The sequence below is a fragment of the Scyliorhinus canicula genome, chromosome 30 (genome assembly GCF_902713615.1).
Source record: "Scyliorhinus canicula chromosome 30, sScyCan1.1, whole genome shotgun sequence".
NCBI lineage: Eukaryota > Metazoa > Chordata > Chondrichthyes > Carcharhiniformes > Scyliorhinidae > Scyliorhinus > Scyliorhinus canicula.
The window spans coordinates 7172010-7244098 of record NC_052175.1 but is presented as its reverse complement, the minus strand read 5'-3'; the positions used below and the strand labels follow the sequence as shown (position 1 = coordinate 7244098).

At 44.4% G+C, this 72089-nt stretch overlaps 1 protein-coding gene across 3 annotated transcripts; it reads right to left on the bottom strand.

The window, feature by feature from the left end:
- Nucleotides 1-17974: 17974 nt before the first annotated feature.
- On the bottom strand, nucleotides 17975-55498 carry LOC119958660. 3 transcript variants are annotated; one of them, XM_038787212.1, is made up of 9 exons: nucleotides 55391-55498; nucleotides 54754-55086; nucleotides 54336-54665; nucleotides 52650-52751; nucleotides 52517-52547; nucleotides 52232-52284; nucleotides 51730-51779; nucleotides 18542-18569; nucleotides 17975-18030 (listed from the first exon to the last, which is right to left on the bottom strand). In XM_038787212.1, the coding sequence occupies exons 1-9, from the start codon at nucleotides 55443-55445 to the stop codon at nucleotides 18020-18022; spliced, it is 993 nt and encodes a 330-aa protein (XP_038643140.1). In that variant the 5' UTR covers nucleotides 55446-55498; the 3' UTR covers nucleotides 17975-18019. The 3 variants fall into 3 exon arrangements, with proteins under 3 accessions (XP_038643140.1, XP_038643139.1, XP_038643141.1); XM_038787211.1 differs by lacking the exons at nucleotides 17975-18030; nucleotides 18542-18569 and adding an exon at nucleotides 28827-29261; XM_038787213.1 differs by lacking the exons at nucleotides 17975-18030; nucleotides 18542-18569; nucleotides 52650-52751 and adding an exon at nucleotides 28827-29261.
- Nucleotides 55499-72089: the final 16591 nt, after the last annotated feature.

Below are 72089 nucleotides of genomic sequence, written 5' to 3'. Positions count from 1 at the left end.
GCATCTGCAGGATAAAAAAAACTATCAGTCATCAATATCAGATGGACAGCACTATCTCCAATCAAGAATTTATGTGGGGGAAATTTCATCGGTTGGTCAAAAATGGCCGTGGTTTCCACAAGGCGTGATGTGTGAATTGCAAAGATGCAGTTGAGGGGAAAGCTAGATAGACGCATGATGGAGTAAGGAATGGAACTATATGTAGTTGCCCGTGATTTGAAGAGGGGATGGATTGCAGGATGGTCACGTGATGCTTGATCGCCCGGAAGGGGCAAGTTACCTTACAGATGGCTTATAATGTGCCATAATGTGTCGAGTAATAACTTCTTAAAATATAATTAAAAGGCTCGGTCCAGCCCAGACTGTGAATTAATGCCTCTGCTTAGTACAATATACATAATCCTTCTCTGAAGAGAATCCTTGTCGAGACCCCATGTGAAAGTGGAAAGCTGGACCTCCCTTGTTATAATGGTTGGTAATCAGAACGTTTTTGTCATGAATTAGATGCGATAATAATCGCCCTGCTGAAAGAAAGAGCGTCGTGCTTTTCAACAACGCCAGTCCCGATCAAAGGATGTTTCAAATCTCGATAATGCCAATGAAGTATCCTTGGAAGTGAGGTTAGTGTCGCAAACTGTGGGACGCGGCAGCTCATTTGCGTAAAGCATTTCCGAGAAAAAGTAGTTTGACCATCTATAAGAAGCCTTTCAGAATGCTATGTTTGTGCAGAGAACTGTTCCAGGGAGCTCTGCTGCAGTGGTACAGGCTCTGTAATCCAGGGATCGAGAAACTAACCTGGGCAACAGGTTTCGGATCCCACTACGGCAGGTCGCGATGTTGCAATTAAACACGAACCTCGCAATCAAGGCCAATTGTTGTAAAAATCCGACCATTTTCACAAATACCCTGAGCTGCTGTCCGGAGCTGGTCTGGAAATGTGGCCCTAAAAGTCCAATTAATAGAAATAAAAACTGTATAATTGAACTGTCGCTCATTATTGAGACATAATTACAGCATGCTCGAAAGAAGAGAGCTCCCATGGTATTGCATTGGACTATCAGACATAAGAACATAGGAAAAGGAGTAGGCCCTTAATCCCATGGGCCCATGCCGCCATTCAATGAAATCATGGCGTAATTCTATCCATACGCATTTGGCCTATATCGATTATTGTGTTTGCGGAACAAAATCTATCTATCTCAGATTTAAAATTTACACCTGTTGTGGCTTGAACTGCTGCTTGTGGGAGAGAATTCCAAACCTCTCTCATGCTTTGTTTGAATAAGTCCTTTTTAAGATCTATCCTGAATGGTCTGGCCCGAACGTTTAGACTATGTCTCCTAGTTTTATAATCCGAAACCAGTTTAAATAGGTTACATTGACGTAGTCTGCCTGTTCCTGTGAATATCTTGAAGAGTTCACTCAGATAGCTCGTTAACCATCTAAATTCTAGTGAAAACAGGTCGACTCTGTGTAACCTCTCTTCCTAATTTAACGACTATAATTCAAGTCTAATTTTGAAAATCTGCGCTGCACTCCTTTCAAGAACAATATGTCACCCCCAGGGTGTTGTGCCCACAGTTGCTCACACAGGGTCATGTGTACTTGACGCATTACTGCTGTGTCTTTATATCCGGAAGTCTGATATGAAGGCAGCATTCAATAAATCTTTCTGGTTATCTTCTGCACTTGCTCTTTACATTTTCAAGATCTATGTATCCGGCCCCAAAGTCCCTTTGGATATCCACCATCCTTAAAATCTTCAGATTTAGATAGTGCCCTATTCTATCATTTCTTGGCCCAAAATTGATAACTGCACACTTACTTACATTAAATTCAATCTGCCAAAACATTTGTCATTCATTGTAACTGTATCACAGCATCACAGAATAATAAAGTGCAAATTAGAACTCAGGGGTCTGCAGCGACACATGAAAGTTACCTGAACTGTCTACCCAATCCCATTTTCCAGCAGCTGAATGTTATGATGTGCCGCGCATTCATCCAGGAATGTTTTAAATGATGTGAGGCCACCCGATTCGACCTCCCGTCGAGGCAGTGCATTCCAGACCTTCAGCAGCCTTTGGGTAAAAGAGTTTCCGTCACACCCTCCCTTAACCTCCTGCCCTCACCTTTAACTTGTGTCACCTCCTGACGGACCCTTCAGCTAAGGAGAACAGCTGGTCGCTATCTACTTTGCCCATGCCACTCGATCTGATCGTCCCACAGCTTTCTCGGCTCCAGTGAATCAACACAAGCCTATCCATCTCGTCTTAACAAATTATATGTACCATCCCAAAAAATATCGTAGCGAATAGCCTCTGTACCCCTCCAGTGCTATCACATCCATATATAACGTGGTGATTAGAATTTCACAGTGTACCAGCTGTGGTCTCACCAAATCTCTCTACAATGTGACTTCCTTGCTTTTGGAGTCAATACCTCGATTAAAACAGGAAAAAGTCTTACAACAGGATAAAGTGCAACACATTTGTTTCGAAGCACTAGCTTTCAGAGCACTGGTCCTTCCTCAGGTGAATATTCAACTGAGGAAGAAGCAGTGCTCCGAAATCTATTATGCTATTATGCTATTATGCTTACTATGCTCACCCGAGTCCAACGCCGGCATCTCCGCATCTCGATTAAAACAAGCAAGTGTCCCATATGCCTTTTTAAGACGCTATTCACCTGCCTTCCTGCGTTTAAACAACTATGGAGAAATACATCAAGGTCCCTTTGTCCCTAGAAACTTCCCAATGTCATGACGTTCATTTGATGTTTGCTATGCTATTATCGCGACTGTCGATAACCTTGTACCATAAGATAATTTGGTTATATGGCGTTCTATGCCATAATCTAAGTAGTTAACAATAATTTGAAAAATTGAGGGTTCAACACTGATCATCGTGGTACACCACTAGTCGCATCCTGCCAATGAGAGAACTTACGCATCATCCCATTCGCTCTGGCCTGACATTTAACTAGTTTACCAGCCCGGCTAGCTCAGTCGGTAGAGTATTCGACATTTAATCTGAGGGTCGTGGGTTGGCGCCCCACGTTGGGCACTTCCATATTACACCAGTGCAGGCTTGGAGGGCCGATGGACCTGTTCCTGTTCTGCATTCTTCTTTGCTCAATTTCCTATCCATTTCAATTATTTTCTCACAGCTCCGTTGGGATTCCACCTTAGTTTAAAGTTCCTTATCTGAGACTTCATCAAACGCCTTCAGAAAGCCGATATAAATACATAGATACAGAGATGAAAGGAGCAGGAAGAGGCCATTTGACCCTTCGAGCCTGCTCCGCCATTCATCACGATAATGGCTGATAATGCAACTCAACAGCCTAATCCTGCTTTCTACCCAGAGCCTTTGATCACATTCTCCCCAAGTGTTATATCCAGCCGCCTCCTGAATATATTCAAAGTTTTCGCATCAACTACTTCCTGTGGCTCACCACTCTTTCTGTGAAGAAATGTCTCCTTATCACTGTCCAAAATGGTTTACGCCGAATCCTCAGACTGTGACCCCTGGTTCTGGACACAAATATCATTGGTAACATTTTTACCTGCATCTACCCTGTCTCGTCCTGTTATAATTTTATAAGTCTCTATGAGACTCCCCCCACCCCCCATTCTTCTGAACCCCGCGAGTACAATCCCAACCTAGTCAATCTATCGTCATGTGACAGTCGCGCCATCCCTTGAATCAGTCTGGTAAACCTTCGCTGCACTCTCTCACGATCAAGAACATCTTTCCTCAGAGAAGGAGACCAGAACTGCAGACAATACTCCAAGTGTGGCCTCACCAAGACCCTGTACATCTGCAGCAACACATCCCTACTTCTGTACTCGAAACCTCCAACAATGAAGGCCAACATACCATTCGACGTCTTTACCGCATTTTGCACCCGCATGCTTACCGTCACCGAATGGTGTACAAGAACACTCCCCTCTACCAATTTACAACCATTCAGGTAGTAATCTGCCTTCCTATTTTTGCTTCCAAAATGAATAACCTCAAATTTATCCAAATTATACTTAATCTGCCATTGGTTTGCCAACTCGTCAACCCTATCCAGATCATAGAATCATAGAATTTACAGTGCAGAAGGAGGCCATTCGGCCCATCGAGTCTGCACCGGCTCTTGGAAAGAGCACCCTACCCAAGTTCAACACATCCACCCTATCCCAATAACCCAGTAACCCCACCCAACACTAAGGGCAATTTTGGACACTAAGGACAATTTATCATGGCCAATCCACCTAACCTGCACATCTTTGGACTTTGGGAGGAAACGGGAGCACCCGGAGGAAACCCACGCACACACGGGGAGGATGTGCGGACTCTGCACAGACAGTGACCCAAACCGGAATCGAACCTGAGAACCTGGAGCTGTGAAGATATTGTGCTATCCACAATGCTACCGTGCTGCCAAATCATGCTGTTGGATCCCTGCATCCTCGTCTCAATTCACGTTCCCACCTAATTTGGTAACATCTGTAAACTTTATAAAATAAAATCCATTGACATTCCCCTGTCCACTGACTTACCGCACACTCAAAAAAATTGATGAGATTTGTCAGACAAGTCATTACTTTCACGAACCGATGGTGACTGCCTGATGGAACGATTTTATTTCGAGGTGCTGAATTACGCTGCGTGTTATTTTAGACTCCAGCAATTTCCCCACCGCAGATGCTCGGCAAAACAATCTGTCTTTCACTGGTTTTCCTCTTTCACCCTTCTCAGGATTTGGAGTGACATGTGCAATTTTCCAATCCTCAAGACAACTCCCCAATCAAGGGAACTCTGAAATACACCGTTGGGGCATCGACAAGGTTCTCCCAATTTCCTGCAACACCATCGGATGGAAAACGTCAGGTCCTGGGGATTTGCCACACTTCATTTCCATTAATTACCCTGTTACCGATTCGCTGCCTGTGGTCATTCTATCAAGTCCCTATTCTCTCTCGAATAGTATTTTTTCGGTACTTGCAAGAAGTCATCCTCCTATTAAACTGTATATACGGAGGCAAAGTAATTTTTTAACATGTCTGAAATTTCCGTATTATAAATAACAATATCTCCAAATTTTAGCTTGACCATTTGTTTGCCTTTCATATAACTATAATATTATAACTATAATTGTTATTGACGTCTCCTGCAAGTTTTCTTTATTAAACGTATTAGTAGGTCTTATTAGTTACCGTCTGACCAATTTATGGTTTATAGGGCAGCACGGTAGTATTGTGGCTAGCACAATCGCTTCAGGGTCCCAGGTTCGATTCCGGCTTGAGTCACTGTCTGTGCGGAGTCTACACATCCTCCCCGTGTGTGCGTGGGTTTCCTCTGGGTGCTCCGGTTTCCTCCCACAGTCCAAAGAAGTGCATGTTAGGTGGATTGGCCATGATCAATTGCTTTTCGTGACCAAAAATGTTAGGAGGGGTTATTGGGTTACGGGGATAGAGTGGAAGAGAGGGCTTAATTGGGTCGGTGCAAAATCGATGGGCCGAATGGCCTCCTTCTACACTGTCTGTTCCATGCAAGTATAGGTTTTTGTTCCCTCTCAGGGATTTAGTATTTCGATAATTGTTTTGTGACATATTCTCCACTGATCTTCAGTTGTGTGACTCATTACCCGATCTTCCCAGTTTACAGTGTACAGTTGCTATCTCATCGGTTGAAGTCAGCCTTAGCCAAATCAAAAATTCGAATTGCTGATTCTTAGCGTACAAATTCAGTGATGTTCCTTAATAGCCAAGCATAATTAGTGTTTTGGAAGGATAAACATCAATGCAAATGAGTTTGAATATCTGTATTAGTGAAGGATTAGCTATGTGCTCGTGTGAGAAATAATGTTGCCAACGGGAATCAAGGCATGGAAACATTCTCGGAATCAATCGGAAATACAAGAGAAACAAAACCCTGGCGGAAAAATCTCGAGGTCGCGTTACAAAGGTTCCACAATTGAACACAGTATAAACCAGGAAATGCATTGTAAGCTAAGTACAAAAATAATCAAGTGTGATTTTAATTTGCATAAAGACACGATTACCAATGGTGACCTCGAGTTAAGTTCATAGTCGAAGAGTCATAAGGTCGCCAGCACAGAACAAGTCCTTCAGGCAATTCGATCTGCATCAGTGACAAACAACCACCTAATTGTCACAGTCCCATTTTCCAGCACGTCGCCTATACACTTTCATGAGTGACATTGCATGTGCACACCAAAATACGTCTTAAATGTTGTGAGGTTCTCTGTCTCTACCATCCGTTCAGGTAGTGGGTTCCAGACTCCTGCCATTTTCTGGATGAAAATGTTTCCCTGACACCTCCTCTGAACTGATCCTCTCGTCGGGACTACATATCGGCCGTGTTTGGGGACTAGTGTGTCTCGCCAGTTTTAACGGAGACAGAGTATGCCCTTCCTGAATTTGGTTCAGGTGCTGGTGACTGCTTTGTGCCTGTTTTAGGCATTCTGCCTTCGTGTGCCAGATAGTTACAGCTTCAAACTCAATGGGTTACAATGGTTGCCAAAATTCTCCCTCCCAGGCACCTTGTTTGGCTAATTCGTCCGCCTTTATATTCCGAAGAGAGGACGTGCAGCAGTGGGCCTTGAGTTTAATTATACCATGCTTTCGGCCTTGCACAGTTTGGAGAGTTAATCTGAAGAGTGGGGCTGAGAGCAAAGGTTTCCCAATTGCCGATATGAATCCCCTCGCTTCCAGTCGTGGAAGAACGTCTGTTAAACTATTTTAGACATTCATACTGTCTGAGTGTGTGTATGCTGGGATTGTTAACAGGTCAGGGTGGCTGACCTCGTCAGCTGTGGCTGGTAGCTCTGCAGGCTGGGTACTCGTGAACAAAGAACAATGAAAAGTGCAGCAGAGAAACATGCTCTTCTGCCCTCCGAGACTGCGCCGAGCGCGCTTCACTTCTAACCTAAAATCTTCTACACTTCCAGGTTCCGTATCCCTCTATTCCGATCCTATTCATTTATTTGTCAAGACGCCCCTTACACGTCACTATCGTGCTTGCGTCCACCACCTCCTGCGGCAACGAGTTCCAGGTACCCAGCAGCCTCTGTGTTGAAAGCCTCCCCTCGCACAACTCCTCTAAACTTTGTCCCTGGCACATTAACCCTATTTCCTCTCGGAATTGACTCTTCCACCCTGGAAAAACTCCCCTGGCTATCCACTCTGGCCCTCATAATGATTGTGGGATGTTTTGGGGCTCTTTCCGCATGGATTATTCTTCCTGGTCTTCCACATAAATGCTACATCCCGACATCATTCGAATGGAACATTAGATTTTGATTTGATTTATTATTGTCACACATATTAGTATACAGTAAAAATAATTGTTTCTTGCAATGCACACCGTACGTAGGGAAGGAAGGAGAGACTACAGAAAGCATTGTTGCGGTCATAACTGGGACTCGGAGAAAAGATCAACTCAATATGAGATAGGGCCATTGATAAATCTGATGGCAGCAGGGAAGAGACTGTTCTTGAGTCGGTTGGTACGTGAACTCAAACTTTTGTATCTTTTTCCTGATGTAAGAAGGAGGAAGACAGCATGTCCTGGGTCCGTGGGTTTCTTAATTATGCTGATTGCCTTTCCGAGGCAGCGGGAATTATACATCGAGTAAATTGATGGGAGGCTGGTTTGCGTGATGGACAGGGCAACATTCACGACCTTTTGTAGTTTCCTGCGGCTTGGAGGGCCGAAGAGCCTGTTCCTGTGCTGTAATTTGTCCTTGTTATTTTGATCACAAACAACGGTGGTCCCAGCACGGGTCCCTGTGGAAGACCACTGGTCGCAGTTCTCCATTTTGAGAAACTCCCTGCCACTACTACTCTCTGTCACCTATTGCCCAGCCAGTTCTTTGTCCATCCAGCTAGTACACCCTGGACCCCATGAGAGTTAACTTTCCCCATCAGCCTACCGTGGGGAACATTTTCAAGTCCATGAATTTAATATCTACAGCCCTTCCCTCATCAATCAACTTTGTCACTTCCTCAAAGAATTCTGTTAAGTTGGTAAGACATGACCTTCCCTGCACAAAACCATGTTGCCTGTCACTGATAAGCCCATTTTCTTTCAAATGAGAATAGTATCTTCCTCTAACCCTCAGTATCTTCTCCAGCACCTTCACTACAATGACATTGGGCTCTCCGGTCTATACTCACCTGGATTATCCCTGCTAATCTTCTTAAACAAGGGAACAACATTAGCAATTTTCCAGTCCTCCGGTTACTCATCCTTGTTCAAAGATGCTGCAAAGATATCTGTTAATGCCCCAGCAATTTTGTCTCTCACTTCCGTCAGTAAACTGCGATAGATCCCATCCGGACCTGGGGACGTCCACATTACTGCCTTTTAGAATACACAATACATCATCCCTCCTTATGCCGACTTGACCTAGCGTAATCAAACATCTATCCCTAACCTCAACATCAATCATATCCCTCTCCTCGGTGAATACCGATGCAAAGTATCGTTAAGAATCTCACCCATTTTCTCTGACTCCACACACAACTTTCCTCCCTTTATTTCGTTACCCTCTTGCTCCTTATATACGAATGAAAGGCTTTGGGATTTTCTTTAACCATTTTTGCTAAAGGCATTTCATGACCCCTTTTAGCCCTCTTGAGTCCTCGTTTCAGGTTGGTCCTACATTCCCGATATGCTTCCAAATCTTAGTCTGTCTTCAATCGCCTAGACCTTATGTATGCTTCCTTTTTCCTCTGAGCTAGACTCTCAATTTCACCTGTCATCCATGGAAAAAAGGCTTACTTGATTTTCATAGTCCCCGCGGGTTAGAGGTGGTGTCAGGATGGAGAGAGGAAAAGGAAAGAAATGCTTCCCTCACAAACTCATCACAAAGTCTTTTTTTTGGTTAGAGGAGGAGGATGGGTGGAAGACACTACCTGTGCAGTTTATCGGGTTAAGCCATTGCCTGAAATATATTAGTTCTAGAAACTCTCCCGACAGCAGCTTTCCACAATTCACTCCCCGCAACAGCAAGTCAGCGTTGCCGCTCTGCCGCCCTCTGCAGGATCTGAATTGTTGTCATACGCCACGATAGGCCGGACATGAAAGATTGGACCTCCGCGAGCTCATCATACATTTAAGGTGATTGGTTGAATGATTAGAGCGGACTTATCCAGTGTGTCTCTGGACTTAATTGACTTTTTTATCTGTTGCTATTGAAACACTAAATTTATTAAAAGGGGAAAGGAATCTGAACCTGATTACAGAAGTAAGTTGCAAGACTGCACACTAGGTGCTGGTAAGTGGAAATAAAATGAGCGGCTCGTATCTTTCATCTCTGTTAAGATTCGATTGGCATTGTTGATTGTCACGTGGACCGAGGTACAGTAAAAAGTGTTGTTCTGCAGCTGGATCATTCCGTATATGAGAAAATGCAGAGGGCAAGTATATATGCACAATCTAAATAAATCGACACAGGCATCAGCTGAGACATATAGGAACGAAGTACTATTCAGTAGAGAAGGCGTGTGAAGAGATCAGATCAGTCCATACGAGTGCCGTTTAGGAGTCTGGTAATAGCGGGGATGATGTTTTGAATAAGTTAGTGGGTGTTATTAGACTTTTGCATTTCCTGCTCGATGGAGGAAGACGGAATAGAGAATCGTCTGGGCGGGAGGAACTTTAATTGTACGGATCATTTTCCCAAATCAGTGGTAGGCTTAGACAGAGTCAATGGATGGAAGGGGCTTCGCGTGATGGACTGGGCAGGGTTCACGAAGCTCCATAATGTCGTGAACATGGCCCAGTCTATCACGCGAACCCCCTCCCATCCGGTGATTCTGTCCAAACCTCCCGCTGACTTGGGAAAGCGAGATGCATAATCAAAGAGGCCAATTCGGTTAATGTTAATTGTATTTTGCAAGTCAGCTGAATTACCTCTTTCTGCACCTTTGTTTCGTTTGTCACCAGCAATTGAAAGAATATATAGACTATCAGCACAGATCGTCAAACCTTGATTTTGTTTGACTCGGTTAAGGGTATTAAGGATTCGGGAAGTGGGATAAATAAAGATGCGAATCCGCCATGATTTAAATGACGGATGAACAGGGTCTAAGGGCAGAGTGGCCTCCACATGTCACGGGATAACGGCTCTTTTTATGTTTCTCTCATATGTTATGCTCGACTGCGTATAATGCGCATTACACTCAGATGCCAAACTAAATTAAAGATATATTATACTTCCGGGATATAACGTGTTTTCTGTTGGAGGCAGGTCACTCTGCTTTGCCGAAGTGCCAGGAGGCTAACCTTTTCAAGATCCTGCCATGTAAAATTCTATTTCAGTCTGAATGTGCACATTCAATAAAAAATAATGAACAGAGAACGTTGAATCAACACTTCGTCGTTTCTCTACGCGCCAAACAGAAAAGGCCCACTTCAAAAATACTTTGACACTTGGAAATATAACATTTCAATTCCGTCGAAAGATGTTTCCATTTCTTTCTGCCACAGTTTAAGTTCATTGATTATCTTCACAATAAAGGAAATAGATAAATTCGGAAGGAAAATTGAAAGGACATTTCACTGAGGAGCTGTGATCTGTGTCCTTTATACATTCAATATCACTGACAGGCAATAGTTGGGCTTCAGTCGGTTGTTAATATTAACATAAAAAGCCCCGCCTATATACCTTGATTTCATATCCACTTCGACACCTCCAGCTCAAGGAAATGGATTTATATTCAAGAAATGCTTTCTGGGGTAGAGTCTCAGATTTCCATGCCATTCCTTTGAGAAAGGCCTTCTCGGGATCACCTCTGGACTGTTTGGCTCAAATTTTATTGTTTCGCCGCTTCGGCATTACCGCATCTGTAATTTTCCCACGCGGATAAATAGTTTGTCTGTTTAGACCCGTATCAATAAATTAAAAGCAAATTACTGCGGATTCTAGAATCTGAAACAAAAATGTAAAATGCTGGAAAATCTCAGCAGGTCTGACAGCATATGTTAGTAAAAAATGACCTAACGTTCCGAGTCTGGGTGAGCTTCAACGAAGCGTCATCCAGACTCGAAACGTTAGCTCCCTTTCTCTCCATAGATGTTTCAGACCTGCTGAGATTTTCCTGTATTTTCTGTATTTGTATCTAATTAATGAGTTAACCAGCTTAACCCCTTGAGTAGATGATACATCTTTTGCACTCGAGGGAACGCAAACCCCGTCTGTGCAACCTGTCATCGTAATTGAACCATTCCATCCCCTGTATCATTCTAGCGAACTCAGATCTGATTTAAATACTACAGTAATTAAATCTAAATCGGTATGAACAGGAATGCGAATTTAACTTTTCGTATTTATTGCAGGAGTTTTATTGGATAGTTTCTGGGAGAGAGATCTTGAAAGAATGTCTACAGGGTGCTCACTGACACGCTTGCGAAGCTAAGTCGGTGCATGATCAGATTGCCGAATAATCACAAAGGGAATATTTAGACTGATGTGATTCTGTTCGGTAATGAGTTGTGATGCAATGTGATATCATTACCCACTTCTCCCTCTCTCCAGCAGAATGGCTTCATGAAAAGATTTAATACTCCAGGATTAGGAAAACAGGAATATCTAGATAGCAGAAGATTAAATTATGTCACGGTAGCATTCTAACAACCTGGCAGTTGCCGTTTATCATAATAATGTGCTGACATGACAAACAAATCTAGATCAATTTTTCCACAACATTTCAGACACAATGTGGGATCCCCCATTGATGTAGATTTTGGACTGATAGGTCCCAAGGTGTAATTCCATAAGCCAGTGCACTCAAGCGATAACTCTGACATTTGGGATAAACAAAGCACAGACGTAAAAACACTGCGCCGGACTCTCTTGTGCTGTGTCCCGGTTCTGTAAATGATGAAACAAATCACATCTCAAACCCTAATGATTCTGCCTCCACCACCTCTGCTGGCACTGCGTTCCATGCACCCACCACTCTCTGTGTAAAGAATCTACCTCTGACACTCCCCTATACATTTCTCCAATCATATTAAATGTATGTCCCCTCGTGACAGCCATTTCCACCCTGGGGGAAAGTTTCTGGCTATCCACTCTATCCATGCCTCTCATCACCATGTCTATCAAATCACCTCTCTTCCTTCTTCGCTCCAGTTAGAAAAAGCCCTAGCTCCCACAGCCTTTCTTCGTAAGACATGCCCTACAGTCCAGGCAGCATCCTGGTAAATCACCTTGACACCCACTCCAAACCATCCATATCCTTCCGATAATAAAGCGACCAGAACCGTACACAATGTTCCAAATGTGGTCTAATCAGGGTTTTATAAAGCTGCAGCAAAACCTCGCGCCTCTTAAACTCAATCACCCTGTTAATGAAAGCCACCACACCATACGACTTCTCAACAACCCTATCAACCTGGGTGGAAACTTTGAGGGATCTATGTCCGTGGATCCCTCTCATCCTACACACTTCCAAACATCCTGCCTTTAACCCTGTTTTCAGCATTCAAATTCGACCTTTCAAAATGAATCACTTCACTTTTATCCATCTGCCAATTCTCAGCCCTTTGCATCATGGAAATGTCCTGCAGTGCCCTGTCACCTACAACAACCCTCTGCACTATCTACAACTCTACCAACCTTCGTGTCATCGGCAAACTTATTATCCCACCCTTCCACTTCCTCATCGAAGTCATTTCTAAAAAATACAAAGAGCAGAGATCCCACAACAGATCCCTGCAGGATAACACTGGTCACCGTACCAGGCGGAATACTTTCCACCCACTACCACTCGCTGTCTTCTTTCGGCCTGCCAATTCTGCATCCAGACAGCCACATTTCCCTGTATTCCATGCCCCCTAACTTTCTGAATGAGCCGACCATGGAAAAACGTATCTAATGCCTAACTAAAATGCATATACGCCACATCCACTGACCACCATCATCAACGTGTCTCGTCAAGCTGTCACTCGAGAACAGCCCCTTCACAAACCACCTTCAACTTACGCTGACCGCACTGCACGTATGCAAATCTCCCCGGAACAGCCAATCAGAAGCTCTGCTCTGCTGCCCTCAGCTGGATGCTCAATTCCGTCGAACTCCTCGGGTCACTGATGCAGGTGCACCTTCAACTTACGCTGACCGCACTGCACGTATGCAAATCTCCCCGGAACAGCCAATTAGAAGCTCTGCTCTGCTGCCCTCTGCTGGATCAAATTTGCCCCATCAACTGTATATTCTTCTTCACAGACTCGCTGCATACTATTTCTGTCTGTTCAACAGCTACCCTATCCTCTTATCCATAGCTCTGGTTCCCATCACCCTTCCAGACTAGTTTGAACCCTCCCGAAGTGCTCTAGCAAACCTCCCACGCAGGATATTGGTGCCCCTTCAGCTTAAGTGCAATCTGCCCTTCATGTACATGTCTCACGTTCACAGAAGATATACCAATGATCTACATATCTGAAGCTTTCCCTCCTGCACCAGCCCTGTAGCCACGCGTTCAGCCGCACTCGCTATCTGGTCCTTGCTTCACTTGCACGTGTCAACGGTTGCAATCCGGAGGTCCCTACTCTGCTTGTCCTGCTCTTTAGCTTCCAACCTAATTCTCTAAAATCACCTTTTGGATGTACATCGCTTTTCTTAGCTATGTCATTGGTATCTATGTGTACCTCGAGTTCTGGTTACGCTCACTCCTCCGTAAGAATCCTATCGACTCTATCCGAGACATCACTGACCTTGGCTGCCGGGAGGCAACATACGTTCCGCGGGTATCGTTCGCGACTACATAATCTCCTATCCGTTCACCTAACACCGAACTCCTATCACTATTGCTTTCCAATTCTGCCCACACATTCTGAGTCACAGAGCCCGACTCAGTGTCAGAGACCTGGCCGTTAGGGCTTTGCCCCATTAGGTCATTCCCCCTCCCCCAACAGTATCCAAAACGGCATACGTGTTTTGAAGGGGAATGGACACGGGGCATTCCTGTACTGTCTGCCCGCTACTTTTCTGTCCCTTTACTGTACCCCACCTACTCTTGTACTGTACCTTGGGTGTGGTACCTCCCTGTAACCCTTCTCTATCACCCCCTGTGCCTCACGGATGATCCGATGTTGATCCAGCTCATGCTCTATTTCCTTGAGGAGGAGCTGGAGTTGGGTGCACTTCCCCGCTGGTGCAGTCAGCGGGAACACCGGTTTGTGTCCCTCACCATCCACATCCTGCTCATGCAATTGCAACAATAGAGCATGCAACTTCCCAAGCTTCCGTGCCCTCTGATCTGATTTGTTTTATTTACAAACAGAAATATGAAAATAAATTAAAAACCCTCGCTGCATACTATTTCTGTCTGTTCAACAGCTACCCTACCCTCTGATCCATAGCTCTGGTTCCCATCAGCCTTCCAAACTATTTTGAACGCTCCCGAAGAGCTCTAGCAAACCTCCCACACAGGATATTGGTGCCCCTTCAGTTTATGTGCAATCTGCCCTAGTGACTAGGGTGCGCAGCGAAGATTAACATAAACCCAGAGAAGTCCCTCGTGTTTCATTTCACATTCGAGTTACATTCAAACCGTGGTACATCTTTCGCAATGCTCAAGAAATCTCGTTTCACAATTGGCATAATGAGCCAGTCTTTTAAAACTGTGCTGAATATCGCGGGAAGTCTCTTTGTTTGACAGGTGTCTATTTGGTTTAATATTTATTTCGCTAAGGCAGTCTGTTCATTGGCAAATCCTGTATCCTCCATAATTCACCAGAGGGAAATATCCCGGTTCTCCTTTGCGACCCGCCTACTTTATTGACCTTATTTCCAATGCGGCCAAATCCAGGGAGGCGTAGAGACCCGAAGACTGGGAAATAAATACCAGCGTTGAAAAATAGATAAAATTAAGATCAAGTTAGTCCGTCCTGCAATTACATTTGATAGAATCATAAAATGATACCGGAATGATGTCGGAGGCAATTCAGTGCATTGAATCTGTGCAGATTCTTGAGTCAGTGATCCAATTAGTCCTTCTCGACCCGTTCCTTCCCCACTATTTCTGCATTATCTCCCTTTCGAGTATTTATCTAATTCGTTTTTCAGTATTAGTCTCTGTGCTTATTTAATTTTTTGTTGTTTCATGTGCTTTGTAAGATTGCTCTGAATTGAAATTTGGTTGGAAAGAATTTGACGTCGAAAAAAACTTAACCCAGAAATCGCCAATACTCAGTCTAGAAACAGCGAGTCTCCTAATTGCCGACAATTATGATGATGTGTTGCAGTCAATCCAGTTGTTATGTTTTAACATGGCCATCTGCACAATTGGCCAGGTCTAGAGAATTAATGATATCCAGTGAATGTCACAACCAATTGATAGGACTGTGCATATCTCGGACCACCGGAATGTTCAAATCGTCTGAACGCCAATTTCCTGAAGCATAGTCACTGTTTGTAATGCAGGAAATACAGCAAGCAGTTTGTACACAGTAAGATCACATGAATAGTCTGACGACAACAACCTATGTTATTTTGCTTGTGTGCTGCTGGTTGAGGATTAATTATCAAACAAGCCAGAGATGGTAACTGCGCCATTTCCTCTTTTGAATATTGCCGATTACATATTGCATCCCACTTGAAATCACAGCCTTTAAACGTTTTATTTTAAACGTCATCTCAGTGATGGAGGTTTGGGGCTGCGTGGGCTATAGTTAAATAGATCCCGACGAACTAATCGCTGACAATCATGCCCACGTTATCTCAGAAACAAACACATACGGACAAACACATGCACACAGATACACGCATATTTCGATTTGAAACATCGGACCATTGGAAATGTCTCGATTTATCTACCCTAGTTTTGGCTTTTCGTCTTTGAAATTCCAGTCGCTAATGTATGTACCAAAAACTGCCTCCTTGTTTCTTTCTTACTCCCTCTCTCGCACACATACATGCGCACACATACCCACCACTCACAGACGCACACACAGACAGACACACAAATGCATACAGACATGCAAACGCACACATACAAACGCACACGCAGACAACCACACAAGCATAGGTATTCTCCCAATGTAATTCATTTTGTCAGTTTACCACAACGATTTTATCTTCCCAGTGCTTTGGCGTCCCCTTGGCGCCGTGGTTAGCACTGTTTCCTTTTAGTGCCAGGGAGACGGGTACAATTGCAGCCTTGGTTGACTGTCTGCACTTTCTCCCCTTGTCGGCGTAGGTTTACTTCGAACGCCTCGGTTTCCTCCCAAGTCCAAACATGGGCAGATTAGATGGATTAGCCACTCGAAAACTCTCCCTTAGTTTCTGGATGTGCAGGTTAGGGGGTGTTACGGGGATAAGTCGGGGGAATGGCCCTCGGTGGGTTGCTCTTTCAGATGCTTGGGCAGTATTAATGGGCTGAATGGTCTCCTTCTGCACTATAGGAATGTATGCATTGGTCTTATACTTATTGTAATTCCAGTGTATGATATATTTACCAGAAACAAAATGAGTGTGTAGAAGATTTCAAAAGACTTCGGGGCAGCACGGTAGCATGGTGTTTAGCATAAATACTTCACAGCTCCAGGGTCCCAGGTTCGATTCCCGGCTGGGTCACTGTCTGTGTGGAGTCTGCACGTCCTCCCCGTGTGTGCGTGGGTTTCCTCCGGGTGCTCTGGTTTCCTCCCACAGTCCAAAGATATGCGGGTTAGGTGGATTGGCCATGCTAAATTGCCCTTAGTGTCCTAAAAAGTAAGGTTAAGGGGGGGGGGTGGTTGTTGGGTGGCGGGTATAGGGTGGATGCGTGGGTTTGAGTAGGGTGGCCATTGCTCGGCACAACATCGGGGTCCGAGGGGCCTGTTCTGTGCTGTACTGTTCTATGTTCTAAAACCTGCCAGACGGACGAACAAAGTTAAAAGATAATCAAGAAATGGAAAATCTTAAATATAAACTGCTGCAAACCAAGATTGAGGAAAAAGTCTAGCCGGAGCATTAGAGCACCAAATGTATTATCAGATGGCGAGTGCGCTAAGGTTTTGAAAATTCAGCTGCTCTTGTCTGTGAGCTATTCTTTGAGAACTGTGAAATAACTGCAGGAGGTACCTTGTGCACGAATGCAGAAATATTTTATCTGCGTTTCAGTATAAGGAATTCACTACACTCACTTCTGGGTTGTCCGCCTTGCCGCTGCTTCACGGTGGCCCCCTGTATGTGAATGATCAAAAATGATTTGAAATGGCATCACTGTGTACATAATCGATTATTAATTACAGAGACGACTTCCACCAATGACCAACAAAGTGCCAAATACTCCGATATGTCAATAAGCCACTATCTTCAAATCACTCACAATCCCTAAACTCTTGCAAAAATGACAAATATTCTGCAATTATTCAAAGGAATCCAATTCGCCAGTAAGTGGATTAGCGCTAACCAGCACCAATGCCTGTTGTCTCCTGTCCAACGGGTATATCACTGCAAGAGTGTTTCCTAATGTTCACACAAAATATTCACACAAATATTGCCCCTCATATGAGACAAAAATATGGAAAGTGATTATATCAACTGCTGATGGTGGAAAGCGTACGTTGTTTGCAGAAAGAACGTGTGTGTACACATTGTGGATTTTCCAACTAAACAAAATAGGCGGAAGCCATTCTATGATTCATTCCCCAAGACAATCAGTCGAAATACCTCTTTTACATTTCAACTAATCTTGGCATTAAGTGGAATCATCAGTTATCTCGCGCATTCTCCATGCAAGCAATGAAACCAATCAGAGCTCAAACAGGTGCATTGCCTTCTCCTCAGGACCAACGCACAGTTGGAGAATTTACGATTTTCATAATTGTGCTAATTGTTGATGGATGCAAGACCCAACAAATCATCGATACGTGTTTTCTCCACAATCTTCAAGCAATACGGGAATTAAACTTTTCAGTTTCCCAATTCCAGCATCTAATCTGCGCAAATATTTCAAGAAACTTATCCTTTTGTCGCTCATTCCGGCAGTTTCTTTGCCTTGGCTTGCTCAAGCTAAAACTGGATGTGGAAAAATATACCAAACGAATGTTAGACATTCTAACTGCAATCCCAGGCGCAGTACATCTTTGAACATAAGATTGTCTATTGGTGTATATTGAATCGGGCATGAGGTTCAAAATCTGAGAACACGCACGAACTGACTCAATAACAGCTTCTTCCCCGCAGCTACTACACTCCAAACGACTCTCATATGAACTGACCTCATTAACACTGCGACGCTGTTTACATCACCCGATGCCGGTGTTATGTAGTTACATTGTATAGCCTGTGTTGCTCTATTATGTATTTTACTTTATTTACATTTTTTCATGTACTTAATGATCTATTGAACTGTTCGCAGAAAAAAACACCTTGGTACACGTAACAATAAACAAAAGCCAACTCCAAACATCATAGAAAATGCCAGTAGACACAGTTGGTACCAGATTTTGATATGCGATAGTTTTGATGTCGTGTGAAAGAGAATGCGATTATAGTGGTGAACTTTGTAAATACATCTGTTACTCACTTTTGATCACGGCATCCACTGTCGCTGCCTTTTGAAAGAAAAATATAATTAACTCAGTGAAAACTATCAGAAGGGAATTACAATGGAGAAATAAGTATTGCAATGTCTCTAATACACAGTAATCCTCACCTGATCTGAAAAGATAGTTTCTCTCATTTTACCAATCACCTTCAATCTCTACCCGCTTGGTTACCGACTCTAAAAATATTCTCCTTTGTTTCCTGTACCGAAAACCCTCATAGTTTTGAACACGGTGATTAAATCTCTTCTGCATGTCTGCTCTGAGTACATTCCACCTCCTCCCTTCTCCCACAAGTGATTTTCGTCCTATCATTGTTTCTTCTTTTGCATCGACACTACCTGGCTCTCGGCCACTCTGCCATGGTGAATCGTATCTTCCCACCTGCACTGTAATTTTCATGTAATTGTCAACAATTCGATAAAATCTCCCCTCAAGCTCCTTATCTTAAGAAAGCAACTGCCGTTTCTCAATTAGAACAAAGAACATACAGTGCAGAAGGAGGCCATTCGGTTCTTCGAGTCCGCACCGACCCACTCAAGTCCTCACTTCCACCCTGTCCCCGGAACCCAATAACCCCTCCAAACCTTTTTGGTCACTGAGGGCAATTTATCATGGCCAATCCACCTAAACTGCACGTCTTTGGACAGTGGGAGGAAACCGGAGCACCTGGAGGAAACCCACGCAGACAAGGGGGGGAGAAGGTGCAGACTCCGCACAGACAGTGACCCAGCAGGGAATCGAATCTGGGACTCTGGCGCTGTGACGCCACAGTGCTGTCCAGTTGAGCTACCGTGCCGCCCTAATTGTATTCATTATTCGGATATCCTCAGCCTTCGGGTCATTCTCGTGAATATTTTTCCGCAACGTCTTCGCATTTATATGACAATGCTGTGCACGTAACTAAGCACAAGTAATCCAGTTTAGTAAAACAGAATGTTGCTAAATTGCATCATTGCTTCATCGTTTTGGACATAAATCGGCTATTTCAAAGGCCATGGATCCTCTGTGATTTATTAAAGATCTCCAATGATTTGTGGTTAGACCCCCAAGTTTCCCACATTTATTGACCGTTCCTCAATTCAAACCGTTTCGGACAATCCAAATCCTGTGAAGCTTCAACATCTGCGGTTAACCGATGGATCCCAGGGGCAGATGAACAGGACTCGGCCACTCAGCCCATCGACCCTGTTCCACCATCCCGTACGATCTTGTCTGGTCAGCGATGCTATTTGTGATTACTGATATCAGGAAGTAAAACAGACACTAACATAGATTTCACGAGCTAGTTGAACATTGAACAGTAAGTTTCTGGGTGCTAAAATAGGTAACTGAAGCACAGGCGTCCGTTTAACCTCGTGTTCTTTTCGGATTATAAAGCGCCTGTATTGTTGAACCAACCTCAACTCCAGTCCAAGATGTGCGCGAAATCGGTGGTGACAGCAGTTTTAATAATAACTTTCAAAACGGGTATTACATTTTTATGTGAAGGAGAACAAATGACAGGCCTATTGCAAAACAGTGGTCCGAATCGGGCAGCACTTTCAAAGGGAGACCTGAGGCAGGACCGAACGAATTCGATCCTTTTGCGTGCCTCGTTCAAAGCATCTAAGGTGTTTGCAGAAATGTAAGGCGAGACAAGAAAGTGTTTACCAGACAAGAACCCATTCTGGGCAAATATAATTATAATTTAATTTGACACATTTTAACAAGTTAACGGACATACACATTCACAGACACAAACACAAACGCATACCAACAAATTCATACACTATACATCTGGTGATCTACAGATTTTCAGAAGCTACAAAATAAAGCGAATTCATGCAAAAGTTGAAAGAAAGCCTTCCTTGCACAGATCACCAACTCATCTGTCCATGATTCTGCTGCCTTGACGAACGACACGCTCTTTATCCAATTTTTCCCTGGAGACCCAAGTTGAACAAGACAAGTACAGATATCGACGCTTCTCCAGGTTTCTCTCGACACCGTGACGTGACTTTGGATGCTATAGGCTCTGCCCTCCTCCATTGTACCGGGATCGGTCTGTCCCTCGTTGATCAGGCCGGAAATATTCCAGAAAATAGTAGTTTCCTTGGAAGGAAGTCAAATGACCAAACACACTAAGTTGCCACGCAGCGTAATCCGGTTGTTGGGAAGGCGTGTTGGCTTTCATTCGCTTGAGGGATTGAGATTAAGAGCCGCGAGGTTTTTCTGCAGCTTTATAAAACTCTAGTTTGAGCACACTTGGAACATTGTCTTCAGTTCTGGTCGCCTCAGTATGGAAAGGATGTGGATGCTTTGGAGAGGCGACAGAGGAGATTTACCAGGATGTTGCCTAGTATTGAGGGCATGTCTTATGAAGAAAGGTTGAGGGAGCGAGGGCTTTTCTCACTAGAGCGAAGAATGCAGAGAGGTGACTTGATCGAGGTGTACAAGGTGATGTGAGGAATGGATAGAGTGGAAAGCAGTAAATTGAACGGGTTTAGGTTAGGTTGATCTTAGATTGGGGTAAATGGTCGGCACAACATAGTGGGCTGAAGTGCCTGTACTGTGCAGTACAGTTCAATAGAACGATACAGCGCAGTACAGGCCCTTCGGCCCACGATGTTGCACCGAAATGGAAAGTCAAAATATAAAGGCCATCTAACCTACACTGTGCCATTATCATCCATATGCTTATCCAATAAACTTTTAAATGCCCTCAATGTTGGCGAGTTCACTACTGTTGCAGGTAGGGCATTCCACTGCCTCACCACTGTAAAAAACCTACCTCTGACGTCTGTCCTATATCTATTACCCCTCGTGCTAGCCACCTCCATCCGCGGGAGAAGGCTCTCACTGTCCACCCTATCTAACCCTCTGATCATATTGTATGCCTCTATTAAATCTCCTCTTAACCTTCTTCTCTCTAACGAGAACAACCTCACGTCCATCAGCCTTTCCTCATAAGATTTCCCCTCCAGACCAGGCAACATCCTGGTAAATCTCGTCTGCACCCGTTCCAAAGCTTCCACGTCCATTCTATAATGAGGCGACGAGAACTGTACGCATTACTCCTAATGTGGCCGTACCAGAGTTTTGTACAGCTGCAACATGACCTCATGGCTCCGGAACTGAATCCCTCTACCAATAAAGGCCAACACCCCATAGGCCTTCTTCACAACCCTATCAACCTGGGTGGCAACTTTCAGGGATCTATGTACATGGACACCGAGATCCCCCTGCTCATCCACACTGCCAAGAATTGTACCATTAGCCAAATATTCCGCATTCCTGTTTTTCTTTCCAAAGCGAATCACCTCACACTTCTCTACATTAAACTTCATTTGCCACATCTCAGCCCAGCTCTGCAGCTTATTTATGTCCCTCTGTAACCTGCAACATCCTTGCACACTGTCTACAACTCGTCCGACTTTAGTGTCGTCTGCAAATTTACTCACCCAACCTACTGTGCCCTCCTCTAGGTCATTTATAAAAATGACAAACAGCAACCGCCCCAGAACAGATCCTTGTGGTATACCACTCGTACCTGAACTCCATTCTGAACATTTGCCATCAACCACCACTTTCTGTCTTCTTTCAACTAGCCAATTTCTGATCCACATCTCTAAACCACCCTCAATCCCCAGCCTCCGTAGTTTCTGCAATAGCCGACATTATCAAACGCTTTACTAAAATCCATATACACCACATCAACTGCTCTACCCTCGTCTACCTGTTCAGTCACATAGAACATAGAACATAGAACATAGAACGATACAGCGCAGTACAGGCCCTTCGGCCCTCGATGTTGCACCGACATGGAAAAATCTAAAGGCCATCTAACCTACACTATGCCCTTATCATCCATATGCTTATCCAATAAATTTTTAAATGCCCTCAATGTTGGCGTGTTCACTACTGTTGCAGGTAGGGCATTCCACGGCCTCACCACTCTTTGCGTAAAAAACCCACCTCTGACCTCTGTCCTATATCTATTACCCCTCAATTTAAGGCTATGTCCCCTCGTGCTAGCCACCTCCATCCGCGGGAGAAGGCTCTCGCTGTCCACCCTATCTAACCCTCTGATCATTTTGTATGCCTCTATTAAGTCACCTCTTAACCTTCTTCTCTCTAACGAAAACAACCTCAAGTCCATCAGCCTTTCCTCATAAGATTTTCCCTCCATACCAGGCAACATCCTGGTAAATCTCCTCTGCACCCGTTCCAAAGCTTCCACGTCCTTCCTATAATGAGGCGACCAGAACTGTACGCAATACTCCAAATGCGGCCGTACTAGAGTTTTGTACAACTGCAACATGACCTCATGGCTCCGGAACTCAATCCCTCTACCAATAAAGGCCAACACACCATAGGCCTTCTTCACAACCCTATCAACCTGGGTGGCAACTTTCAGGGATCTATGTACATGGACACCGAGATCCCTCTGCTCATCCACACTACCAAGAATTTTACCATTAGCCAAATATTCCGCATTTCTGTTATTCTTTCCAAAGTGAATCACCTCACACTTCTCCACATTAAACTCCATTTGCCACCTCTCAGCCCAGCTCTGCAGCTTATCTATGTCCCTCTGTAATCTGCCACATCCTTCCGCACTGTCTACAACTCCACCGACTTTAGTGTCGTCTGCAAATTTACTCACCCATCCTTCTGCGCCCTCCTCTAGGTCATTTATAAAAATGACAAACAGCAACGGCCCCAGAACAGATCCTTGTGGTACGCCACTCGTAACTGAACTCCATTCTGAACATTTCCCATCAACTACCACTCTCTGTCTTCTTTCAACTAGCCAATTTCTGATCCACATCTCTAAATCACCCTCAATCCCCAGCCTCTGTATTTTCTGCAATAGCCGACCGTGGGGAACCTTATCAAACGCTTTACTGAAATCCATATACACCACATCAACTGCTCTACCCTCATCTACCTGTTCAGTCACCTTCTCAAAGAACTCGATAAGGTTTGTGAGGCATGACCTACCCTTCACAAAACCATGCTGACTGTCCCTAATCATATTATTCCTATCTAGATGATTATAAATCGTATCTTTTATAATCCTCTCCAAGACTTTACCCACCACAGACGTTAGGCTCACCGGCCTATAGTTACCGGGGTTATCTCTACTCCCCTTCTTGAACAAAGGGACCACATTTGCTATCCTCCAGTCCTCTGGCACTATTCCTGTAGCCAATGATGACCTAAAAATCAAAGCCAAAGGCTCAGCAATCTCTTCCCTGGCTTCCCAGAGAATCCTAGGATACATCCCATCCGGCCCCGGGGATTTATCTATTTTCACCTTGTCCAGAATTGCCAACACTTCTTCCCTACGCACCTCAATGCCATCTATTCTAATAGCCTGGGTCTCAGCATTCTCCTCCACAATATTATCTTTTTCTTGAGTGAATACTGACGAAAAGCATTCATTTAGTATCTCGCTTATCTCCTCAGCCTCCACACACAACTTCCCACCACTGTCCTTGACTGGCCCTACTCTTACCTTAGTCATTCTTTTATTCCTGACATACCTATAGAAAGCTTTTGGGGTTTCCTTGATCCTACCTGCCAAAGATTTCTCATGTCCCCTCCTTGCTCGTCTCAGCTCTCTCTTTAGATCCTTCCTCGCTTCCTTGTAACTATCAAGCGCCCCAACTGAAACCTCACGCCTCATCTTCACATAGGCCTCCTTCTTCCTCTTAACAAGAGTTTCCACTTCTTTGGTAAACCACGGTTCCCTCGCTCGACCCCTTCCTCCCTGCCTGACTGGTACGTACTTATCAAGAACATGCAATAGCTGTTCCTTGAACAAGCTCCACATATCCAGTGTGCCCAACCCTTGCAGCCTACTTGTCCAACTAACACATCCTAAGTCATGTCTAATGGCATCATAATTGCCCTTCCCCCAGCTATAACTCTTGCCCTGCGGGGTATACTTATCCCTTTCCATCACTAACGTAAAGGTCACCGAATTGTGGTCACTGTTTCCAAAGTGCTCACCTACCTCCAGATCTAACACCTGGCCTGGTTCATTACCCAAAACCAAATCCAATGTGGCCTCGCCTCTTGTTGGCCTGTCAACATATTGTGTCAGGAAACCCTCCTGCACACATTGTACAAAGAATGACCCATCTAATGTACTCGAACTATATCTTTTCCAGTCAATATTTGGAAAGTTAAAGTCTCCCATAACAACTACCCTGTTACTTTCGCTCTTTTCCAGAATCATCTTCGCCATCCTTTCCTCTACATCCCTAGAACTATTAGGTGGCCTATAGAAAACTCCCAACAGGGTGACCTCTCCTTTCCTGTTTCTAACCTCAGCCCATACTACCTCAGAAGAAGAGTCCCCATCTAGCATCCTTTCCGCCACCGTAATACTGTCCTTGACTAGCAGCGCCACACCTCCCCCTCTTTTGCCCCCTTCTCTGAACTTACTAAAACACCTAAACCCCGGACCCTGCAACAACCATTCCTGTCCCTGCTCTATCCATGTCTCTGAAATGGCCACAACATCGAAGTCCCAGGTACCAACCCATGCTGCCAGTTCCCCTACCTTATTTCGTATACTCCTGGCATTGAAGTAGACACACTTCAAACCACCTACCTGAACACTGGCACCCTCCTGCGAAGTCAAATCTGTGCTCCTGACCTCTATACTCTCAATCTCCCGTACCCCGAAACTAAAATCCAGGTTCCCATGCCCCTGCAGAATTAGTTTAAACCCCCCCAAAGAGCACTAACAAATCTCCCCCCTAGGATATTGGTGCCCCTCAGGTTCAGATGTAGACCATCCTGTCTATAGAGGTCCCACCTTCCCCAGAAAGAGCCCCAGTTATCCAGAAATCTGAATCCCTCCCGCCTGCACCATCCCTGTAGCCACGTGTTTAATTGCTCTCTCTCCCTATTCCTCATCTCACTATCACGTGGCACGGGCAACAACCCAGAGATAACAACTCTGTGTTCTCGCTCTGAGCTTCCATCCTAGCTCCCTAAAGGCCTGCCTGACATCCTTGTCCCCTTTCCTACCTATGTCGTTAGTTCCAATGTGGACTACGACTTGGGGCTGCTCCCCCTCCCCCTTAAGGACCCGGAAAACACGATCCGAGACATCACGTACCCTTGCACCTGGGAGGCAACATACCAAACGTGAGTCTCTCTCGCTCCCACAAAATCTCCTATCTGTGCCCCTGACTATTGAGTCCCCAATTACTAATGTTCTACTCCTTTCCCCCCTTCCCTTCTGAGCAACAGGGACAGACTCCGTGCCAAAGGCCCGTACCCCATGGCTTACCCCTGGTAAGTCGTCCCCCCCACAAGTATCCAAAACGGTATACATGTTACTCAGGGGAACGACCGCAGGGGGTCCCTGCACTGACTGCTTCTTCCCAGTCCCTCTTACAGGGACTCACCTTCTCAAAGAACTCGATAAGGTTTGTGAGGCATGACCTACCCTTCAAAACCATGCTGACTAACTCTAATCATATTATTCTTGTCTAGATGATTATAAATCGTATCTCTTATAATCCTCTCCAAGACTTTACCCACAACAGACGTGAGGCACACTGGCCTATAGTTACCAGGGTTATCTCTACTCCCCTTCTTAAATAAAGCGACCACATTTGCTACCCTCTAGTCCTCTGGCACTATTCATGTAGCCAATGATGACATAAAAATCAAAGCCAAGGCTCAGCAATCTCTTCCCTGGTTTCCCAGAGAATCCTAGGATAAATCCCATCAGGCCCCGGGAACTTATCTATTTTCACCTTGTCCAGAATTGGCAACACTTCTTCCCTACGCACCTCAATGCCATCTATTCTAATAGCCTGGGTCTCAGCATTCTCCTCCACAACATTATCTTTTTCCTGAGTGAATACTGACAAAAAGTATTCATTTAGTATCTCGCTTATCTCCTCAGCCTCCGCACACAACTTCCCACCACTGTCCTTGACTGGCCCTACTCTTACCCTAGTCATTCTTTTATTCCTGACATACCTATAGAAAGCTTTTGGGTTTTCCTTGATCCTACCTGCCAAAGACTTCTCATGTCCCCTCCTTGCTCGTCTCAGCTCTCTCTTTAGATCCTTCCTCGCTTCCTTGTAACTATCAAGCACCCCAACTGAAACTTCACGCCTCATCTTCACATAGGCATCCTTCTCCCTCTTAACAAGAAATTCCACTTCTTTGGTAAACCACGGTTCCCTCGCTCTACCCCTTCGTCCCTGCCTGACTGGTAGATACTTATCAAGAACACGCAATAGCTGTTCCTTGAACAAGCTCCACATATCCAGTGTGCCCAACCCTTGCAGCCTACTTCTCCAACATACACATCCTAAGTCATGTCTCATGGCATCATAATTACCCTTACCCCAGCTATAACTCCTGCCCTACGGGGTATACTTATCCCTTTCCATCACTAATGTAAAGGTCACCGAATTGTGGTCACTGTTTCCAAAGTGCTCACCTACCTCCAGATCTAACACCTGGCCCGGTTCATTACCCAAAACCAAATCCAATGTGGCCTCACCTCTTGTTGGCCTGTCAACATATTGTGTCAGGAAACCCTCCTGCACACATTGTACAAAGAACGACCCATCTAATGCACTCGAACTATATTTTTTCCAGTCAATATTTGGAAAGTTAAAGTCTCCCATAACAACTACCCTGTTACTTTCGCTCTTTTCCAGAATCATCTTCGCCATCCTTTCCTCTACATCCCTAGAACTATTAGGTGGCCTATAGAAAACTCCCAGCAGGGTGACCTCTCCTTTCCTGTTTCTAACCTCAGCCAATACTACCTCGGAAGAAGAGTCTCCATCTAGCATCCTTTCCGCCACCGTAATACTGTCCTTGACTAGCAGCGCTGTACCTCCCCCTATTTTGCCCCCTTCTCTGAGCTTACTAAAACACCTAAACCCCGGAACCTGCAACAACCATTCCTGTCCCTGCTCTATCCATGTCTCTGAAATGGCCACAACATCGAAGTCCCAGGTACCAACCCATGCTGCCAGTTCCCCTGCCTTATTTCGTATACTCCTGGCATTGAAGTAGGCACACTTCAAACCACCTACCTGAAGACTGGCACCCTCCTGCAAAGTCAAATCTGTGCTCCTGACCTCTATACTCTCAATCTGCCGTTACCCAAAACTACAATCCAGGTTCAAATGCCCCTGCTGAATTTGTTTAACCCTCCCCCCAAAGAGAACTAACAAATCCCCCCCCCCCCAGGATATTGGTGCCCCTCAGGTTCAGATGTAGACCATTCTATGTTCTAGGTATTTCCTCACTGCAAATTACTATCTCACCTATTTCAATGACGTCTGCAAATTCGCCTGTACAACCTCCTAGTCCTGTATTTAAGTTGTTAATACAGATTGTAAATAAATGCAGTCTAAGTACTGAACCCTGTGGTACACAATTAATTACATCTTGCAATCCTGAATAGACAAATTTATCCCGACTCACTGTCATCTTTCCGTCAGCCAGTCTTCTATCCAAACTAATAAATTACCCCTTACCACATGTGGTCTAACCTTGTGTATTAACCTTCTGTCTGGCACGTTATGAAGCGCCTTCCATAAGACCATATATGTTACATCGCCTCCAAATCATAGGCCTTGTGTGCCTATTTGTGTCGTTAACTCATTCATTTTGTTAAGAATGCTTCGTGAATTTAGATTTAAAGCTCTTAAAAAGCCCTATTGTCAAATGTCCTTCCTGTGTGATAACTAATTGTGACAGAAAGATTTTTAACCGTTTGTCTTTCACCTTTTTTTCGGGTACCATCGGCCTCACGAACCTGTACTCATATCATCTCCTTTAATTTTACTTTTCTAATATTCCCAGAACTGAGAAGAGACTTTAAGCTTGCATTGGAATGGCATGGTTTTGAGATGCATATAGCCAGTAATCCCGCAAAAAACAATCATATTTCAGGACCATGATCACCTAATGTTTATGGGGAAAGTAATCGAGATCGGTAAACTCGCGTATTTCGATGGCGCATTTTGCTCTGACATGTAGGGTTAACATTTCATATAATCCATAACGTAAATGTCAGGTGGAAGCATCAGAATTTTCAGACATTGCGGCCCGTATCCATCTCAGATTGCATTTAAAATCTATAAATGATTCGATATTGCATATTTCAGAATTTTAAGGCCAACACTCACATCATCAAAATCCAGTATTGAGATTGACAATTCAACAGATATCGCAATTTGATATCGATCACATTTAAGAAGTCGACTATTGAGTAATACAAATCATCGTTCTAAAGGTAGCATTATTTATTTATATGGCTACGTTTGCAAATAATTAAAATTCCAGGCAGTAATGGAGCTACAAAATTACTAGAAGGTTTTCTGAACAACTCAGTAAAGTCCCAATATTTACTCAATGTATCCTTCACACATGATTGGCACCGGTTACAGTGGAATATCGCAAACGGTAACTAAAACCAATAAATTACACTCAACAACATTTTTCGCCAGATATATGGGGACAGTTTAACTGTTTGATGTGAGTCTCATTAGATACACGATTTATTGCTAAAGGCTGCGGACTGGTAGAAACATCCTGTTTCCTCCATAATCTATCTGAGGGAAATCAATGGGATTCTTATCTGCGTCCCGCCTTCGTTTGTGATCTCAATTCCAATGCGGCAATATCCAGAGAAGCGTAGAGAGGTCCGCCCTGAAACTAAGAAAAATATTAAACATTAACATCCAAAAATCTTAAAAAGGCATTTCATATCGTTCCGAATTGCAAGCGTTCATCAAAACCATAGAACAGTGCAACTGCGAATTAGCCCACTCATTGATTATAGAGTCATCGAGGTTTACAGCATTGAAACTGGCCCTTCGGTCCAACTTAACCATGCCCATTCCAGTTTTTCCCAATCAACTAGTCCCATTGCCCGCATTTGGTCCATATCCCACTACAACCCAATTTGCCATTGAACTATCGAAATGCGTTTACAAGACAAATGTGTACCGACCTCTACTACTGCCTCTGGAAGCTCTTTCCAGACACCCACCACCCTCTGGACCCTTTGTATCCCTCCCCTCTCACGTTAAACCTATGCCCTCCAGTATTAGAATCCCCTACATTTGGGAAAATATTTTTACAATCTACCTTCTCTATGCCCCTGATTAATTTTACAGACCTCTATAAGTTCACCCCAAAGACTCTTGCGCTGCAGGGAAAAAGTCCACGTCTGTCCATCCTCCCCTCCTAACTCCAACCATCAAGTCCCGGTAGTATCTTAGTAATTGGTTTCTGCACTCTCTCTAGTTTAAAAGATTATTTCGATAATGGTGTGACCAGAACTGTGCACATTATTCCAAGTGTGGCATTACAAAAGTCTTCGACAACTTCAGCAAAACGTCCCAACTCAATTATGAAATGTTCTGACTAATGAAACCAAGTATGCCGAATGCCTTCCTCACCACTCTGCACTCCCGAGACTCTACGTTCAAGGAGATATGACCATGTTCTTACAGATTTATTTGTTCGACAACTCTCCCTAAGACCGTACTATTAACAGAGTAGGCCCTGTCCCGATTCGATTTACCAAAATACAACACCTCATAATTATCTAAACTCAAACTGTAATTCTTAAGACCACTGGCCCTATTGATCAAGATCCTATCCTTGATGATCTTCTTCACTGTCGACTATGCCACCGATCTTGTTGTAATCTATCAATGTCAAGCACTTTCCAGGAGACACATCCGGAGTGAGACTCGTACAGAGTGGAGGATTGAAATTTGGTAATTTGGTGCAGTGAGGTAAATCAGCAAAGGTAAGTGGAAAATCTAATTCTGCTGTTTTTCAGTTAAAAGTGCAGTGTGGAGCTTAGTGTCTGATTGGTTGAAGCTGCCCCCACCATAATTGCTGAGAGGCAGTTATCTATCAATCACCTGAGGCCTGTTGAGGCCTGTTTAGGGGCACATTGTATTCTTCTCTTTGAAGTTAAGGTATTTTTTTGAGTCATCGGTTAGCTGAGGTCTGTATAAAAGACAGAGAGACTGCGCACAAAGTAAGCACGCACTTTCCAGGAGACTCATCCGGAGTGAGACTCGTACAGAGTGGAGGATTGAAATTTGGTAATTTGGTGCAGTGAGGTAAATCAGCAAAGGTAAGTGGAAAATCTAATTCTGCTGTTTTTCAGTTAAAAGTGCAGTGTGGAGCTTAGTGTCTGATTGGTTGAAGCTGCCCCCACCCTAATTGCTGAGAGGCAGTTATCTATCAATCACCTGAGGCCTGTTGAGGCCTGTTTAGGGGCACATTGTATTCTTCTCTTTGAAGTTAAGGTATTTTTTTGAGTCATCGGTTAGCTGAGGTCTGTATAAAAGTCAGAGAGACTGCGCACAAAGTAAGCAAGCACTTTCCAGGAGACTCATCCGGAGTGAGACTCGTACAGAGTGGAGGATTCAAATTTGGTAATTTGGTGCAGTGAGGTAATTCGGTGCAGAGTGTGAGGAGGTGCTCTTTAACCCTGGTAAGTGACTGGTAAGTAGTCTCTCTTTTTCTTTTCATTGTCTAATTTACTTATTTTTATTTTGAAATTGTAGTTGTTTAAGTTTACCAAGGGTTTAAGACATGGCAGGAGTTCCCAGACCCGTGTCATGCTCCTCGTGTGCGATGTGGGAGCTCAGGGACACGTCCACTGTCCCTGGCTCCTTCACGTGCAAGAAGTGTGTTCAGTTGCAGCTCTTGTTAGACCGCTTGACGGCTCTGGAGCTGCGGATGGACTCACTTTGGAGCATCCGCGATGCTGAGGAGATCGTGGATAGCACGTTTAGCGAGTTGGTCACACCGCAGGTGAAGGTTACTGAGGGAGATAGAAAATGGGTGACCAAAAGAAAGAGCAAGAGTAGGAAGGCAGTGCAGGTGTCCCCTGCGGTCATCTCCCTGCAAAACAGATATACCGCTTTGGATACTGTTGAGGGAGATGGCTCACCAGGGGAAGGCAGCAGCAGCCAGGTTCATGGCACCGTGGCTGGCTCTGCTGCACAGCAGGGCAGGAAGAAAAATGGCAGGGCTATAGTGATAGGGGACTCGATCGTAAGGGGAATAGACAGGCGGTTCTGTGGACGCAATCGAGACTCCAGGATGGTATGTTGCCTCCCTGGTGCAAGGGTCAAGGATGTCTCGGAGCGGCTGCAGGACATTCTAGGGGGGGAGGGTGAACAGCCAGCTGTCGTGGTGCACATAGGCACCAACGATATAGGTAAAAAACGGGATGAGGTCCTACAAGCGGAATTCAGGGATTTAGGAGTTAAACTAAAAAGTAGGACCTCAAAGGTAATAATCTCAGGATTGCTACCAGTGCCACGAGCTAGTCAGAGTAGGAATGTCAGGATAGATAGGATGAATGCGTGGCTCGAGAGATGGTGCAAGAGGGAGGGATTCAAATTCCTGGGGCATTGGGACCGGTTCTGGGGGAGGTGGGACCAGTACAAACCGGACGGTCTGCACTTGGGCAGGACTGGAACCGATATCCTAGGGGGGGTGTTTTCTAGAGCTGTTGGGGAGGGTTTAAACTAATGTGGCAGGGGGATGGGAACCAATGCTGGAAGTTGGAAGGTAGTAAAACAGGGACAGAAACAGAAGGAAGTAAGGGGGAAAGTGCAAGGCAGAGAAGACATAGTCAGAAACCAATAAGGGCGACAGTACAAGGTACAGTGACTGAGGGGAGCACAGTGAATAGGCCCAGTAATAACAAAAGGAATAAAACTGGAGATGTTAAGATTCAAAGCAGAGGTAAAAAAACCAACATAAGTGTACTTTACCTGAATGCTCGTAGTGTTCGGAATAAAGTAAATGAGTTGGTGGCACAAATCATCGTGAAGGACTATGATTTAGTGGCCATTACTGAAACATGGTTAAAGGATGGTCACGACTGGGAGTTAAATATCCGAGGGTATCAAACTATTCGGAAGGACAGAGTGGATGGTAAGGGAGGTGGTGTTGCTCTGTTATTTAAGGATGACATCCGGGCAATAGTAAGGGATGACATCGGTGCTATGGAGGATAAGGTTGAATCGATTTGGGTGGAAATCAGGAATAGTAAGGCGAAAAAGTCACTGATAGGAGTAGTCTATCGGCCACCAAATAGTAACGAGATGGTGGGGCAGGCAATAAACAAAGAAATAACTGATGCATGTAGAAATGGTACAGCAGTTATCATGGGGGATTTTAATCTACATGTCGATTGGTTTAACCAGGTCGGTCAAGGCAACCGTGAGGAGGAGTTTATAGAATGTATCCGCGATAGTTTCCTAGAACAGTATGTAATGGAACCTACGAGGGAATAAGCGGTCCTAGATCTTGTCCTGTGTAATGAGACAGGATTGATTCATGATCTCATAGTTAGGGATCCTCTCGGAAGGAGCGATCACAATATGGTGGAATTTAAAATACAGATGGAGGGTGAGAAAGTAAAATCAAATACTAGTGTTTTGTGTTTAAACAAAGGAGATTACAAGGGGATGAGAGAACTAGCTAAGGTAGACTGGGAGCTAAGACTTTATGGTGGAACAGTTGAGGAACAGTGGAGAACCTTCCAAGCGATTTTTCACAGTGCTCTGCAAAGGTTTATACCAACAAAAAGGAAGGACGGAAGAAAGAGGGAAAATCGACCGTGGATATCTAAGGAAATAAGGGAGAGTATCAAATTGAAGGAAAAAGCATATAAAGTGGCAAAGATTGCTGGGAGATTAGAGGACTGGGAAATCTTTAGGGGGCAACAGAAAGCTACTAAAAAAGCTATAAAGAAGAGTAAGATAGAGTATGAGAGTAAACTTGCCCAGAATATAAAAACAGACAGTAAAAGTTTTTACAAATATATAAGACAAAAAAGAGTGGCTAAGGTAAATATTGGTCCTTTAGAGGATGAGAAGGGAGTTTTAATAATGGGAAATGAGGAATTGGCTGAGGAACTGAACAGGTTTTTTGGGTCGGTCTTCACAGTGGAAGACACAAATAACATGCCAGTGACTGATAGAAATGAGGCTATGACAGGTGAGGACCTTGAGACGATTGTTATCACTAAGGAGGGAGTGATGGGCAAGCTAATGGGGCTAAAGGTAGACAAGTCTCCTGGCCCTGATGGAATGCATCCCAGAGTGCTAAAAGAGATGGCTAGGGAAATTGCAGATGCACTAGTGATAATTTACCGAAATCACTAGACTCTGGGGTGGTCCCGGTGGATTGGAAATTAGCAAACGTGACGCCACTGTTTAAAAAAGGAGGTAGGCAGAAAGCAGGAAATTATAGGCCAGTGAGTTTAACTTCGGTAATAGGGAAGATGCTGGAATCTATCATCAAGGAAGAAATTGCGAGGCATCTGGATAGAAATTGTCCCATTGGGCAGACGCAGCATGGGTTCGTAAAAGGCAGGTCGTGCCTAACTAATTTAGTGGAATTTTTTGAGGACATTACCAGTGCAGTAGATAACGGGGAGCCGATGGATGTGGTATATCTGGATTTCCAGAAAGCCTTTGACAAGGTGCCCCACAAAAGGTTGCTGCAGAAGATAAAGATGCATGGCATTAAGGGTAAAGTAGTAGCATGGATAGAGGATTGGTTAATTAATAGAAAGCAAAGAGTTGGGATAAATGGGTGTTTCTCTGGTTGGCAATCAGTAGCTAGTGGTGTCCCTCAGGGATCCGTGTTGGGCCCACAATTGTTCACAATTTACATTGATGATTTGGAGTTGGGGACCAAGGGCAATGTGTCCAAGTTTGCAGATGACACTAAGATGAGTGGTAAAGCGAAAAGTGCAGAGGATACTGGAAGTCTGCAGAGGGATTTGGATAGGTAAGTGAATGGGCTCGGGTCTGGAAGATGGAATACAATGTTGACAAATGTGAGGTTATCCATTTTGGTAGGAATAACAGCAAACGGGATTATTATTTAAACGATAAAATATTAAAGCATGCCGCTGTTCAGAGAGACTTGGGTGTGCTAGTGCATGAGTCACAGAAGGTTGGTTTACAAGTGCAACAGGTGATTAAGAAGGCAAATGGAATTTTGTCCTTCATTGCTAGAGGGATGGAGTTTAAGACTAGGGAGGTTATGTTGCAATTGTATAAGGTGTTAGTGCGGCCACACCTGGAGTATTGTGTTCAGTTTTGGTCTCCTTACTTGAGAAAGGACGTACTGGCGCTGGAGGGTGTGCAGAGGAGATTCACTAGGTTAATCCCAGAGCTGAAGGGGTTGGATTATGAGGAGAGGTTGAGTAGACTGGGACTGTACTCGTTGGAATTTAGAAGGATGAGGGGGGATCTTATAGAAACATTTAAAATTATGAAGGGAATAGATAGGATAGATGCGGGCAGGTTGTTTCCACTGGCGGGTGACAGCAGAACTAGGGGGCATAGCCTCAAAATAATGGGAAGTAGATTTAGAACTGAGTTTAGGAGGAACTTCTTCACCCAAAGGGTTGTGAATCTATGGAATTCCTTGCCCAGTGAAGCAGTTGAGGCTCCTTCATTACATGTTTTTAAGGTAAAGATAGATAGTTTTTTGAAGAATAAAGGGATTAAGGGTTATGGTGTTCGGGCAGGAAAGTGGAGCTGAGTCCACAAAAGATCAGCCATGATCTCATTGAATGGCGGAGCAGGCTCGAGGGGCCAGATAGCCTACTCCTGCTCCTAGTTCTTATGTTCTTAATGTTCTAACCATGGCTCCTAAATTCCCATCCAAATCATTCATATAAATAACTAATTACAGTGGACGAGGAGCCAACACTGATAAAAACAGATGAAGCACGTCAGTGATAGTGAAATTGTTCGAAAAGATTCTCAGAGATTGGATCTATGCACATTTGGAAGTGAATGGTGTTATTAGCGACAGACGGCATGGTTCTGTATGAAGGAGATCATGCCTCACTAATTTAATTGAGTTTCATTGAGTTGGTGTTAAAAATCATTGATGAGGGAAGGACTGTGGATCTATTCTACATGGACTTTAGTGAAGCTTTTGATAAGGTCCCTCATGGCAGGCTGTTGCAAAAGATTAAACACATGGGGTCAGGGGTGAACCAGCTGGATGTATTCAGAATTGGTTTGGCCATAGAATGCAGCGGGTAGCAGTGGGAGGGTGTTTTTCCGAATGGAGGTCTGTAACTAGTGGTTTTCTGGTGGGATCAGTAATCGGACGTCTGCAGTTTGTAATATATATAAATGACTTGAAAGAAAACGTAGAGGATCTGATTAGAAAATTCGCCGATTATAATAAGAATACAGCATACATATAGGCTGCAAAATTGGGCGAATAAATGGCAGATGGAATTTATTTCGGACAAATTCGAGGTGATACATTTTGGTAGATCCAATTGAGGTGGGAGCTATAAAATAAATGGCAGAACCATCAGACACAGATATATCTGGGCGTGCACATCCACGGATCCTTAGAAGTGGCAGCAAATGTGGAAATGGTGGTAAAGAAAGCCAATGGCATGGTTGCCTTCATAGAATGGGGCATCGAGTATGACAGCTCAAAAATGATACAAAACGTTTGTTAGGCCACATTTGAAATACAGTTTCCAATTTGGCTCACCACACTGCCAGATGGAGACTTTGGAGAGTGTACAGGAAAGGTTTACGAGGATGTTGCTTCGTATGGAGGGTATTAGCTATGAGGAGAGATTAAACAAACTGGGATTATTCTCCCGAGAGACGGAGGCTAACGGGCGATCTGCTAGAAGTTAATACAATTATTAGCGGTACAGATATGGTGGACAGTTGGAGGCTTTTTCCCAGGGCGGAATTGCAAATTACAAAGGGGCACAAGTTCAAGGTGAGGAGGAATAGGTTCAGTGGAGATCTGCGGGAAAAGTTTTTCACACAGAGGATGGTGGCCTACTGTACACTACCAAGTGGTTGACGCAGATACGTTAGCGACCTTGAAGACATATCTGGGTAGGCACATGAACAGACTGGGTATATAAGGATGCAGGCTGTTGACCAGATAGGACATGTGATGGGCGCAGGCTTGGGTAGCCGAATAGCCTTTCCCTGTGCTGAATTGTTCTTTGTTCTTTCATCATTTGATCCCAGAGGCGATCCTCGTCTCAGTACTGCAAAACCCTCCACAACCAACCTTTGCCTTCATTCGTCAATTTTTTTTGTATCTAATTGGTTACCTCATCCTGGCCCCAATGAGAGTGAACATTGTGCAACAACCTACCATCCAGTCTTGTCAATGGCTTTGCTAAAGTCCATGTCGAAACGTCGACTACACTGTCCTCGCCTCGCTTCAAAAACGCAAACAATTTCGTGAGACCTGCTTTTCCACTCAAACCTCCATGCTGACTGTTCCTTACCTGTCCTTGCCTCTCTAAATTCCTGCAGATCCTGCCTCGCACAATACCTTCTTTCAATGCACCCACCACAGATATTAGGCTCAACGATCTGTAGTTCCCAGGCTGTTCCCTGCGGACAGTCTTCAACAATGGCAAAAAGATTTCTACTCTCCAATGTTCAGGCACCTCACCTGTGGCTTTCGAGGATTCAGATATGTCTGCGAGGGGACCCGAACATTCCTCCCTAGCCTCGCACAACGTCCTGGGATACATTTAATCAGGTCCCGGGGATCTACCTTGATGCGTTTTAAGACGTCTAGCACCTCTTTCTCTGTAATATTCAATTCCTCAAACATCACTATTTAATTCGTTAAGTTCACTAACATCCATGCCTTCTCAACAGTAAACACCGATGAAAAATATGAATTTAGGATCACTTGTGGTTCCGCACATAGATGACCTTGCATATCCATAAGAGGCCCTTCTTTCTCCCTAGTTGCTATCTTGCCCTATTTGCATTCGTAGAGGCTCTTTTGATTCTCCTTTTCCTTTTCTTCCAAATAAATCTCATGTCCAGTTGTTGCCCTCCTGATTTCTCTCTTAACTCTTTTTCGACAACTTATATACTCTTCAAGTAATCCAGTCGATCCCAACTGCCGATACATGTCATATGACTTGGTCTTTCTTCCTTTTGACCAGGTTCTCAATACCCCGAGTCATCCAGGATTCCATTCTTCAACAGCCTTGTCATTTACTATGAAAATGATGTGCTCAATCTTAACTCCGGTGAACGGACTTTTGAAATCCCCCCACTTAACGGCCGTCCCTTTCCCTGCCAACAGACTCCCCCAGTCAACTTATGAAAGTTTCTGTCTAATACCATCAAAATTGACTTTGCCCTAATTTGTACATAACATTTCGGCCATACTCTCATTCCTCATAGCTATCTTGAAACTGATGGAATTATGGTCACTGGAAAATGATCCCTCACCAATACTTCTATCACATGCCCGTCCTGGTGCCCCAAGAGGAGGTCAGTTGCCCCCCCCCCCCTCTAGTCAGGCTATCCGCATATTGAATGAGAAATTCTTCATGAATAAACTCATATAAGCCGCCAATGCTATGGCTGTCCTAGTAAATTTTGGGAAAGTTAACCTCCCCAAATATTACTATCCTATTTTACTTGAAGCCAACTATAATCTCCTCACATAAGTGATCAACAGTTCCGCGCAGACTATTTGGGGGCCTGTATTACCTTCTTATTTTTGAGTTCAACCCATATAGACTCAGTGGACAAACTCGCAGATAAATCCCCTCGCAGTACTACCATGAAAGTCTCCCTAATGAAAAACGCACCTCCTCTCCTCTTTTGCCTCCTGTTTTATCTTTGCTATAGCATCTGTACCCTGGAACATAGTGCTGTCAGTTATTTCCCTCGTTTAGCAATGTTTCAGTAATAGGTATAATATCCCAGTCCCATGTACCCATCCATACTCTGAGTTCCTCTGAAATCAATATAGTTTAATCCAGTCTGCCCTTGCTCCCTGCCCTGCTTTCTCCGAAAATCTTTCCAGTCATGTTTTGTACTCTCCAATTGTTTTATTTCTCTTAGCCTTACTGGACCACATAGTTCGACACAGCCTCTGTACTCCGTACTGTGGCCCTTGTTGAATTTGGACTTTGATTCCTCTGACTTTCACTTTTTCTCTTACTGCCATTTATTTCTTTCCCCGCTTTCCTTCCCTCCGACATCCTGCATTGGTTCCCAGCCTCCTGCCACAATAGTTCAAACCTTCCTCAACAGCACGAGCAAACACTCCCCCTCAGACATTGCTTCCCGGGTGCAGACCGTCCGTTTTGTACTGGCCCCATCTCCCCCAAAACCTGTTCCAATGTCCTAAGGAATATGAATCACTCGCGCCCGCACATCTCTTCAGCCACGTATTCGTTCAATCTGTCCTGATGTTGCCACACTGACTCGCATTTTACTTTGGTTGCAATCCTGGTATTACTTCTTTGAAGTCCTGCGTTTTAGTTTACCTCCCTAAATTCAGCATGAAGGACATCATCCCGTTTTATACCGATATGGTTGGCGCTCATGTGCACCTCGACAACTTTCTGTTCACCCCCCCCCCCCCCACCACCACCACCTCCATAATGACCTGTAGCCACTCCGAGACAGCCTTGACTCTTGCACCAGGGAGGCAACAAACCTTCCTGGAGTCCCGTTTCCATCCAGAGAAACACCTGTCTATTCCCCTTACCATTGAGTTCCTGATTAATAACGCTCTGTCACTCCTTTTCTGCCCTCCTGCGCTGCAAAGCCAGGCAAAGTGTCATGAATCTGGCTGCTACTGCCTTCACTGGTGAGCCATCTTCCCAACAGTATCCAAACTATATATATTGTTTTGGAGGGAGATGATGTAGGGCATCCCTGCACTACCTTCTTACTCTTCTTCTGTCTGGTGGTCACCCATTTCCTATCATCCTCAATAATATTTCGCTGCGCTGTGGCTATTTCACTGAACGTGCTATCCACGACGTCCTCGGCATCGTGGATGCTCCAAAGTGAACAAGTCAGAAGCTCCAAAGCCATCAAGTGGTCCAACAGGCGGTGCAGCTTGACACACTTCCTGCACTCGGCCAACTGAACCTATATTGGCACTCTAGAAAATATGGCAAGAAGTCCAGCCTTCACTTCATCCTTCCCCATATCGGTCAGAAATGTTCTTTCCTTGATGTATTTTCCAAAATCCCTTTGAATGTTACTGGTTAGTCCGATCCCACGTCCTGTATAGAAGACGATGTGCCTAGAAGACGAAAAGGCAGGGAAGCAGAAGTAGGATATTCGGCCCGACGGGTCTGTTCCTTGACTCCATGACATCATGACATATTTTAAAAATTAATTGAATGCATATGGGCGTTTCTGGCTAGGCCAAAATTCATTGTCCATTTCTAGTTTCAACAGGAGGTAGCGAGTTGCGATTCCGATCCGGACCTGTTCCTGAGGTACATGTACACAAGCAGCCCTGTTAAAGAAGATATTGTAGGACATAGATCCAGGGACAGTGATGGAAAGGAGTTATATTTGAAAATCAGCATAGTGAATGACTTGGAAGGAAATATCAGCTTGATAGTGTTCCCAGCTATCTGCTGCTCTCGTCCTTGTTATGGTTGTTGGTATGGAAGGTTCGGTCTAAGAAATCTTGATGAATTCCAGCAACGTATCTTGCAAAAGGGATGCATTTCTACCAGTGATCGCCGGAGCTGGAGGGATTAATATTTATGGAAGGGGTAACAATTATGCAGGTTGGTTTGTCCCAGACGGTATCGAGCGTTTTGAGTGGTTTTTGTTGTCTACTCGCTTGAGTTAAGTGGAGAATATTGCACCATGCTCCTGACTTGTTCATTACAGTGTGATGGGCCAGGGTTCAGAGAGCACCAAAGTATTTCATGGAGTTCACCTGACCCACAACCGTTTATAAATCATGGTTATGAGGAGCACAAGGGACTACCTTTCAGGTGTTACTCAACAGAGCCTTAAGCACTTCTCACAAAACAAAGTTTATTCCACGAATTCAGTTAACTTTTCTGTAAATACACCCAGAAAGCATGTTAACTACAAACGTGCACCCCCCCCCCCCAAAAACACACACAGCTACAGTTCTCTCTCTGTATATATATAACCCTTTATCACTTCAATTTCAACTGTTCAAATTTGATAATAACATCCATCCACTAAACCACGAAAACCCTTTTAACAAAACAGTAGGTTTGAATTATTTCCATAAAACAGTCAAAAGTTTTAAATTGTAAAGTGGTTTGGATACCTGTTAACATGCAGCGAGAGAGACAAAATAAATCTTCTGTGGCTGAATCCTTCCAACAGTGTACACGGAAAGTAAAAGTCAGAGCCACAACCAGCTCCCAGCTCAGGCGGAAGTAAAAGCCATGCAACAGCCCAGCTCCACCCTCACAATGCCATCACTGAAGCCATTTGGTAAACACACATTTCTTAAAGAGCATTCCCATGAGAGTAGATGATGGACATGAATTGAGGAGTAAGGAGGTGAGTTACTCTCTGCTGTATTCCTAGCCTCCGACATATTGCCGTAGCTACAGTATTTATTTGGTTCGACCAATTCATTTCGTGGTCAATGCTAAGCCCCTTGAAGTTAATAGTGGAGGAATCAGCGATGCGAATGCCATGGCATCTGAAGCGGTGCTGGTTAGTTCCTCTTATGTTGGAGATGACCATTGCCTGGCACTTGCGTAGCGTGAGTGTATCTTACCAATTCTCAAGCCCAAGCATGCCTAGTGGCCAGGTCAACCTGATTTCGACAAGGAATGATTCAGTATATAATCAGTGAGACTGGTGCTGAACTTTGTGCTCTGATCACAGAGCTTCAGCTGTTTGGCCATATAATTGAAGGAATGCCATTGATGAAGCAACTGCCGGAGGTACGGCCCAGGACAGTGCAGTCCTGCTGCTCTAATGTTTGACCTCCAAATAGCACAGCCATCTCGCATTCTGACAGATATTGTCTCCAACCAGCGGATGGTTTCGCTTCTGATTTCTGTTGACTCCAGTTTAGTCAAGGTTCCATGATGTCATACACGGTCAAATGCTGCCTATATGTCAGCGGCAGTGACTCTCACCAAACCTCTGGAATTCAGATTATAATTTTTATGTTTGAACGAAGGCTGTCGTGTGGTCATGAGTTGAGTGACCCTGGTGGAACCCAAACAATGCTTCCATGAGCAGTTTACTTCTGAGCACGTGCCGCTTAGCAGCACTGTTCGTGGCACCTTCCATCACTTTACTGATGATTGGAAGGAGTTTAATGGCTGGGAATGGGCTGGCTTCGAGTTGAGTGGGTCTCGTATACTGGACCAGCTTGGCTCGTTTCGCAACACGTTCTGGAACACATCTTGAGTATTATAACAGAAATATTGTCAGGGTCCATAGATTATTGTCGATGATCGTGTTTTTGGGATCCTTAAGGGGGAGGGGGAGCAGCCCCAAGTCGTGGTCCACATAGGTACCAACGACATAGGTAGGAAGAGAGATGGGGATTTGAGGCAGAAATTCAGGGAGCTAAAGTGGAAGCTGAGAGCTAGAACAAACAGAGTTGTTATCTTTAGGTTGTTATCCGTGCCACGTGCTAGCGAAGTGAGAAAAAAAGAGAGAGAGGAGATGAACAAGTGGATACAGGGATGGTGCAGGAGGGAGGATTTTGGCTTCCTGGATAATTGGGGCTCATTCTGTGGTAGGTGGGACCTCTACAAACAGGATGGTCTTTACCTGAACGAGAGGGGTACCAATATCCTGGGGGGAGATTTGCTAGTGTTCTTCGAGTGAGGGGGGGTTAAACTAATTCAGCAGGGGGATGGGAACGTAAATTGTAGTCCCAGTGTACAGGATGTTGAGAGTTGGGAGGTCAGGCATAGGGTTAAAAGTTCGAAAGAGGGCACCGGCAAGCAAGATGCTGGTTTAAAGTGTGGGTGGCGAGCCTCACGTCTGTTTTGGGTAAAATCTTGGAGAGGATTATAAGAGATACGATTTATAATCATCTAGATTGGATTAATATGATTAGGGATAGTCAGCATAGTTTTGTGAAGGGTAGGTCATGCCTCACAAAACTTATCGAGTTCTATGAGAAGGTGACTGAACAGGTAGACGAGGGTAGAGCAGTTGATGTGGTGTATATGGATTTCAGAAAAGCGTTTGATAAGGTTCCCCACGGTCGTCTATTGCAGAAAATACGGAGGCTGGCGATTTTGGGTGATTTAGAGATGTGGATCAGAAATTGGCTAGCTGAAAGAAGACAGAGGGTGGTGGTTGATGGCAAATGTTCAGAATGGAGTTCAGTTACGGGTGGCGTACCACAAGGACCTGTTCTGGGGCTGTTGTTGTTTGTCATTTTTACAAATGACCTAGAGGAGGGCACAGAAAGTTGGGTGAGTAAATTTGAAGACTACACTAAAGTCGTTGGAGTTGTAGAGAGTGTGGAAGGATATTGCAGGTTACAGAGGGACATAGATAAGCTGCAGAGCTGGGCTGAGAGGTGTCAAATGGAGTTTAATGTAGAGAAGTGTGAGGTGATTCACTTTGGAAAGAATAACAGGAATGCAGACTATATGGCTAAAGGTAAAATTGTTGGTAGTGTGGATGAGCAGAGTAATCTCGGTGTCCATGTACATAGATCCCTGAAAGTTGCCACCCAGGTTGATAGGGTTGTGAAGAAGGCCTATGGTGTGTTGGCCTTTATTGGTAGAGGGATTGAGTTCCGGAGCCATGAGGTCATGTTGCAGCTGTACAAAACTCTGGTACGGCCGCAATTGGAGTATTGCGGACAGTTCTGGTCGCCTCATTACAAGAAGGACGTGGAAGCTTTGGAACGGGTTCAGAGGAGATTTACCAGGATGTTGCCTGGTCTGGAGGGAACATCTTATGAGGAAAGGCTGATGAACTTGAGGTTGTTTTCGTTAGAGAGAAGAAGGTTAAGAGGTGACTTAATAGAGGCATACAAAATAATTAGAGGGTTAGATAGAGCGGGCACTGAGAGACTTCTCCCGCGGATGGAGGTGGCTAGCACGAGGGGACATAGCCTTAAATTGAAGGGTAATAGATATAGGACAGAGGTCAGAGGTACGTTTTTAACGCAAAGAGTGGTAAGGTCTTGGAATGCTCTACCTGCAACAGTAGTGCACTCTCCAACATTGAGGGCATTTAAAAGTGTATTGGATAAGCATATGGATAATAATGGCATAGTGTAGGTTAGATGGCTTTTAGTTTTTGACTTTCCATGTCGGTGCAACATCGTGGGCTGAAGGGACTGTACTGCGCTGTATCGTTCTATGTTCTATAGCAAAGATGATTCCCGACAGGAGCGAGAGTAACATGGTAGTTGTTCTGGCGGACTTTACCTTTCCAAATATTGACTGGAAATACTATAGTTCGAGGAATATAGATGGGTCAGTTTTTGTGCAGAGTGTGCAGGAGGGTTTTCTGACACAGTATGTAGACAGGCCAACAAAGGGGCGATGCCACATTGGATTTGGTACTGGGTAATGAACACGGCCATGCGTTAGATTTAGCTGTAGGTGAGCACTTTGGTGATAGTGATCATAATTCGGTTATGTTTACTTTAGCGATGGGCAGGGATCGGTATATACCACAAGGCAAGAATTATAGCTGGGGGAAAGGCAATTATGATGCTATTCGGCAAGATTTAGGATGTATAGGATGGTGATGAAAACGGCAGGGGATGGGTACAATCGAAATGTGGAGCTTTTTTCAAGGAACAGCTACTGCGTGTCCTTGATAAGTATATAACTGTCAGGCAGGGAGGAAGTTGTCGAGCAAGGAAACCGTGGTTTATTAAGGAGGTTGAAGCACTTGTCAAGATGAAGAAGAAGGCTTATGTTAGGATGAGACATGAAGGCTCATTTAGGGCACTTGAGAGTTACACGTTAGCCAGGAAGGATCTAAAGGGAGAGTTAAGAAGAGCGAGGAGAGGACACGAAAAGTCGTTGGCGGATAGGATCAAGGAAAACCCTAAGGCTTTCTATAGGTATATCAGGAAGAAAAGAATGACTAGAGTAAGATTAGGGCCAATCAAGGATAGTAGTGGAAAGTTGTGAATGGAATCAGAGGAGATGGGGGAAGCGTTAAATGGATATTTTTCGTCTGTGTTTACACTGGAGAAAGACAATGTTGTCAAGCAGAATACTCAGATACAGTCGACCAGGCTAGATGGGATTGAGGTTCACAAGGAGGCGCTGTTAGCAATTTTAGAAAGTGTAAAAATAGATATGTTCCCTGGGCCAGATGGGATTTATCCTAGGATTCTCTGGAAACCCAGGGAGGAGATCGCGGAGCCTTTGTCCTTGATCTTTATGTCGTCATTATCAACAGAAATAGTGCCTGAAGACTGGAGGATAGCAAATGTTGTCCCCGTGTTCAAGAAGGGGAGTAGAGACACCCTGGCAATTATAGACCTGTGAGCCTTACTTCGGTTTTGGGTAAAATGTTGGAAAGGTTATAAGGTATAGGGTTTATAATCATCTTGAAAAGAACAAGTTGATTAGCGATACTCAACACGGTTTTGTGAAGGATAGGTCATGCCTCACAAACCTTATTGAGTTTTTTGAGAAGGTGACCAAACAGTTGGATGAGGGTAAAGCGGTTGATGTGGTGCATATGGATTTCAGTAAGGCGTTTGATAAGTTTCCCCGCGGTAGGCCATTGCTGAAAATACGGAATTATTGGATTGAAGGTGATTTAGCGGATTGGAACAGTAATTGGCTAGCTGAAAGAAGACAGAAGATGGTGGTTGATGGCAAATGTTCATCCTGGAGTTCATTTTCTCGTGGTGTACCGCAAGGATCTGTTTTTGGGGCCACTGTTCTTTGTCATTTATATAAATGACGTGGAAAAGAACGTAGAAGAATGGGTTTATAAATTTGCAGATGACACGAAGTCGGTGGAGTTGTGGATTGTGCTGAAGGATGTTATAGGTTACAGAGGGACATAGATACGCTGCAGAGCTGGGCTCAGAGGTGGCAGATGGAGTTTAATGCGGAAAGGTGTGAGGTGGTTCTCTTTGAAAGGAGTAGCAGGAATGCAGAGTACTGGGCTAATGACAAGATTCTTGGTAGTGTCGATGAACAGAGAAATCTCGGCATCCAGGTACATAAATCCCTGAAAGTTGCCACCCAGGTTAATAGGGCTGTTAAGAAGGCATATGGTGTGCTAGCCTTTATCAGTAGGGGGATTGAGTTTCGGAGCCAGGAGGTCATGCTGCTGCTGTACGAAACTCTGGTGCGGCCGCACCTAAAGTACTGCGTGCAGTTGTGGTCACCACATTATAGGAAGGATGTGGAAGTTTTGGAAAGGGTTCAGAGGAGATTTACTAGGATGTTGCCTGGTATGGAGGAAAGGTCTTACGAGGAAAGGCTCGGGGACTTGAGGTTGTTTTCGTTAAAGAGGAGAAGGCTGAGAGGTAACTTAATAGAGACATATAAGATAGTCAGAGGGTTAGATAGGGTGGACAGTGAGAGTCTTTTTTCTCGGATAGTGATGACCAACACGGGCACATAGCTTTAAATTGAGGGGTGGTTTATATATGACAGATATAGTCAGAGGCAGCTTCTTTACTCAGAGAGTAGTAGGGATGTGGAACGCCCTGCCTGCAACAGTATTAGACTCGCCAAATTTAAGGGCATTTAAGTCGTCACTGGATAGACAGATGGATGAAAATGGAACATTGTAGGTCAGATAGGCTTCAGATGGTTTCACGGGTCGGCGCAACATGGAGGGCCGAAGGGTCCATACTGCGCTGTAATGTTCTATGTTCTATGTTCTATTATGCAGAGTGCAATGCCTTCAGCCCATTGTTGATGTCATATTTAGTGAAGAGAATAATTTAAGACTGATAAATGTCATGCAGCAGACCTCTGAATGAAGCCCAGACTGATCACCAACTCGGCAATTGTGGCTGAGATTGTTGCGGATTCTTAACTTTTGCACTGATATTTCCCGCCACCCCCTCCCCCTACCCACCCCACCGTCATTGAGAATGGGGTGATTTGCGGAGTTTCCTCTTGCAGGGAATTGTTTAATTTCCCAAAACCATTCCCGTCCAAATGTTGCACGATACAGAGCTCAGAGCTCATCCAGTGGTTGTTATCCGCTGTGACAATCGTCAACTCCACTTCCCCGCCTTATTCCCCGAAGATTTGATTCCCAGCTGAATACAAATCATTCCGTCTCGGACTTCCGGTGACGACCGTGAAGTTGATGGCCTCGACCTTGTTGGCTGCCCCGCGAGGTGGAGCACTTTGAACTGTTAAAAATTGTAATTATTTTCTTTGTTTGCTGGATTGTTGGGGGCAGGGGCGGGGAGAGACTTCATCTCAATCTATGCGCAGAGGCCCAGGATGGAGTGAGCTATTCAGTCAACTTGTGATGGAGGCAGTTTTGGCAGGATATCGCAAATAATTGAAGTCCCCAAGGAGGCGCACTTTACGAAGTGACAGAGGATGCAGATGGAGTAAAACCTATTTTCTATCAAAAAGGTGGTGAGGCAACTGCATAAAGATAGAAGGTGGTATATAAATTTGGGTAGAATTTCAGCAGGAGTTTTGCTCAGCAATTGAAGAAACAGGCGGCGACCAGAGACATAGGTAGGTTGAGGGTTGACGGAGGGGATTAATGACATTTGCGACACGTTCTATCGGAGACTATACCGGTTGGAATCTCGGCAGAGCACGAGGGGAGAGGATATTTTCTGGATGGGTTGTAGGTCGCAAAGGTAGAACAGGAGCCGGGGGCTTCAGTAGATCTGAAGCATATTGATTGTGTGGGAGATCCATGCAGTCTGAGAAATCCAGCGACAACGATGAATTTCCTTCCGAATTCTACAAGCGATTTGGGTCTCAGGCATCCATCTCAGTTATCCTGAAGATGGATAAAGACCCTGGAGTGTGTGTCTTGCCAAGCTGATCTCACTATTATAAATTGGCAAAGATTCATGTCTGTGTGCTGGATGTGTTTGGGGAAGGCCAGATGTGGTTTAAGGGTAGGCAATTTTCGGCTACTGAACAGGAAAAAATAATTGGGTACACTAAAAATGTTTTAAAAGATGACAAAAAGTGAGATATGCCCGATTGACACCGGATAGAAAGAGGGCAGTTTGAGGAGGCTTCCGTTCCGATTTGTGAGGTAGAGTTCCGAAATCTGGGGATACATGTAGCCCCGGATAGGGCAAAACTCCATAAGCTAATAGAACAGTACAGCACAGAACATGCCCTTCGGCCCTCGATGTTGTGCCGAGCAATAATCACCCTACTCAAACCCACCTATCCACCCTATACCCGTAACCTAACAACTCCCCCTTAACCTTACTTTTCAGGACACTACGGGCAATTTAGCATGGCCAATCCACCTAACCCGCACATCTTTGGACTGTGGGGGGAAACCGGAGCACCCGGAGGAAACCCACGCACACACGGGGAGGACGTGCAGACTCCGCACAGACAGTGACCCAGCCGGGAACCGAACCTGGGACCCTGGATCTGTGAAGCATTTATGCTAACCACCATGCTACCGTGCTGCCCTAAATTGGGTGATATCCGTGGAAAGGTTAAAAGAGGACTTGACCAGATGGAACGTGGTTGCCACTCTCCTTACCGGGGCGAGATCAGACAGTAAAAATGGTGGTTCTGCCGAAAATCGTGTTTCTATTCCACAGTCTCTCAGTTGTCCTATTTTTTTCTTGAAGATGCGAATCCTGAGCTTTGTGTGGGCGCGGAAAATTCCTCGAACCAAGAGCGCATTCCTGGAGAGAGAGAGACGAGGTGGCACCTGGCGCTCCCAGACGTACAAAACCATTACTGCAAATATTGTTAAGGTCCTGAAATGCATTGGAGACCAAAGATCGATATGGGGAAGGGTAGCACAAGCGAGACCACCTTGAGGCCATTGGTTTTGCCGTCGCTGCCGTTCACACCAAATGGACATCCATCGAATCCGCTGGTAATTTCGACATTGATTTCATGTAATCAATGCCCGCAGCACCTTGGGGAGGACGGTATGCATATGAAGGCACAGATTTGGGATAAACGCATATTTGCCAAAGAAAGGCTAGGCGTTAGGCTTAGGGTGTTGCTGCAGCTGGAGATTAGAACTGAGAGGATCTGTTTGTCGGAAGGAAATTTGCGGACATGGATTGGCTGGTTGAGGTTTACCAGTTACTTATTGGAAATGGGTTCAGATAGCTTCATGTTGGGTTCTCGTTCCAAATGTTGCTTCCCCCACAACTGCAGCATACGGTCTTAACGGAAGACATGATGAGAAAAGACAAGAAAATCTCTGCTGAACTGACAAAGAAAGAGAAAGCGTCAATGGAGGCTGTTCGTCTAAACTGGGAGGAGGAATTGGGAGGTGATGCGATGGGGGATATGGAAAGAGACAGGATGAAATTTATCTCCTCATGCACTAGGCTTGGCTTCTTCCAGCTCAAAATGGTGAACAGAGCGCATAGTGATGGGCAGGATGAACCGATTGTTCTCGGGTGTAGATGACAATTGCGTGCGATGTGTTGGATCCACGGCTCATCAAACCCGTATGTTCTATCCTGACTAAAGTATGTGGGGTTCTGGAGGGGGTTTACCGAATTCAAGGATGATATGAATGGATGTTAACACTGTCCACCTGGGCAGTAATTTTCAGAGTGCTTTGATGGCCCGGTGGACTGGTGGAGATAACGCCGACGTGGTGGAAATCGCGTCCCTGCGAGCCGCCGAGCACGACCTTGCTCAGTTGACGGGACTCGGAACCGCCGAGGGCTTTGATGTAGGTGCAAGACCGAGCTGAATTCTTCCACTTGGAAAAAATTCTGTTCGCTATCAGAGGGATGCACGAGGGGTTCTCCAAGAGGTTGAATGTGGCTATCGAGAACTTCAAGAAATACTAACGCGTCAGTGAGGGGAGGGGGAGAAGGGGGGCGTTCAGGGATATATTTGTTAAACAAAACTATTGTAGGAGAGGTTGGCGGGATTGTATACACACTGGATTTACCATGTTGTATTATTATAGTGATATCTGCGATGTTATTCCATCACGGTTTGTTTGTTCTGACTCATTGATTGTTTTTGACTCTGCACATATTTGATCTCCCTCCAATAAACTATATATATATATTAAATAATTCGGTCTGAGCCTTGAACATACTTAGCTACAGAGCCTCTACATCAGTCTTTGGTAACGAATTCTACCGATTCACTCCTCTAAGAGAACAAATTCCCCTCATTTTGCAATGACATCGGCGCCCTCTCATTCTGCGGTTATGCACTCTGCTCCTGTACTCTCCGAGAAGGATAAACAGCCTCTCAGAATATGCACAGTGAAGTCCGCGAAAATCCTACATGTCACAGTAAGGTCGCCTCTCAACCTCCGAAATTCAATTCAGAAGCGGCCCAAACAGCACAACCTCTCCTGAAATAAATTTCCTCCATACACTGGATCAATCTCGTGGACAGTCCCTGGACTACCAGAAAAGTCACTGTATCTTTCTTATCTCAGATGATCAAAGTATTTAGTATTCCAGGTGTCGTCTAATTAGTGCATTTTATAGTTTTAGCCAGGCACCCTTATCTGTATACTTAATTTCCTTTTACATTCCATTTACCTTCCCTAAATCCTGCTGAACATGCATGCTAGCATTTTGTAATCTCTGCACGCGCGCCTTCAAATCCCTCTGCCCTGCAGCTTTCTGTCGTCTTTTTCCGTTTAAATAATATTCCGCCCCTTTTTGTTTCCCACCTACGTGTAGAAATTCGCTTTTTCCGACGTTATTTTCCATTTGCCAAGGTTCTTCCACGACTTCACCTACATTTTTCACAACGAAGTCACTGCTTGCCTTCCTATCTATGCTTGTTTCATCCGCAAACTTGCCAATGGCGCATCCACTTCTCTCCTCCAATTCATAAAAAAATAGATAGTTGTGGCCCCGGCACTGATCCCTGCAGCACTCCGCTAATTACACCTTGCCATCGTGAAAATTCCCTTGTGGACCTTCCTGTCTTCCATACATCAGTTAGCAAACAAGGCATCCATTTTTAATTTTAACCCCGCCACCAAGGACCGAATCTTATTTAGTCGCCTTTTATGCGGTGTCAATTTGATAATTCATCACTTAAAGTGTCTGTGCAATAATTGAATTGTTCTGTGGCAGAATAGTAGAATGGAGAAAGTGATTCAACGTAGAAATCGCCGATGTTTAATCAGAATACTTAGGTGATGTGTCAATGGGTTCAATTGGATTGCTTTACTGTAAAGTATCGAATCCAATTACCATATTTCCCCGTGTGGCAATTATGGGGTACAGCTGGTCCGGCAAAATTAACGGGATCCAGATTGAAACACAATGTAAACATTCAGAATCATTGAGCCAAAAATCAGTTGTGGAACAGAAAGAAGACATGCAGTGCCTCAAATCTTTTCTGGCCTGAAAGGTATTAGCTGCCCATTCTCATTCTAATTACAGCACCTGATCTGGAGCCTGGCAGCTAACTGCGCTTTCAGTGCTGATGCAGGTCCTTTCAAAGTGCGCATGCTTCAACCAGAGACCAGGCCAGCGAATTATGAACACCAGCGTCTTGCACTACCTCGGTTAGCACTTGATAGTTTGACATAAGGTTTCAACATACATTCATGATATTTAATGTAGGGAATGCAGCAGCCCATTTGGACTCTATACAATGTCATGAAGAGAAATTTAATGACCACTCCACTTTTTTTTTTGGTGTTGGCTGTGAAAGAAAATGCAGACCAGGACACCATAGGAAACATCACCCCAACCTCTCCCCTCCCCTAGCGGCGCGTCGCCTCCCTCAGATTCTCGTCAATTACTCCCACGGATTTATCCCAAAAAGTCCCATTGGCTTTGGCGCATCGCATTCCGAAATATAGTGGTTAATGTATTTAGAAAGAAACGGCTCTGTGTGGATTGAGGAAACTGGGATGTGTGACAAGACTCACTTAGAGATAAAAAAAAATTAGAAATATCTGCAAGCGGACCATTTGCAATATTGACTGCTGTAAATCGGTAGACTAGTCTGGTGGAGGGTTTCGAACGGAAACATTCACCCATCTCTTGCATTATCAGATAGAAGAGAGGCAGATGAATAAATTCACGTTCCAGTAAGCGGAACGGCTATGCTTCAAAACACATGTGTTTGTTATAATCGGTGAGCAGCTCTTTGTGGCCAGCATGGGTTGGCCTGCACCATACACCAATAAGGCATCAATATTCTGTGCAGCATTGAACATATTCATAAACTTACCCGCAATGCATCGTCTTGTGCTCTCTGTGCCTGTGTTTGACGATTCTCATCTGTGTATGAAAGGTTAAGATATTTACTTAATTGATAGTCAACTAAGGTTACCTGTTCATTTATTAGAGTGACATCGAACCAATTATGAGTTACTGCAGCAAGGACTTGAAAACATCATTTGTTCCAAATTGTCAATACGAGTCTATCCAAAGCAGGGTCTTAAGTGCACTAGTGTTCCACTGATACGTAACTGATCCATGAACACAGTTATTGTCAAAAAGTATGCAATAGAATTCGCCACTAGATGGATCCCGGTGCCTGGCGCATATTGACAGTGTGTTGCGTCGCTGTTGAATTAAGACTCAATTATTGGTCCTTTTTATGGGACCGATTGAAGAATATGAGATTGATTGAAGAATATCCTTTGATGGCGGTATGTGCTCCTGACACTCTTTTAGATTGAGATTTAAATTTGAGGTTTATTCTGTGTTAATATTCCAATTAAACTTACCCGTTTGTCGCTCTGTTTGTCCCCTTCTTTGCGTTGTCGCTCTCAGGCTAAAACTAGATGAGGACAAAGAGTATTAAACCGGTGTTAGATCCAACAAATCCACGACTGGCGCTAGCAACAATGAAGAAAGAAAATGTCGACACGTCTTAGACTCAACCTTAAAACATCATGGAGAATGTGGACATAGACCACCGGAATCAGTGTTGGGTTTGAACTGGATTTTACACAATATTAAACACGAAGAGCGTCATTGTGATATACTCTGCAAATGGTTCACATCCTCACTTTTCATTATGGCTTCCCTTGTGTCGTTCTCCTGAAAAAAGAGAAACTGTAATTAGCTATACAAAAACTACGAAATGGGAATTACATTAGCCAAGCAATCAGGACAATGTTCATCCTCGCCATCAACCCTCACCTGATCTGCCACTTTTCAGAATCCAAATCGAAAGAAGAGTCAACAGGAGAATCAGAATCACCAGGACTGTTATGAAAACGGGACGGGCCTGATTGCACCATCCTACAGGGACAGAAGAATTCAAATTTGCTTCTTGGTCAAATTATATTTCCCTGGGATTCTCTGTTGGGAAACTGAAACCAGGTTCACAGTTGGCGTTTCAAACTCGGCAGCGAAACAAAAAGACACGCGTGGAATTGATAGTCACTGGTGAAAGCACAGTACGGAATAATAACGCTATGTTAGCCAGGTGAGATCAATTATATCGCAGTACTGCCAGGATCATGCAACATTCAGAGTGTATAAGTTTGTATGATGAAGACCTCAGTGTCGTATTTGAAAATTGAATCACTGAATGAATCAGACCCTTTATGTCTATGCCGCCTCCCGTAATGATCTATCCCGAAAACGGCACTCTGCCTGATCATCTCATATCACATTTCTGCCCATTGTATATTTCTACAATTCCTCTTGTTAAAGAAAATTGTTAAAGTAATATGCTTTGGGCTGCGTATTCCTTTTTAACATACATTTAGAGTACCCATTTTCTTTCCAATTAGAACATACACATGGAACATAGAGAAATAGAGCACAGAAGAGGCCCTTCTGCCCACAATGTTGTGCCGAACCATTGTCCTAGATTAATCATAGATTATCATAAAATTTACAGTGCAGAAGGAGGCGACTCGGCCCATCGAGTCTGCACCGGCTCTAGGAAAGAGCACCCAGAAAGAGCATGTAAGCGCCTGCGCCCACAATATTTTCTTAGGAACGTTAAACTTGGGACATCTGAGAATCGAATTTCTGTGACGCTTTAGGTTCTGACTTTAATGTCATGAAAATTACAAGTATCAAGAATTATAATTAAAATTAAAACAGAATTTAAACAGAAGCTGTGGCGTGAGAAATTCGATTCCGGGAAATTAAAATGAAAATGAATGGGTGTGGGCGATGAGAAGTAAGTTTTCGCAAACAGGTTACATTTTGTTTGCTTTGTACTTTGGAATACACATAGAACATAGAACATAGAACAGTACAGCACAGAACAGGCCCTTCGGCCCTCAATGTTGTGCCGAGCCATGATCACCCTACTCAAACCCACGTATCCACCCTATACCCGTAACCCAACAACCCCCCCTTAACCTTACTTTTATTAGGACACTACGGGCAATTTAGCATGGCCAATCCACCTAACCCGCACATCTTTGGACTGTGGGAGGAAACCGGAGCACCCGGAGGAAACCCACGCACACAGGGGGAGGATGTGCAGACTCCACACAGACAGTGACCCAGCCGGGAATCGAACCTGGGACCCTGGAGCTGTGAAGCATTTATGCTAACCACCATGCTACCCTGCTGCCCCTACCCTGCTACATCAAGTGTAGAACTGACAAAGATTAATTTCCCAAAAACTTTACCTAAAATGGAGTGGGAGGGCAGGGTGGGACGCGTGTTCAATAATAACTGTCAAATGCGAAACCAAATTCTGACGTGAAGGGATAACTAACAGCACTTTCTTTGAAATTGCTGGCTCCAGATGCAGAGCTCTTGAGTTTAATTAACAGTCTTCCCATATTTTGATTCTTGTAAGTTACCACAACGGAGTTTAAACGCAATTCCAATCACCGTTGTGGAGATCAGACTCACCGATCCATGTTTCAGCTGCTTTGGGGAACGACACACTCTTTATCCAAAATGTACCTGGTGACCCCAGTTGAACAATACATGTACAGACATCGCCGGCTCTCCAGATTTCCCTTGACAACATGACGTGACTTCTTATGCTGTACGACCCATCCGTCTCCAATCTACCAGGATCGCTCGCTCCCTCACTGACAAAACCGGATATATTCCAGAAAATAGCAATCCGGTTAGAAGTAAGTCCACTGACCAAACACACCAAGGGGACGGTTTCCCTGGAATGCTCCTCACCCTGTGGCACAAATATCAGCACCGCCGTCTTATTGGTGGAACTGTCTGGACAGAGATTGGGACAAAGTCAAAGATTAATATTCATAAAATAAGATTATTTGAACGATCTGAATTAATTTACTTGCTTTCTTACCTCCAACCAGTAGTCTAGCTGCTTTCTGGAGCGGTGCATAGCTAACTAGATGAGCACAGTAGTAGGAACCCGAGTCATTCGCCTGGACATTGCGTATTTCCAGAATCAATACATTTTGCATGTTTCCTTCTTTTGAAATAAACTTACAATCGGCCCCTTTGCAGTATCCAGTGTCAATTAGTATCGGAGCTTCATCCACACGTTGTTTGTACCAGAAATAGCTAGATACCAATATCACCTGGTAACTGCTCTGACAAGATAATTCCACAGTCTGCCCGATTTCAGATGTCATAACGAACGGGATCTGATTCATAGACGACTCAGATTCTGCAACTGGGGAGATTATTGCGAAGATACAACTGATCATTCAGATACATGAAGCAACATTGTCAAAACGATACTTCGCCTGCATTTTAAAAACACTAGCTTATTATTTGCAATCCTTGCTGGTTAGATTTAGTCTTCGTTTTACTTTTATTCGATTTATAGGAGGGACCAGTAAATAGACTCACATCAATACATCAAATGATTTCACCTGATCATTTCGTCACATTCTCAGCTTTGTGAGCTCTCATTCTGCCTAAATATCCACACAAACTGACTCGGTTAAAAAAATTCTCACCCACTCCTTACTCACCATTAACGCGCAGAATTTGGAAAATGAGTATCAGTGACACATATTCTTTGGCCATATTGAAGAGGTGAGTTATCCCTGTTTTCTAGTTGCCTGGGTTGTTTCTGCAGGCACAATGGCCGAATGAATTGAGCTGAGTCCCGGATACTTGCTCCCCTTTCAGATGCGGTGGAAACTATGACGAGCTGTGCTCTGGAAAGTATGACGCTATTTTGTGTGGGTGTCTTTAGGGATGCAACATTGGTTCAAAACTGTGTGTCACAGCGCGCAAATTTCAGAATTCCGACAAGGCATTTTCCCGGTTGCAGTAAAGAGGACTCGGAAGAACATTAATTGGATGGATGAATGCTGAATATGGCAGACACAGTTTCATTCAAGTTTAACCAACCTAATGTGTCACTGAGAAGTTGTTGTAATCCAATATTGAGAGCCCTGCCAGGTAACATCTCAGCCTTCTCTTCTATCGTTAAAACAACCCAGCCTGGTCTGTTTCGTGTTCTTTTTCTCTATATCTGAGTGCTGCCCCCATTCTTGTCAATTGCGTTTGCTCGTTGACCCTGAGCATGGGGGCCCGAAATGAGCACAGTTAATGCAAGTGTTCAAAACAAGTTCATACAGCACAAATGACTTCCTCGCGTTCAAATTATATATCTCTGCAAGTTGGTTGGTATTTTTCCAGTGAATATCACAAGCAATTTCATGAAACAGGGGCTTTGATGTAGAATTATTCGCAAAGCGAATAAACGAACGATTGGATTAGGATCAGACACAGATCACAGCCATGGCCTCTCCTCACCGCGTTTTGAGTTCATCTGAAAATAGATCACATTCGCACACTGCTGTTGAGTGAGTAAAAAGTTTAGGCGGGGTTACGGGGATAGAGTGGAGTTGTAGGGGTGTGGTGGAGGTGTGACCTTAGGCAGGGTGCTCTTTCCAAGGGCCGGTGCAGACTCGATGGGCCTAATGGCACTCTTCTGCACAGAAAATTCTATAAGAGCAGCACAGTGCCACAGTGGTTAGCACAGTTACTTCACAGCTCCAGGGCCCCAGGTTCGATTACCGGCTTTTGTCACTGTCTATGCGGAGTCAATATGTTCTCCCCGTGTGTGCGTGGGTTTCCTCCGGGTACTCCAGTTTCCTCCCACAGTCAAAAAATGTCCGGTTAGGTGGATTGGCTGTGTTGAATTACCCCAGTGTCCAAAAGAGTGCAGGTGGAGGTACGGGGATAGGGTGAAATTGTGAGGATGGAGTGGAGGTGCGGGCGTGGTTAGGGTGCTCATTCAAAGGATCGGTGCAGACACTATGGGCCGAATAGCCTCCTTCTGCATCGTAAATTCTGTGATAATTCCATGATAAATTCATTTTAAACATCCGGAAAAGAATCGACTCGCATTCCGCTTTCCAAACCAATTGAAATGGTTTCTGCACTGGGAAATAACAGTCCACAGAGTTTTCAAAAGGCGCCGCAATAATGACGTGATTTTAAACAGGAAACGCTCTCGAGGAGATGTATCTCACCTGGATCGGTGGAATGAATAAGGTTTTTAGAGAGCTGCGTCAGGATTTAATTGTGGATATTTCTCCGTGGAAACTCGGTGAACTACGGAGGAAAAAGCCCCTCTGAAACTGTAATGGGACATATATTCAGAGGAGAGAAATTGAGGGATATTGTGTGAATTGTGGCCTTTTTTGTGTCTGAGACGTCCATTTATCTTCTGATGGAAGCAAGAGATTATAAATTACGATGATCTATTCGTAGGAAATAAACATCTCAGGTCAGTGGAGCATTTACTGTCCATCACTGATTTGCCATTGACAGCTGGGTCAGGATCTGCCCTCTTGTCCGCTGTTGTACCTGGGGTTAGGGCACACGTTAGGGTGGTGTGTGTTTTGCTTTGATCAAAAAACAATAAAGGAACAACGATAAAGCCCCAAGTCAGGCCTTGCGCGGCTCAGAGGGTAACTGGAGGTCGCATTGTTCCCACGTCCCCTCTGATCTTACCAAATATTTTAGTGACGTGACAGTGGCTGAGCAGCTACCCTGCTCTCTCTGTGTCCAATTTACACAGGGAAACGCTGATTAAGCAATTACCAAATTATGAATAACAATGGGGATCAGCTATTTGAGTTGAAATCCAGGGCAGCGCAGAAAATCTGGTACTCCGCCTCAGACTGATTAGAACACTGTCGATGAGGTTAATCGTACAACTGTACGTTCTCTGATTAGTTGAATCCATCCGAGGTGACCAAACATCCTGTGCCTGCAGGTTAACATTGAGTCTCGATATTTGACCTTTGCGGACAGTTCTGTAAGTGAGGCGTCTCAACTGTAAAAAACAGGAAACCAATGAGAGCTTCTGGCTCGAATAATTTCCATCAGAAGCAGAAAGTGGTCACAATATCGTCAGTAATCTTTGCTTTTCACAACTCCAGTGAGCAGTGAGCCATGTGTGTTTGACCTTCAGCAAAGAGCCCCGGTCACAGCCAATGTGCGTCTTTGGTGCCAGGAACCGCTCTTTGCTGCGAGATTCACTGACTCGCTTTTTCGTCATTTCTGCAAAACATTTCTCACATTGAGTGAGGAGGAACACGGTTTGATCACTTCAGAACCCATTCTGACATTAATTCCTTCTGCCATGTTCTGCACATTAAGGTGAACGTTTGCCTCTCTTCTTCCAGCTTGCAATTCTCCCCAGTCTCCTGAAGATACCTTGTTTCCTCAGGAGTCATTCAGACACTTTTCAGCCAGAATTTTAATTCATTTATTGGGTCATGTTCCCCATGATATAATCCCACAAAGGAACATTTGACACAGACCAGTTTCGAATTGTTTTTTCTCTGTCAGGATTGTGAATTTTGACTCTTTGACGTAAGTGTCGTGCGATGATCCGTGCTCTACTCTTTATCCTTTTAATGATTTGTATTGCGAACAGTTGATCCTGTGACTATTGATGTTTCAAAAGTTTTATTAACGTACAAAGCTGTTTCATACTAATTGAAGTTACATGATTCATAAACCCGAGTCTCGCTCGAATTGTTTCGCTCATTGAATTTTCATCGTGGGATGTGTTATCCCACGATGAAAAAACAATGAGCGAAACAATTCGTAAAGCTCATCACTGACATTTTCACAGTATCTCACAGAACCAAAGGCAGGTCAATCCCAAGACAATTCCCACGCTATAGAGGCTTTAATATTTTCCAAGTTGTGTTCATATTTCTTCTAAGACCAATTCATAATTCGGACCTTCGTGTTTACTGGCCTGCCCGGATTCTGAGTGATCGAAACAAATGGGAGCAGGATAATGTAATTCTGCTCCTCGATCCTGTCCACCATTCACCTCAGTAATGGCTCATCACATTATCCACTTTCCTGTCTGACACCCCATGATCATTGACTCAATTGTTGATCACAAATTGGTCTAATTTGGCAGTGGATATATTGAGTGACACAATCCACACAGTTCTATGGGAAAGAGAATTTCAAACACCATTGAAACTGAAACAAGAAATTCATCCTCATATCCATTTTAAATGTCGTAATTATGAACCATACTGGAATCCTGAGGATGAATCCCGGGATAACCCCTCGTCTCCACAAATATCCGAATAAGAAGCAGGAGTAGGCTTCAAGCCACTTGACTCAACTCCACTAATTAATAAGATAATTATTGATCTGATAGTAACCTCAATTCTGCATCCTGTTCAACTCAGATAATCTATCATCCCCTTGCTTAACAATAATCTATATACTGTTGCCTTAAAAATATTCAAAGATGCGGCTTGCACAAAATGCTCAGGAAGAGAATTGCAAAGATAAATGGGCATCTAAGATAAAGAAAAGACTGATTCAATTTGACATGGAAAACATAAGAAGAACATAAGAACATAAGAACTAGGAGTAGGAGTAGGCCATCTGGCCCCTCAAGCCTGCTCCGCCATTCAATGAGATCATGGCTGATCTTTTGTGGACTCAGCTCCACTTTCCAGCCCGAACACCATAACCCGTAATCCCTTTATTCTTCAAAAAACTATCTATCTTTACCTTAAAAACATGTAATGAAGGAGCCTCAACTGCTTCACTGGGCAAGGAATTCCATAGATTCACAACCCTTTGGGTGAAGATGTTCCTCCTAAACTCAGGTCCTAAATCTACTTCCCCTTATTTTGAGGCTATGTCCCCTAGTTCTCCTTTGACCCGCCAGTGGAAACAACCTGCCCGCATCTATCCTATCTATTCCCTTCATAATTTTAAACGTTTCTATAAGATCCCCCCTCATCCTTCTAAATTCCAACGAGTACAGTCCCAGTCTACTCAACATCTCCTCATAATCCAACCCCTTCAGATATGGGATTAACCTAGTAAATCTCCTCTGCACACCCTCCAGTGCTGGTACGTCCTTTCTCAAGTAAGGAGACCAAAACTGAACACAATACACCCGGTGTGGCCTCACTAACACCTTATACAATTGCAACATAACCTCCCTAGTCTTAAACTCCATCCCTCTAGCAATGAAGGACATAATTCCATTTGACTTCTTAATCACCTGTTGCACCTGTAAACCAACCTTCTGTGACTCATGCACTAGCACACCCAAGTCTCTCTGCAGAGCGGCATGCTTTAATATTTTATCGTTTAAATAATAATCCTGTTTGCTGTTATTCCTACCAAAATGGATAACCTCACATTTGTCAACATTGTATTCCATATGCCAGACCCTAGCCCATTCACTTAACCTATCCAAATCCCTCTGTAGACTCTCTGTATCCTCTGCACTTTTCGCTTTACCACTCATCTTAGTGTCATCTGCAAACTTGGACACATTGCCCTTGGTCCCCAACTCCAAATCATATATGTAAACTGTGAACAATTATGGGCCCAACACGGATCCCTGAGTGACACCACTAGCTATTGATTGCCAACCAGAGAAACACCCATTAATCCCCACTCTTTGCTTTCTATTAATTAACCAATCCTATATCCATGCTGCTACTTTACCCTTAATGCCATGCATCTCTATCTGATGCAGCAACCGTTTGTGTGGCACCTTGTCAAAGGCTTTCTGGAAATCCAGATATACCACACCCATTGGCTCCCCGTTATCTACTGCACTGGTAATGTCCTCAAAACATTCCATTAAATTAGTTAGGCATGACCTGCCCTTTCTGAACCCATGCTGCGTCTGCCCAATGGGACAATCTATATCCAGATACCTCGCTATTTCGTCCTTGATTATAGATTCCAGCATCTTCCCTACTACCGAAGTTAAGCTCACTGACCTATAATTTCCTGCTTTCTGCCTACCTCCTTTTTTAAACAGTGGTGCCACGTTTGCTAATTTCCAATCCACCGGGACCACCCCAGAGTCTAGTGAATTTCGGTAAATTATCACTAGTGCATCTGGAATTTCTTCCAGCCATCAATTTTAGCACTCTGCGATGCATTTCATCAGGGCCAGGAGATTTGTCTACCTTTAGCCCCATTAGCTTGCCCATCACTACCTCCTTAGTGATAACAATCCTCTCAAGGTCCTCACCTGTCATAGCCTCATTTCAATCAGTCGCTGGCATGTTATTTGTGTCTTCCACTGTGAAGACCGACCCAAAAAACCTGTTCAGTTCCTCAGCCATTTCCTCATTTCCCATTATTAAAACTCCCTTCTCATCCTCTAAAGGACCAATATTTACCTTAGCCACTCTTTTTTGTTTTATATATTTGTAAAAACTTTTACTGTCTGTTTTTATATTCTGAGCAAGTTTACTCTCATACTCTATCTTACTCTTCTTTATAGCTTTTTTAGTAGCTTCCTGTTGCCCCCTAAATATTTCCAGTCCTCTAATCTCCCAGCAATCTTTTCCACTTTATATGCTTTTTCCTTCAATTTGATACTCTCCCTTATTTCCTTAGATATCCACGGTCGATTTTCCCTCTTTCTACCGTCCTTCCTTTTTGTTGGTATAAAACGCATTATTTTTAAACACTGACCCTTTGATATACATTCCCACACAGGAAAAAACACTATCTCCACATCCACCCACTCAAGTACTTTCAGGAGCTTTGAAATTATAATGAAGTCGTCTCTTGCACTTCTAACCTCCAGCGGATATATGTTCCGCCCTTTACCGTATGAGGCTTATCATATAATTTGCAGTCCAGAAGGAGACCATTCGGCTCACCGAGACTGCACCGGCTCTTGGAAAGAGCACCCTACCCAAGGTCAACAACTCCACCTTATCCCCATAACCCAGTAACCCCACCCAACACTAAGGCCAATTTTGGACACTAAGGGCAATTTATCATGGCCAATCCACCTAACCTGCACATCTTTGCACTGTGGGGGGAAACCGGAGCACCCGGAGGAAACCCACGCAGACACGGGGAGGATGTGCAGACTCTACACAGACAGTGACCCAAGCTGGAATCGAACTTGGGACCCTGGAGCTGTGAAGCAATTGGGCGATCCTCAAGGCTACCGTGCTGCCCATTCATCTGAATCTTCCAAATCATTCTCATCCTTCGTTAAATAAGGTGAATAATGTTATACATAGTGCTGAAACGGTGGTCTCACTTGAATACTGTACTGTTTAAGCACACAGCTCCCTACTTTTATATTCAGTTCCCCTGTCGATAAATGAATAAATCTCTTCGCTTTCCGAATTAATTGCTGCAACTGCATATTCGCATTTTGTTCTGATTCATGCACTGGCACATCAGACCCGCCCTGCAGCTCAGCGTTCTGCGATCCCTCGCCATTTAGGTAATGTCCATCACTTTATCCATCCTATCACAGTGGAAGCTTTTATATTTCCCCACATTATAATTCATTGAAATATCGTTGCGCACTCATGCAACTCATCTATATTTTTCTGGTCTCACCTTATCTATTGCTCTTTGAAAACCAAACTGAATTTTGAAGCCATCTCTTGAACCCCATCCTCCAAGTCATTTGTATATATCTACAGAGTTGCGGCCCCATCAATGGCCCGTATGGAACAACAGTTCAATCTTGCCAATATGGAAAATATAAATTCGTGCCTCGTGTCTGTTCCTGTTAGCCATCTAATCAAACTCCTTGTCAATATGTTATCCGTTGTTCCATGAATTGTTATTTCCTACCGTAACATTTCATGTAGCACCTTATCAGATGCGTTCTGGAAATCGACGTGAGATTGTTCTACCAGTTCACATTCTCCACAACACATGTCACTTCCTCAAATAATGCCAATAAATTGGTTGAACATGGTTTTCATTCCCAAAACCCTGATATTTTCTGCCTGATAACATTGGACTGAACTAAGTGGCATGATAGAATTTCTGTAGCAATACTTCTTACATGTTCCATAGGACACAAGATAAGCCAACGAGACTGTAATTTTGTGTTATCTGTCTCCACCCACTTTCAATAAAGGACGCTGGATTGCCATCTTCCAACTTAACGTGGTCTTTCTCGATTCTACGGAGGTTTGGAAAATTATGCCAATAAATTATGAAGCACTTATATCAAGATCTGAAAACGAAGTCCAGCGGAACCAGTTCTATTGTCAGCCGGAAGTCCAACAATTTACTCAGTGTCACATCTCCAGTTACTGGAATTTTAGTCAGTCCACTCTTCTCTTATTTCAGGGTTTGGCGCTGTTTCAGTGGTGTGACCTGATTCAACTATTATGAAGATTGGCCAAACCTACCTGTTCAGTTAATCTGCTATTTCCTTGATCGCCTTAATCAATTCGATAGACTCGCTTTCTATAAGACTAACGCAAAATGTAATAACTCTCCATTTCGAAGTGTTTATACAATTCTTGAAGTGTTGGATAGTGTAGGCTTGCGATGTGAAAATATACCACCCACACTGAGGAAGGTTCAACTCTCTTTTATTAACTAACTATTAACTAATCGACATACGAGAACTGCAGGTTTCAACGATGCTAGTTTAAACTAGAGACCTAAGCCTGTCCGAACCATTTGATTCTCTCAGCACGTGGTGTGAGTCAGTGCTAGACTTGATGAGTTCTGGTTCTTCTGAGAGGCCGCACCCACAATTAATGGGAACCGAGGTGCCCTCTGCCTTAATAGTGTATGTATTCTAACTGGTTGGCTGCGATGTTCGTGCATTTTGATTGGACCCAGTGTATGTCCATCAGTACGTGTCAGCACCATGATATACTGATGTATATTAAGACAATTCTAACTCTTGTTTTGCAGTGTTTCTGACTAGATTCCGCTCGTACTCTAATTTGTACCTGCTTTTAAATATTTTACACATCCTGTGCGGTATCTTCTGTGCATTTATTTGAACCGCCATCTGTCTTTGCACGATCATTTTTTTTCATCTTTACGTTTGGATAGAACAGTACAGCACAGAACAGGCCCTTCGGCCCTCGATGTTGTGCCGAGCAATGATCACCAACTCAAACCCACGTATCCACCCTATACCCGTAACCCAACAACCGCCCCCCCCCCCCCTTAACATTACTTTTTAGGACACTACGGGCAATTTAGCATGGCCAATCCACCTAACCCGCACATCTTTGGACTGTGGGAGGAAACCGGAGCACCCGGAGGAAACCCACGCACACACGGGGAGGACGTGCAGACTCTGCACAGACAGTGACCCAGCCGGGAATCGAACCTGGGACCCTGGAGCTGTGAAGCATTTATGCTAACCGCCATGCTGCCCTGCTGCCCTGATGTTTGATGCCATCTTGCAGCTTTCCAGTTACCCATGCATTGTCAATCTGCATCTTGGACTGCTTCTTAATCGTTTGGATGTATCAATTCTGTGTATTGTCAATTATCGAATTAAGTGTTTACAATTGCGTTTCTATTGGGCAATCCCTTGCCGAATTTACAAACTTCTTTCTCCAGCTCACCGTTCGTGTTCTCAAAACTGCCATCCTTTAAGTTTAAACAGAGGGCCACTCCTGTCTCCCACAAAATGAACGTAACGTTAAATCATACTGTTCGAGTCTGGTCCAAGAATGCTCTATTGATATTATGTCTGTGTCCAGATTGAAAGGAATCTCTCTCCCCTGCACCAGCGGCGATGAGGAAATTGTCGTCGTCTTAATCTGCATCCAATCACTACTGACTGTCTAACTGGACACGACACTGACATCGAATACTGGAAGGATAATATACGGTTTACGAAGAATGTCTTAAATAGACTCTGAACCAGGCGACCATAAGACAGAGGATCGCAATTAGGCCACGTGGCCAATCGAGTCTGCTCCGCCATTCAATCACGGCTCGTACTTCGCATCCCCATTCACCTGCCCTCTCCCCATAACCCCTGATCCCCTTATTAATCAAGAACCTATCTATCTCTGTCTCAAAGACACTCAGTGATTTGGCCTCCAAAACCTTCTGCTGCAAAGAGTTCCACAGATTCACCACCACCTGGCTGAAGAAATTACTCCACATCCCTGTTTTAAAGGTTCGTCCCATTAATCTGAGATGGTGTCCTCTGGTTCTAGTTTTCTTACATGTGGAAACATGCTCTGTAAGTCCACTATCCAGGCCTATAGAACGTAGAACATTACAGCGCAGTACGGGCCCTTCGGCCCTCGATGTTGCCCCGACCCGTGAAACCATCTGAAACCTATCTGACCTACAGTTTTCCATTTTCATCCATATATCTATCCAGTGACCACTGAAATGCCCTTAAATTTGGCGAGTCTACAACTGTTGCAGGCAGGGCGTTCCTCAACCCTACTACTCTCTGAGTAAAGAAATTGCCTCTGACATCTGTCCTATATCTACCAACCCTCAATTTGAAGCTATGTCCCCTCGTGTTGGTCATCGCCATCCGAGGAAAAAGACACTCACTGTCCACCCTATCTAACCATCTGACTATCTTATATGTCTCTATTAAGTCACCTCTCGGCCTTCTCCACTCTAACGAAAACAACCTCAAGTCCCTGAGCCTTTCTTCGTATGACCTTTCCTCCATACCAGGCAACATCCTAGTAAATCTCCTCTGAACCCTTTCTAAAGCTTCCACATCGTTCCTATAATGTGGTGACCAGAACTGCACTCAGTACTCCAGGTGCGGCCGCACCAGAGTTTTGTACAGCTGCAGCATGACGTCGTGGCTCCGAAACTCAATCCCCCTACTGATAAATTCGAGCACGCCATATGCCTTCTTAACAGCCCTATTAGCCTCGGTGGCAACTTTCAGGAATTTATGTACCTGGGTGCCGAGATCTCTCTGTTCATCTACACTACCAAGAATCATGCCATTAGTCCAGTACTCTGTATTCCTGTTACTCCTTCCAAAGTCAACCACCTCACACTTTTACGCATTAAACTCCACCTGCCAACTCTCAGCCCTGCTCTGCAGCTTTTGTATGTCCCTCTGTAACCTATAACATCCTTCAGCACTATCCATAACTCCATCGACCGCCGTGTCATCTGAAAATTTCCGAACGCATCGTTCTACACCCTCTTCCAGGTCATTTATAAAAATGACAAACAGTAGTGGCCCCAAAACAGATCCACGCGGTACACCACTAGTAACTGAACTCCAGGATGAACATTTGCCATCAACCACCACCCTCTGTCCTCTTTCAGCTAGCCAATTACTGATCCCAACCGCAAAGTCACCTTCAATCCCATACTTCCGTATTTTCTGCAATAGACGTGGGGAACCTTATCAAACGCCTTACTGAAATCCATATACACCACATTAACCACTTTACCATCATCCACCTGTTTGGTCACCTTCTCAAAAATCTCAATAAGTTTGTGAGGCATGACCTACCCTTCACAAAACCGTGTTGAGTATCGCTAATCAACTTGTCCTTTTCAAGATGATTAAATACCCTATCTCTTATAACGTTTTCCAACATTTTACCCACAACCAAAGTAAGGCTCACAGGTCTTTAATTACCAGGGTTGTCTCTACTCCCCTTCTTGAACACGGGGACAACATTTGCTATTCTCCACTCTTCATGCACTATTCATGTCGACAAAGACGACATAAAGATCAAGGACAAAGGTTCTGCAATCTCCTCCCTGGCTTCCCAGAGAATCCTAGGATAAATCCCATCTGGCCCAGGGGACTTATCTCTTTTTACACTTTCCAAAATTGCTAACACCTCCTCCTTGTGAACCTCAATCCCATCTAGCCTGGTCGACTGTACCTGAGTAATCTCCTCGACAATGTGGTGGGAAAAAGGAAAACTCAGAAACAATCAGTAATGAATCAGAGCAAGTTAGTTTATTTCTTAACTCTGCAGAGAACACGTTCCTCTTTCTACAGGAGAGAGAGGAAAGTGCGCCGAGTGCAGCAAGCTTCCGTCTTTAGACATTCAAAAAATACTAGTATATCTCCATTCCCTATAAGGCGTTGTTTTTCTCCTAGCTTTACTATCTCGACCTTCAGACACCTGGCATACCAGTTTCTCTCTCTCTCTCTCTAACCTTGCACACACACACACAAACGCCTGCAGCTTTAGTTAATCACACTATTAAGCAGTTATTCAATATTAAGTATTAAAATTGTCCATTACAATTCCCTCCTTTTTGTTATCCTAATGACATTCGCAGCCAGTTACCTGAGCAATATCTACGGTCCCTTATTGTTAAACAACTGTTTGCTCAAAGAACATACATCTGGTATTATTGTACTCCTGTAGATTTTTCAATAATACCATGATTAATCTTTAATGCATAAAATGGGAAATAGGTTGTTATTATAGATATATAATACAGAAGATTAGTCTATTGACAGATCATTCTCGAATGGAGGTATCCACTGGTTTGCGTCCTCTAAATCAACTTGTTCCCTTGCTGCTGTTGGGTCAGATAGTTTCAACATCCGGTAACTGCGGGACAGGTTTGCTTTCTGTAGGCATTGGCAGATGCATGGTCCAGTTTTTGGGAGTCCTTTCGCCGTGGTCACCACCAGCAGGTTCCAGTTGTATGGGCCACAAGGGTTTCGGCATAAGTACTTATCATATCGCAAGTATTTAGATTCATAGGGCCACGCGTTACACGTAAATGTGCCTGTCTCTCCTCTGGTTAATGTCACTGTAACCTCTCCAGCCCAATACGCTTTTCCCATTACCAGTTCCAGCATAAGCATCATGATAAGCGACGTTACCCCTTTCATGTTGACTTGTCCAGTGTGAGCTGGAGCTCCGGCACACGCTTACAATGACTACCGTGAATCCACGTTGCTCTTTCTGCTACCTCTATCGCTGTCTGCGTCACAAGGAGCACCTGGAATGGACCAGCCACCGTCTAGCTCTCCAGCTCTTCCTCCTGAAGTCTTTCACCACTACCCAGTCGCCTGGCTGCAGGTCATGCAACTTCCCCTCAGCCGATAGTGGCACGGCTTCCTTCACTTGAGCTTGTACCTGAGATAAAATCGCAGAGTTTTGTACAGTAACGTAACATTTCATCTTCACAATGGCTAGTCAGGGTCATCGCGACGGGTTTTGGCCAAATTCCAGTGTTGGGTGGTCTGCCGAATAATATTTCAAATTGACTTAAATTGGCTCTACCTCTGACCCTAGTCCTCATGTACATGAGTACTACGGGCAGGGCTTTCGTCCATGGTATTCCCATTTCATCGCAACACTTTGTTAGCTTATTTTTCAGAGTGGCATTTTCCCTTTCTACCGCTCCTCCAGTTTCAGGATGGTCTGCACAGTGTTGCCTTAGATCAATGCCTAGGTATTTTCCTACCTGCTTAAGAGCCTGATTTACAAATGGCGTGCCATTATCACTGCTGATTTTCTCTGGGATGCCCCATCGTGGAATAATTTCAGTGGTTACTGCACTAGCATCTTGTTTGGCTGTAGGGAACTCCTCTACCAAATTAGAGAACATGTCAACCATTACTAGGCAGTATTTCTTCCCTTCACTTGGGGTTAGCTCAATAAAGTCCATTTGAATATGCTCGAAGGGCCTCAGTGGTGCTGGGTGCGCCCTTGGGCTTATCTTAATTCCTCTCCCCAATGCTCACAAAATTTCTGGGAGTAACTAGTAAAGCCTCTGGTGTACCAATGTGCAGCGATATTCTTGAACATCCCTCCTTTTGACACATGGTGTTTGCCGTGTCAACTTAGCATAATGAGGAAATAGCGCTCTCGGTAGACATGGCTTATCATTTGGCCGTACCATACCCCTTCTTTTACCTTACCCTCTGCCTTTGACCATTCTTTCTTTTCTTCCCGTGAGGCTTGTGTTTGCAGGTCTTGTATGTCCACTGTTGGGATAGGAACTGTTAGCATTGGCATGTTTACATGATCACAGATAGGTTTTCGCGCTGCTGCTTTCGCTGCCGCATCCGCCCTTGCATTTCCCTGTGAGACTGGATCGGTTTTCCCTGTCTGTGCGTCACACTTACACTTAGGTAAGAGGACTGCGTCCAAGTGATCATAAATCAGCCCATGGTGCGTGATTGGTCTGCCTGTTGATGTTAAGAATCCCCTATGTTTCCACAAGGTTCCGAAATCATGAGTCACCCCAAAGGCATATCTGCTGTCTGTGTAGATAGTAACGGACTTGCCTTCTGCAAGTTTACATGCTTCTGTAAAGGCTATCAGTTCGCAGCTTGTGCGGAGAGGTGTCTAGGAAGCGGCTCTGCTTTTAGTATGTTGTGTGCTGTGACTATGGCATACCCCACACAGTTCTGGCCCGCCGCTCGATCTCTGAACGCACACCCATCCAGAAACAGTTCCATGTCGGGATTTTGTAGGGGGGTATCCTGCAAGTCAGGTCGCGGACTACAAACTTCATTAATTAGAGCAACACAATCATGTGGTTCCCCATCACCTGCGGTGGGAAGAGGACTGGCGGGGTTAAGTATGGTACACCTTTTCACTGTAATGTTTGGCATTTCCAGCAGGACCGTGTTATATCTTAACCACCTTGCCGCAGACATATGAGCTGTTCTTTTGCTCTAGGAGAAGTAGTGAGACTGCATGTGGTACCAACAATGTTAATTCACTGTATCCCACGATATCTCTAGAGACTGCTATTACTTTTTCGGCAGCTGCGACCGCTCTCAGGCAAGTCGGCAGCCCCGCTGCTACTGGGTCCAATTTAGCAGAGAAATATGCCACTGGCCGAAGTTTCCCTCCGTGCTCTTGTAACAGCACGGACGTCATGCAGCCTCGTTTTTCATCTACCGTTTGGGTAAAAGGTTTATCTGGGTTGGGAATTCCTAGGGTCGGTGTAGACTGTAAAGCCACTTTCAAGTCGCTGAACGCCTTTTCTGCTTCTGGCGTCCAGCTGAGTGTACTGTGGGCTTGCAAGCCCTTCCCGTGGGCTATGTCACTCAGATGGGCTTCGAGGACGGCATAGTTGGGAATAAACATCCTAGAGTATGAGCACACCCCCAAGAAGGACATCAACTGTTTTTTAGTCCTGGGTTTAGGGATTTCTTGGATTGCTTTCACTCTGCTTTGTCGTAAGGTCTTACCCTAGGCCGATATTAAATGTCGCAGAAACTTTACTTGTTCTTGCACGAACTGCAATTTTGAAAGGCTTGCCTTGTGTGCTTCCTGAGCTAGGTGGCATAATAGTGCCAATGTGTCTTGCTCACACTGCTCCTTGGTTGGAGCTGCGATTAGACAATCGTCTACATACTGTAGGAGGGCTGATCCCGGGGACAGGATTAGTGGCTCCAAACTCTTTTTTAACGTTTCGTTGTAGATGGTGGGCGATTCACAATATCCCTGACATAATCTTGTAAATGTATAAGACCTTCGCTTAAATGAAAAAGCAAACAAGTACTGACTGTCTGGGTGAACAGGAATGCTAAATAATGCATTAACGAGGTCTGCTACAGAGAATCTCCTGCTCCCGGGTGGGATCTGTGCCAAAATCGTATATGGATTCGGATCATTACTGGCCATAACAGTATCATTGACTGCCTGTAAGTCCTGTACAAACCTCCATCCCTCGGGTTCTCCCGGGAGAGTCGCCATTTTTTACAGGGAAAATCGGTGTACGGACTGGTGAGTTTTCGCAGGGTACTATGACTCCCGCTTTCAATAGTGAATTGAATACGGGGGTGATCCCTTCTAACGCTTCGGGTTTTAGCGGGTACTGTGTTCTGCATGGTCTATAATCAGACTTTGGTGTAATCTCTACAGGCTCACAATCGCGTATTAGACCCACATCATGTTTTCCCTTTGCCCAAAGTTTCCCCGGAACTGTCTGCAGTCGCGGGTCATCGGCAGTAATATGTGCAAAACTCCAGGTTGTTCCCCTATGGCTCTGGTCCAAGGCGGGGACTATTTCCACCACTCTCTCTGCCTGAGATAGCCAGATAAGATTCTTTTTATAAGCTCGCATACTCGTACTGAACCACACAGTTGTGTCTGAAAGCAGTGTCCAATCATTGACTTTGAGATGTTTAAGGACCCACGGTCCCAAATCTTTCCATTGTCTATTGCACCCTTTCGCTAAAGATACATGGGTGTGCGACCTTTCTATTGTAAAGGGGTGTGGTACTCCCGATCTCAGACGTATTCTAGACAGGTCAATACTTGCAGCACACCTATGCTCATCCCAATATAACTCCCGTATCAGCAGCACCTCAGGCATTTGCAACTTCCGAGCCATTTATTCTCATATCGATTATCTGGTCCCCCCAAGTGAATGTGTGCAGTGCAGTACAGATTCTCGTTGGACATAAAGTCAGTATTAATAGGGTTAACGCGTTCGCGTGCTTCTCCCATGAGTGCTCGGTTTACTGAACTCACTGCTGCTGGAGTCAATCTCCATTCATAAATATACATCAGAGGTCTGGCGTCAAATTTAACTCCTTGGAATGCTATTTCCTCTCCTTCCGTAACCCTTAGTCCCTCTGGGGTGCTGATCAGGCTAAGTCCCAATTTTCCAATCAAATCCCGTCCCATGAGATTAATCGGGCAACACCTAGAGAATAAAAATACAAATTTAAACTTTTCTCCATAATTAGTCTCACACCTTAAGGGTGCAGTAAAGTGTTCTTGTACTATGACGCCAGATGCCCCGATCGAGTTCAGGTACCTCCCACTTGTGTTAATCGGTGCCTTTAATTGACTAATCTGGATCACAGAGTTTCCCGCACCGGAATCAACTAAAAACGTATGCCTTTCCCCTTCCACAGTTAATACGTACACTGGCATTCGTCGATAGAATTCTTCATTATACTTAACATAAGTGCCTCGCGGTTTAGATTCGTGCATCACACTCTCTATAGTCTGTGTAAAGTATTCAAGAACGTTAGTACAAGAGGTTAGCTTAAGCGGTTCTTCATTGCAAAGCATCAAGGTTTTGGACTCACCCTCTCCTTCATGCATACCTCTATTGTCCTCTCCTCCTCTTTGTCAATTACCATTGTCATCATCGTCTCTTGGCCCTGCTTGTCTCTTTGTTGGGCAGTCTCTTGCCCAGTGGTCCTTGCTTCCGCACGTGCAACACCCATCTGTCTTACCGCGTCCTCACCCTCGTCCTCACCTGCCTCTTCCTCTTGTCCGTCCTCTACATCTTCCTCGTTGCTGACCTTCTGCAACCTGTGTCACCATCTGCATCATAGTTAGCTGTGCTTGGTGACTCTGATTCTCCCTCCTTTTGTTCCGCTTCGCCTTTTCTTGTGTCAGTAGCTTTTCAGCGTGTATGGCATGTTGTTCGATGAAGTTGAGTTTCCCTGTGTCCCATGTAATACATGTATTTTTCACCTTCTTCGCGATGTCCTCACTT

Excerpts from the sequence above, each read along its gene's own strand:
- LOC119958660 (XM_038787211.1), bottom strand. The coding sequence starts at position 55,445 with ATGGCCAAAGAATATGTGTCACTGATACTCATTTTCCAAATTCTGCGC. Across the intron at positions 55,087-55,390 it reads CCAAATTCTGCGCGTTAATG|TTGCAGAATCTGAGTCGTCT; the intron begins GTGAGTAAGGAG and ends TAATCTCCCCAG. Across the intron at positions 54,666-54,753 it reads AGCTAGACTACTGGTTGGAG|ACAGTTCCACCAATAAGACG; the intron begins GTAAGAAAGCAA and ends ATCTCTGTCCAG.